Source organism: Balaenoptera acutorostrata, chromosome 11 (genome assembly GCF_949987535.1).
Source record: "Balaenoptera acutorostrata chromosome 11, mBalAcu1.1, whole genome shotgun sequence".
In the NCBI taxonomy this organism is placed as follows: domain Eukaryota; kingdom Metazoa; phylum Chordata; class Mammalia; order Artiodactyla; family Balaenopteridae; genus Balaenoptera; species Balaenoptera acutorostrata.
Window position 1 is genome coordinate 62,956,364 of NC_080074.1, and position 70,991 is coordinate 63,027,354.

The 70,991-nt window shown below is 48.1% G+C and overlaps 3 protein-coding genes across 3 annotated transcripts; 2 read left to right on the plus strand and 1 right to left on the minus strand.

The window, feature by feature from the left end:
- Positions 1 to 335: 335 nt before the first annotated feature.
- Positions 336 to 11,156, minus strand: LOC103010191 (ADP-ribosylation factor-like protein 2-binding protein). Its single transcript, XM_057557537.1, has 2 exons — positions 11,142 to 11,156; positions 336 to 809 (listed from the first exon to the last, which is right to left on the minus strand). The coding sequence occupies exons 1-2, from the start codon at positions 11,154 to 11,156 to the stop codon at positions 336 to 338; spliced, it is 489 nt and encodes a 162-aa protein (XP_057413520.1).
- Positions 11,157 to 16,136: 4,980 nt separating this feature from the next.
- On the plus strand, positions 16,137 to 28,624 carry LOC103009901 (keratin, type II cytoskeletal 4-like). The gene is given in 15 exon segments (XM_057557538.1): positions 16,137 to 16,655; positions 19,428 to 19,547; positions 20,074 to 20,149; positions 20,244 to 20,431; positions 20,433 to 20,459; positions 22,239 to 22,459; positions 23,827 to 23,887; positions 24,785 to 24,879; positions 25,096 to 25,265; positions 26,063 to 26,090; positions 26,414 to 26,510; positions 27,101 to 27,321; positions 28,046 to 28,080; positions 28,367 to 28,449; positions 28,451 to 28,624. Coding segments are annotated over 15 exon segments (2,115 nt in total).
- Positions 28,625 to 59,805: 31,181 nt separating this feature from the next.
- Positions 59,806 to 67,157, plus strand: LOC103009617 (keratin, type II cytoskeletal 72). The gene is given in 8 exon segments (XM_057557539.1): positions 59,806 to 59,858; positions 59,860 to 59,995; positions 59,998 to 60,249; positions 61,725 to 61,939; positions 64,939 to 64,999; positions 65,358 to 65,453; positions 66,216 to 66,389; positions 67,005 to 67,157. Coding segments are annotated over 8 exon segments (1,140 nt in total).
- Positions 67,158 to 70,991: the final 3,834 nt, after the last annotated feature.

Sequence of the window (70,991 nt, forward strand, 5' to 3'; positions counted from 1 at the left end):
TTTATTGACACAGGAACATATATGCTGAGGTAGGGGCCTTCCAGGTGGAATGCTTGACACAATCTTGCTCCAGAGCAGTCAGACTCTCAGGAGCACCTTAGAAAGGTGTTCACTTTGGCAGGGATTATTGAATAGAAGAAGGTGTTTCAGAAAAAGCAGAAGTCCTAGAGGGTCAGGTAATTATCTTTTTGACCCATCAATACCTAACATTAACAGAAAGCTGCAGAACAGAGCCAGTCTTTCCAAGGTGTATTCTCTTATCATCACGAGCAGAAGCCTCTTCCAGACGATTGGGCTCAAGATATCAGAAGGTTCCCATTGTCTGGAGTGGGGAGCTAGTGCTGCAGATTGTTCTGGGAAGCTGGTACAGATGATTTGCACAAGGAAGTCACCATTAAACCACTGCTTAAGTCCAGTCTTCGGCCTTCTTTTTCTGCTCTGTACTCTAGAAACATCTCTTTAAATACCAGAAAGTCTGTAAATGTGAGCAGCATGTTGAATATGTCATGAGCCACTTCACCTTTATGGTGCTTTAACGTTGTCGTGAAAATTGCCATGTTGAATCCGGGTATCCCCTCCAGCAGCTGTTTTTCAATATACTTTTCTACCAAAGAAAAATATTCATTAAAACTTGCCGTGTAGGTGAGTTTATTCTCTTCTGTGTCTTCAAAACCCTGGTAGCATTTGTCCATGAAAGTTCTCTGCAGTACTTGGAACTCGGCATCCATGATAACGTCCTCCATACAGCCAACCAAAGCATCAGATTCAGCTTCAGCGGCGGAAGAGGTGGACAGCGCGAAAGAAGCTCTCTTCTTCCAAGACTTCCGTCACTTCCGCCTCATCCATCCCACCAGCCTGGGGCCAGCTGACTCTGCGCCTGTGCAGGGCGCCCGGGGTCTCCATGCACCACCCACCACTCTGCACCTGGCTCCCATTACTGATCTCTAGGAGCCATGCTTGGCCTCCCATCACCATGGCTGACATCATCATTTTTTTTTTTTTTTAATATGGTCACACTACCTTTTTTTTTTTTAAATTAATTAATTAATTAATTAATTTTTGGCTGTGTTGGGTCTTCGTTTCTGTGCAAGGGCTTTCTCTAGTTGTGGCAAGCGGGGGCCACTCTTCATTGTGGTGCGTGGACCTCTCACTATCGTGGCCTCTCTTGTTGCGGAGCACAGGCTCCAGACGCGCAGGCTCAGTAGTTGTGGCTCATGGGCCTAGTTGCTCCGCGGCATGTGGGATCTTCCCAGACCAGGGCTCGAACCCATGTCCCCTGCATTAGCAGGCAGATTCTCAACCACTGCGCCACCAGGGAAGCCCCGACATCATCATTCTTAATGACTGCACAATATTCCATTATATGGCTGTAGCATAGCATTTTGATGCATATGTTTTTTCTATTATTGTTCAGTATAATAAACATTGCTGCAATGAGCACATATCTCTGAAAGCTTGTCCTGTTCATTCTTTAAGATAACTTCCTAGAGGTGGAATTGCTAGGCCACTTTAAAATTTTGATTTATATTGTCAAACTGCTGTCCAGAAAGATTGTACCAATTGATACTTTTACAAGTAATGTATGACTTCCTGTTCCTCCAGTCTTATGAACACTTTGTGGTATTCTTTTGAAATGTTGACATTTTTTTCTGTTTTATTTTCATTTCTTTGATTACTAATGAGGTTGAGCATTGTAATTATGCTTATCAACTCTTTAATTTTCCTTTTCTGTGAACTGTTTCTTCATTTGTTTAGTCCATTTGCTCTTTGGGTGGGCATTTTGTTTTTCTTATTAATCTGCTTGTCTAAGGCAAGGACTCCAACAGCACTTGAGCCACTCAGGAGTCCAGAATCCCAGAAACATTCATCACTGGGCCAGAATTAGTGCCCTGTGGGGATGCTGGGAATAGCTGGGGTTGGGTGAGGAAGACAGAACCTAGTTCAGGAAGAGGGAGGCCAGAGGAGGCTAACAGGATTGCAGGAAAGTGGTGCCAAGTTGGGGGAGGGGCCACCTCCAAAATCATGCCTGCAGTGGTAGATGAGATGATAGAGTGGGGTGAGGCTAAGAGAAAAATAAGCAGGATCAGCCCTGTATGGATTACGGGTCCCTCCATCCCAGTCCTGCTTCCTTCACTCCCTCACACATTAATCCTAAGGGTGCTCCCCATGCATTTCCTGCCCACAAATTTCCATCTCAGAGTTTGCTTTCCAGGAATCTGACATGAGACAGGGGAGAGGGACCAGCCAGCTGTCTGCTTGACTGGGATTTGGATGGAGAGGATGCTTCTCTTGTAGTGAGAACTGGTGCCCTGGGAAGAGTGGAGAAGACCCTGAGATCCTTGAAGACCCTAGAGGTGAAGGACCAGGGACAGTGGGTAGCCCATGGCATATACCAAAGGATTCGTTAGAAAATTCTGCAGTGATTCAGAGGGGGAGTGGGTTTCCTTGGCTTGCTGCTATATGACTGATAGCAGGGAATGACGTGCTAATTGGGTCAGTCTCTCCATCCCTCCTCCTGCCTTATCTGTCCATCCTGGACATTCTTTCTCCTACTGGCTGAGTTTCTGAGGACCCCACTCTGATGCCTAAGGTCACTGAAATAATGACTCTGGTTAGCTGATCCCTAGCTGACAGAGATAAGTGCTTAAGTGTTTTCTCTGCCTCCAGGCTGCTAGGGCTGACCTCCCCAAATCCACTCTTAGTAGCATCAGGGGAGAACAATTAGCAAATGGGTGCATTAGAGCTCCTTACCCACTCCCACTGTTAAGACTAGTCATTTGGCTGTTTTAAGCCAGGCGTTCTGCCTTATTCTAGATGTGATTACTCACAGTCAAGGCCAACACAGTCCATATTTGAATACCCATGAATTTATTTGATGTACTTTTTGCCTGAGAAACTGGTAATTAAGATGTAGGGTCTTACAAAGGAGGCAAAAATATACAATGGAGAAAAGACAGCCTCTTCAATAAGTGATGATGGGAAAACTGGATAGCTACATATAAAAGAATGAAATTAGAACACTCCCTGACACCATACACAAAAATAAACTCAAAATGGATTAAAGACCTAAATGCAAGACCAGACACTATAAAACTCTTAGAGGAAAACATAGGTAGAACACTCTTTGACATAAACCACAGCAACATCTTTTCTGACCCACCTCCTAGAGTAATGAAAATTAAAACCAAAATAAACAAATGGGACCTAATTAAACTTAAAAGCTTTTACACAGCAAAGGAGACCATAAACAAGACGAAAAGACAATCCACAGAATGGGATAAAATATTTGCAAATGAAGCAACTGACGAAGGATTAACCTCCAAAATATACAAGCAGCTCATACAACTCAGGATGAGAGGGGTATAAAAATAAAGTTAGAAAGCTAGTCTTTGTTTGAGGTTAGGATCATACCAAGCAACACTGGAAAAGGGGGAACTCACAGAGGAAGAGAGCAATTAAACATATTGGCTATTAGTTCTCATTAATGTGGTAATAAAAATAATATCTATCTCTCAGGTATGTTTCAAGGAATACATGAAATAATATATATGAAAAGCACTTTACAGAATGAAAGATATTCATACAGATATTGTACTACAGGTATGAAAATTTTGATTAGCAACTAGATTATAAATTCTTTAAAGAGAGGGATTATGTCATACATTGCTTGCATAATACTGGACAGAAAATGTGTACTTCATAGCACTTGTTGACTGATGGACTGATTAAATAATTTAATGCATGCTAGAGTTGGCACAGCTCCCAGAACAAAGTAAGTACTCAATAAGTGGGAGGTATTACTATCATTATTTCTAGGGTTACCATTGTTTATTGATTTCTGAGGAATCAGACTTTTTATTTAAAAAATTTTTTTGGCTGAGTTGGGTCTTCGTTGCTGTGCGCAGGCTTTTCTCTAGTTGCGGCGAGGAGGGGCTACTCTTCGTTGTGGTGTCAGGCTTCTCATTGTGGTGACTTCTCTTGTTTTGGAGCATGGGCTTTAGGTGCGTGGGCTTCAGTATTTGCAGCACGTGGACTCAGTAGTTGCAGCATGTGGGCCCTAGAGCCTGTGGGCTTCAATAGTTGCGGTATGTGGGCTCAGTGGTTGTGGTGCACGGGCTCTAGGGTGCACAGGCTTCAGTCGTTGTGGCTCACAGGCTCTAGAGTGCAGGCTCAGTAGTTGTGGCACACGGGCTTAGTTGCTCCACGGCATATGGGATCTTCCCAGACCAGGGATCAAACCCGTGTCCCCTGCATTGGCAGGCGGATTCTTAACCACTGCGCCACCAGGGGAGTCCCCAGGAATCAGACTCTTGAGGCTAGAAATGAGTTCAGCGTCCCTGAAGAGGAGCCCCAATTAGATACTAGAGTCCAAAACATGGTTCTATAATTGGCAGCCCACCCTCCTGTGGGGGATAACTCTTCTCTCTCACAGAGGATGCTAAGTTCTGTCCTACCTTGTAAATTCCACTCATTGGTCCAAGTTTTTCCCTCTGTGGCCATAGGGAGCAAGTCCCCTTGTGCATGAGAATCTCCAAGTGTTTGAGTTTGGTTGTTCCTTTATCAGATTCCTTCTCCAAGTTGAACACTTCCATTTCCTCCTTTGCTTTGGCATGCCCCCGTCAGCCTGCATGTCCCACAGACATACTCTGGATATCTGGAATGCAACCCCACCCTCTAGGTGAGGCTTGACTAGCTTGGGAAAAAGGTGGGCATGGGGCTACTCTTTGTACATCCTCCAACCTTGCCAGTGAGTCTGGCAGCCCTCTCCTGCTGCTGAGTGATCCTGAGCTGGTGCTATTTTATACAAGCCATTGTGAATCTCCCCATGCCGCATTGTACAGCTGGTTTTGCTTGAATACATGTAAGTTTTTGATTTACATTAATCTCTGTTAAATCTTTCATATTAGATTTGGCTCAGGCTCCAAACTGTCAAATTATTTTTCATCCTGATCCTGCCACCCAACTTCTTGTTACTCTGACTAGGTTCAGGCCAGTTATAAATTTGAGTAACATGCAACGATGTCCTCACTTGGGTGTACTGGAAAGAAAAACTGCTATGTAAAGCAAAAGCTGCTTTTTTGTCATAGAGAAGAAAGGTGTTATATTTAGTCTTAGAGGAAGTAGCTCTTTTTTTTTTTGGCTGCACCGCACGTCATGTGGGATCTTAGTTCCCTGACCAAGGATTGAACCTGCGCCCCTTTTGCACTGGAAGCTTGGAGTCTTAACCACTGGACCACCAAGTCCCAAGGACTCTTTAAATAATACAACCATAATAACATTATGACCCCCTAACAGGATAAACACTAATTCTTTAATATGATCAAATATCCAGTCCAAGTTCACATTTCCCATAATGTTTCATTAATGTTTTCATTAAAATTGTTTGTTTGAATCAGGGTCTAAATAATGTTCACGCATTGTAATTGGCTCATAGGTACAGATTTCCATCCCTTCTTTTTATTCCTTTTAATTTATTTATTGAAGAAACCTGGTCATTTGTCTTGTAGAGTTAGTGTCCTACTAAGTTAGTGTCCCCCCTGCTCCCCTCAACTGTGATCCATTCAGAATGTTCCTTTTCTTCGTCTATGCATTAAAATGGACAGTTTTGGATGCACTATTCTATAAATTGTAACACAGTTATACATGTGTGGATTCATGAAGCCACCAGCACAACCGGAGTACAGACAGTTCCATTACCCCATACAACTCCTCCTTGTTATTCTTTTATAGTCACACGCTCCATCCACCTCTAACCACGGGCAATCACTGAGTTTTCCTCTGTCACTACAGTTTTGTCTTTTTGAGAATCTCATATAAAAAAATCACACAGTAGTAACCTTTTGAGATTGACTTCTTTCGCTCAGCATAATGTCTTTGAGATTCATTCAAGCTGTTGTGTGTATCAACAGTTTGCTCCTTTTTATTGCTGAGGGTATTCCATTGTGTGGATGTACTATGGTACATAGCAACCCCCCAGCAGTGTGCACAATACTCGTGTACTGACATGTCTGTCTTCCCTACCGGACTATGACTTCCTTGAGAGCAGACACCAGCTCTTCTTTGTCTTTGTGATTCTAGTGCCTGGCAATTCTGGGCCCAGAGCAGATACTAGATAAATACAGACTGAGTGAGGGCTGAGGACAGAGCATCCCTTCAGGGGACACCGTCCAACTCAGAGTAAGGGATTCAGCTGGACATGGGTGTGTCTAATGGTACTATGCCTCCTCCAGGTATTTCTCTATCTGCCTCACGCGCAATTCATCTTGTGGGGACTCTGTTTCCCTACATCTATAGTATCTTCTGGCCTACCAGGCAAGCTGCCCCTACTGAAAGTGAGATAAAGTTAGGCTGTCACATTCTGTCCTTAGTAAAGCCTTGCTGACCCCTGAGGTTTCATGGTGTGTGTGTGTGTGTGTGTGTGTGTGTGTGTGAAGATCTCCTGAAATTTGTCTTGAGCGTGTATCCTGAAGCTCATGGCTTTGCCTGGGCTCCAGGGTCTCAATGTCCTGGGTGTACCTCCCATTCCCTTCCTCAGATGGGGCATTCTCTATGAAGGAGTTTGCAGCTCACCTCCTGCATCTTCTTCACCACCTTCTCTCACTATCCAATACCAAACTACTTGGGAAGGACAGGAGATGGAATTCCTTATTGCATCACAATGCAACATAACCTTGTCCTTAGGAAATGTGACACCATTACTGAGGAGTAATCTGCATTGCAAAGTCAATGCTAAATCCCTGTGGCTGGTGCAGAAGTAGAGGGTGGAGTCTACCTGGTTATTATGAATCCCCTACAACAAACAAATAATGACACGTCTCAGGATTCTTACTAATGAGAGCCATAGCAAATGTAAGTGTAGCTTTACTGCAAAGATTTTCAGTTGAAGGGGTGAGGAGGGGGGCAGAGATTCAGCCCACCCTCTACCAATCAAATCCTGCCCTCCTGGGGCTGCATCTTTTTGGAGGGGCACCTTTATCTAACCTGCACAAAGGCACATATAGAATAGCTGTGGCTTCGATCTCCTTCATTTAATGTCATATTTCCCAAGGTAACTGTTTGACCAAGTACCATTGGCCTTACAGAATAAGGACGAATACACCTCCTCCCTCCTACACATCCCCTGCCCAGACATCCTTCAAGGTCACACCTTTTGGTGTCCTCTGCCCTGTGAGGATTTTCCCAACCTCTGTGGCCCACCTTGAGCCTGGCCCCTTTTCTTGCCCTCCGACCAGAGTTTGTCACACTGGATCTTGCACTGTTCTGGGCCATAAGTCTTGCTTCACCTGATGGGTTAAAAGACTTTAGAGCAAGAGCTGGGTCTCCCAACTTTTGCTCAAGCCCAAGCTGCATGCTGGGCCTTTGAAGGCATTCACCTTGGGTTTGGAAACAGTAGTTGAGCCACAGCTACATTGTTTCCTTTCCTTTAGCCCCTCCAAACCCTCCTCCCCCCACCAACAGCCCTGCAGCAATTTTACTTCTTCTAACCTTTGAACATTCTATCTTCCAACTTAAATTAACACAAGAATCATCTGGGGAGCTTTCAAAATTTCTGAGGCCAGGCTTAGTCCAACTAAATCAGGAAATCAAGGGGGTGGGATCTGGCACCAATATCTTTAAAGTTCACTAGGTGATTCTAATATGCTGCCAGGTTTGAGAAGGTGGCAACCTGGGGAATAGAAAACATCTTTCTTTCTAAGTTCTCCTGGGCTTAAATTTTTTTTTTTCCCAATGAACTTCAAAGAACCGCCCTCTAATCCATTCTATATTCTGACTCTAATTGTTCTTCCTGAAACACAGGTCTGATGGTGTCTCTCTTCTGCTCAAGTTCTTCAGTGGCCTCCTAATGCCTATCAGGGTGAAGTCCAAACTCCCAGCATGCAAATCAGGTCCCTCATGGTCTGACCTTTACTGAACTCTCCAGCCTCGCCTCCCACATCTCCTTTCTCAAACCCTGTACTCTGGGGACTTCCCTGGTGGCGCAGTGCTTAAGAATCCCCCTGCCAATGCAGGGGACATGGGTTCGATTCCTGGTCTGGGAAGATCCCACATGCTGTGGAGCAACTAAGCCCGTGCGCCACAACTACTGGGCCTGCGCTCTAGAGCCTGCGAGCCACAACTACTGAGCCCACGTGCCACAACTACTGAAACCCGCGTGCCTAGAGCCCGTGCTCCGCAACAAGAGAAGCCATGGCAAGGAGAAGCCCGCACACTGCAACAAAGAGTAGCCCCCGCTCGCCACAACTAGAGAAAGCCGCGTACGCAACAACAAAGACCCAATGCAGCCAAAAATAAATTAAAAAAAAAACAAAACAAAGAACACCCCTGTACTTTGGTCACACTAAATTGCTTGTGATTTCCTGCATATGTCATGGTTTTGCTTGCCCCCCAGACTCCCCTTATCTGCAGATATACACAGAAAGTCACACTTTCTTAGGGCCTCTGATTCTGAATGGCTTCTTATATCTGGACGTTAAAAGTTGGCCCCCAGCTGGAGGGTTTGGTTGCTGTCAACCCATATTCTCTTACTTTATATCAAGATCCATAGCGAGTCAGGCTGCAAAGCCTCCCTTAGCACCCCTCCCTCTCAAGGTCTGCTTTCTCTGTAAGAAGTCCTGTCTAACATGCAGTCTAAGACATGTTTACTGAAATGCAAACCCGGCCTCGCTTGCCTTGTTCCCAGGAGATGATGGGACATAGGTCTCCTCTAGGTCTTCATTATCTAAGTGGTTTTCCTGCAACATGATGTGGGGTCCAGGTTGGTACCTCCCACTTACCCTTTGTCACCTGCTTGATTGTCACCCCAATGCGTGCCAGATTGCCAGCAGAAGGGTCTAGGCTGGGGTGAGGGTGGAGTGCTCAGGACCTGGAACCTAGGAGCTGAGGATGCGTGTGTGTGTGTGTGTGTGTGTGTGTGTGTGTGTGTGTGTGTGTGGCCCCAAAGCCAAATAGGATGATTCCTGGTAGAGAGACTGGTCCATACCATTTAAGCCTCTTCTCTCACCAATTATGTGAATAACCAAGAGTCAGCTGCTTTTCTAATGTACTTGAGTCGGGCACGACAGATGACCCTGGCAGGAAAGAGAAACATTTCACAAAAGACTGTTCTTGGAGGCTGTGATTATACTAATTCCAGAGCATCCATGTACAGGGCCCTGTGCTGAGCTTGGAGCAGGACAGGGTGATGCAGAGGTGAAGACGTTTGCCTTAGCAGGGCATTTTAACTTCTCTTCTTCTTTTCTTTCCCTTCAAATATCTGTGTGCCCATTCAACCCAGTGTGAGGTTCTAAAACCTTGGCAAGAGCCGTAGGATGTGGTGTCCCTTCATTTGATTGTCTGGGTGGGGCTGGGGCTTTGCTGAACTGGGCAGGCATGAGGTGGTGGGGTTAAGCCCCATATCCAGAGGTGGAGAGTCCTGTCCGGGCAGTCTGGGAACTGGCCAGAGATAAGGGGGGCTCATTACTCAGGAGAGGAGAGGAAAAGCTTCACCTGGCTTTAGAGGCTCTTAATGACCCCAACATCTTGAGTGCCCCCCCCCATGGATGTGATTCCCAGTATTGCTGGAGGGGCTTTCTCTAAGGAGGACCACTCTTTGTACACAATTTCTAGAGACAAAGTTCTCCTACCAACCTCTTTCTTTTTTTTTTTTTTAACATCTTTATTGGAGTATAATTGCTTTACAATGGTGTGTTAGTTTCTGCTGTATAACAAAGTGAATCAGCTATACATATACATATATCTCCATATCTCCTCCCTCTTGCGTCTCCCTCCCACCCTCCCTATCCCACCCCTCTAGGTGGTCGCAAAACCCCGAGCTGATCTCCCTGTGCTATGCAGCTGCTTCCCACTAGCTATCTATTTTACATTTGGTAGTGTATATATGTCCATGCCACTCTCTCACTTTGTCCCAGCTTACCCTTCCCCCTCCCCATGTCCTCAAGTCCATTCTCTATGTCTGCATCTTTATTCCTGCCCTGCCCCTAGGTTCTTCAGAACAATTTTTTTTTTTAGATTCCATATATATGTGTTAGCATACGGTATTTGCTTTTCTCTTTCTGTCTTACTTCACTCTGTATGACAGACTCTAGGTCCATCCACCTCACTACAAATAACTCAGTTTCGTTTCTTTTTATGACTGAGTAATATTCCATTGTATATATGTGCCACATCTTCTTTATCCATTCATCTGTCGATGGGCATTTAGGTTGCTTCCATGTCCTGGCTATTGTAAATAGAGCTGCAATGAACACCGTGGTACATGACTCTTTGAATTACGGTTTTCTCAGGGTATATGCCGAGTAGTGGGATTGCTGGGTCATATGGTAGTTCTATTTTTAGTTTTTTAAGGAACCAAACCTCTTTCTTAAGAGCTGAGATCTGAGTGACAAGAGCCAATGACCCAGATCACTGGAGACGGGAGGAGCATAGAAAGTCATTAAGCAGATGGTTGAAGTTTAGGGTTGGGTCCCATTAGGAAGCAGCCCATCCATAGGAGAGCCTAAGTGTTTTTCTGCCTTGGGTCTGGTGAAGGCAAAATAAGACTAATGTCAGATAAATCCAAGCAGCTGGTGACTCCAGGATTTGAGCTAAAGTGTGCTCAAGATTTGAACCATTGACCCGTTTTGGCTAGAAAAGTCAAGCTCAGCAAATCATCCAATTAATGAACCAATTCACTGGAACCTATGAAAAGCACCACCCCTCTCCCTGTGTCAGAAGTTGCCCTTTCCTCCGCGGCTTTCTGAACCAAGACATCTTCCTGCATCCAGAGAAGATGATGAGCCAGCAGCCCAGCAGGCTGTCCCAGGCCACCAAGGGCTCCAGTTGTCTCTCTGCCGTTGCAGTGTCTGGCAAGAGCTGCACCACCCCAGTCAGCCTCTACAGCCTGTGCCACGAGAGGGGGTGCCTTTGGCAGCAGAAGCCTGTATAGCCTTGGTGGGGAGTACAAGAAGATCTCACTCAGTGTGGCCAGAGGTACTGCCCAGGCTGCAGGCTTGGCACAGAGATGTACAGGTGCCATTGGAGGGAGCCTGTGTGGGACTGGTGGGAGGGGCACAAGAGGTGGCTTTGGAGGAGCCTCCTTCAGAGTTGGAGGGAGATCCCTGGGGCAATGAGAAACGCAAATCTGCCCAGCACATTCCATTTACCTTGCCCTCTACCATCGGGATCTCGCTCTGCCAGCCACTGACTCGGCACCCTCTGAAGTTTCCAGGGACGGCCTCAAGGTCCACTCAGTGGCCGATTTTTGAAGCTCTGAAGCTCTGACTCTTTTCACCCCTTTTCTCCTTATTTTCCCGCGGGCTCTCTTGCCCTGCCTGCTCAATCTCTTCTTTGGCCTTCTCTTCCTCTGTCTGCTCATTAAATGCTGGAGTTCTGCAACATTTTAAAAACTTTTTATTGGACGTACAGAAAAGAGCACAGACCTCAAGTGTTCACCCTGATGAATTTTCACAAACTGAACCCACTCATGTAACCAGCACACAACATCCATCCCCATGACCCCAGAAGCTCCGACACCGGGCTCTCTTCCAACCACTTCCCACCCCACCCCACCCCAGGAAACTGTTATTCTGATTTCTAACAGCATGGGTTAGTTTTTAATGTGTTTATACTTTATACAAGTAGAAGCATACAGTTTGTGGCTAGACTCTTCTGCTTAACACAATATAGTGAGAATCATCCCAAACCAGTTGTGTAGTTGGAGTTGATTCATTCTTATTAGTACAGCATCCCCAATTTATTTACCTACTCTACTGTGATGGACGTGGGATTCAATTCCAGTTTTCAGCTATTATGAACAAAGCTGCAATGAATATTCTAGTCCATGTCTTTTGGTGAATACATGTGTGCCCACAATGGCTTTGTGTATATCTAGTAGTGGGATCACTGGGTTCATAGGGTATGGGTGTGTTGAGTTATGGTAGATATTCCAAACAGTTTCCCTAGGTAGCCATCCTAGCAGTGTAGGAGAGTTCCGGTTGCTCCGCATTCTTGCCAACACTTGGTATTTTCTTTTTTTTTTGTACTGTATTTTAGCTTTTTTAGAGGGGGTACTATTGTATATCTTTATGGTTTCAATTTGCATGTCCCATAGTGGCTAATGATGCTGGGCTCCTTTTATAGGTTTATTGCCATTTGGATATTGCCTTTTGTGCCTGTCTTCTGCCCATTTTTCTATTGAGTGAGTTGTCTTTCGTGTTGATTTAAATGGGTTCTTTGTATATTCTGGATATGAGCCTTTTGTTGATATGTGAATATTGTTTCCCACTTTGTAGGTGGCCTTTTCATTCTTTAATGGAGCTTTTTGATAAAATAGAGTTACTTTATTTCATAAGTTCATCATATTTTTCTTTTGCATGGTGCTTTTTGTGTCCTATACTCTGCTCTATACTCTAGGGTCATGACGACGTTCTCTGGTGTTTTCTAAAAGGTTTACTGTTTTACCATTCACATTCAGATCTGCAGTTGACTTTTGTGTATGGTTTTTTTCCCCACATGGTCATCAAACTGGGGATTCTATAACACTTTAAAAGAGAAATGTCCATCTGGTTAACCTTGGTGGTGAACACACAGGCATTTGCTATATTGTTTTCTGTCTATTAAAATATTTTATAGTTAAAAATAAAATGGGGACTTCCCTGGTAGTCCAGTGGTTAAGAATCCACCTTCCAATGCAGGGGACACAGGTTCGATCCCTGGTCGGGGAACTAAGATCCCACATGCCATGGGGCAACTAAGCCTGTGGGCCACAACTAGAGAGCCCACATGCTGCCACGAAGAGCCCACGTGCTGCAACGAAGACACAGCACAGCCAAAAAAAAAAAAAAAAAATTTAAGTACTGATGTTCCTCTGGGTTCCTTCTTTGATCTACTGTTCTTTTCATGTTATATATTCTTCCTGGGTGAGTTTGCCAACTTTCTTTTATTCATACATCTATTTAAATTTCATCAAATACCAATTCGGTCCATGTACCATGAGGTTGCTGGCAATGGAGATGCATAGAACATGGCTGTTCCCTTAAGGAGCTATGGTCTGGTATATATAGGGACAAATCAATATAGTGAAGTTCCTTGGAATAGCTATTCCAAAGAACAGCCCAGAACTCATGTTATCTTCAGCATGAGTATTCTGTCCTTCCTGTCCCCTCTTCCTATCGTCCCCCTTTTAAAATCAACTTCTTTGGGGTATAATTTGCATACGGTAACAATGCATCCATTTCAATGAGTTTTGACAAATGTATATACCCGTGTAACTACAAACACAATCAAAATCTATGACATCTTCCAAAATGCTCTCCAGCCCCTTTGCAGTCATTTGCTCGTCAGCCCTCAGGCCCAGGCTGGGCTTGGTTTCTGTCACTATAGGTTAGTTTTAGAATTCATACAAATGGTATGTAGTATTGGAATTTCATACAAATGGAATCATACAGAACATATTCTTTTCGCGTCTGGCTTCTTTATCTCATCAGGATGTTTTTAAGATCCATCAGATATATGTATCGTGAATATTTTGATCTGGGCTCTGGTTTGCGTTTTCTTGCTCTCAGCGATGTGTTTCGAAGCTCCCTGCCCCCTTTTAATGGCTCTGGTGGTACCTCGCTATCTACAGCATTTGAAGCTGCATCTAAAGGCTGAGTGGTTGGCCTAGCCTCTTGGACTAGATGAAACTCTGCATCTGGTTTGAAGACAGAACAGGTGATTCTCCCTTATCATTACCCAGCCTTTCATAAAAACATGGAATTTTCCTCCTTTAATAAAGTTCCTTATGTTATAAAAATTAGTCCAGCAGAATCAAAGCAAGCTGGAGCTTTAAAAAAAAAAAAAACAAGTGCCTGGGCCACATTCCCTGAGATTCTGACTCCAGAGGTCAGGAGTGGGGCTTGACGATTTGGATTTAAAAAAAACTATCCAGTGGTCTGATGTGCAGTCAGCACTTGAGGGCCATTGCCCACAGAGTGAAGTCCCAGCTCTTCAGCATAGCTTGGAGAGATCATTACTGTCAGCTTCAACCTACACCTTCAGCTCCTGCTTATCACCTGTCCTCCTCCTCCATGTCTCCTATTCTGCAAGCATGTGGGATCTCTCATCAACAATCTTCCCTCACCCACATTTGAAATATTTTCCTCTCTACCAGGGGTGCCTTTCTCCTATTTTCTACCCACTGGGCCCACTCCTGCTCATCCCTCAATACCCCACTCAAAATTACCTTCTCTCTGATGCCTTCCATAGCCTTTCTTCTTCTTCTGCTCATAGTACTTTGTTTGATCTGCTGTCAAAAACATTTACCCCAAAGTACTGTAAGGAGTTGTTCACATGACTGACCCCCCCCCCTTCAATACAACTGTGAGCTTTTCCAGATCATGGACCCTGTCTCGTGCATCATCGTGTTCCTATTGGGTAGCCTGGTGCCTGCCATAAGTAGGGACTTAACAAATGATTGCTGAGAGAATGAATGGATGTTTGGAGAGATGACTGAATGGATAGCAGTCCGTGTTGGATCCCTTGGAAAGGATGAAGTTCTAGGGAAACAAGGGCTGGACACTCCTGCTGGGTCCTCTGAACACTGTGCCTGATCATCACTTCCTGCTCTAGTCTTCATGCCTTTTAGCAGAAATCAGAGTCAATGGGTAAGCTGGGAAAGCATCTACCTTCTGAATGCATCAGTCTTCAAATCTAGTTCATGCTTAATGCCATTGTCATTTCCATTTGAGGTCACAGGTTGTATGAAAGTATTTTGTCTATGAGTCACAGGAGGGTGTGTGTCTGTGGGTGGCATGTTTCCCCATTTGTCTGTCGGGTCAGATAAGTGAAAGGGTTTTAAAAAGCTGAAGACACTCCACAAATGTCAGATACTATTAAGTGTTGGCACGTATGCTTGTGAGACTGTGGCTTGGGTTTTGGGGGAACCAAGAACTTCCCGAGTTGTACGAGGCTGGTTGGGTGCTGGGGGATAGGAGACTGTCCCAGGTATGAGGTCTGCCCTCCAAGGGCTTCCACACTGGTTGAAGGGAGGGAAGATGTTCTCATTTGACTTATGGGTGTGGTAGGGGCAAGCGGCATCCCAGGTGCTATAGGACAGGAGAGGCCAAGGGGCCAGGCAGGTCATGTGACACATTGTGGTGGGGTTGGGTTGTTGCTGGCTCCTAAATGATGCATCATTTTGGGGTGTAAAGGGAAGGGGAGGGGGGGCTTTAAGTCCGAGGATACTGTGTGATCCCTAGGACAGAGGGAGAGCTGGTCAGAAGAGGTCAGGGCCGTGCCTGGTACCGAGAGGTGCTCAGGAAGTGGTGGCTGGGGGATGGATGGGGGGGAGGGCGGAGGAGCCTCACACTAGGGCCTCATTTAGAGGTTGGGGGAGGCAAAGGTCACCAGCTGTGAACTGCTTAGTGTCACGGGGGTCCATGGCACTGGACTGTGGGCCTCCAGCTTGCAAAATCCGGCCCATGGGCCTGACCAGGAAGGAGGGAGATGGTACAACACAAACTATCGCCTCTGCTGGGGACAAATGCAAAGCGCCCTCCTGGGGGCTATGCTCGGACAAGTGTGTGGTGGTGATTGTGACTTCTCCCGAGTCCGCACTCTGTTTTTACCTGTCATTTCTCGAATGTGATCAAATCCGAGTCAACTGTTCAGAGTCAGGGCTTGCTCTGTGCACTGAAGTCCGGGCAGGAACAGACACAGAATGCCCTGTGGGACCACAAGCATGGGCTCCAGACTGGGACAGAACTGAGTCGCAAGCCTGGCTTTGCCACTTATGGTCTTGGACAAGTTACTTAATTCCCAAGCCCCAGTTTTCCTCATCTGTAAAATGGAGCTATGAACCTTCCCTATAGGGTTGCTAGGAGGGTTGAGTGGGGAAAGGTCTGTAAAATGTTCATTACGGAGCCTGCTGCCTGGCCAGCGCCCCGTGACTTGCTTTTCTGCTGCTATTACAGCCCCTCAGCTCACACGGCGCTTCTGCTCTTCAGTGGGTAAAGCTCTTTACTGTAATTAACTCACCTCCCATTCGCTCTACTCAATAGGCAGAGGCGATGTGTATCAGCTCTGTTTCATAACTGGCTAAATGGAGGCCCAGAGGAGTCTGGAGCCTGGGGTCAGGGCCTCCTGCTTCTGGCCAGTGTGCTTCCTGGGGATCCGCTCTGATGGCCTCCTGGGTGGGAGGGTCTGGGCACTTTGAGGAGGCCGCCCTGTCCCTCAGGGCCCTCTGCTTCCTGGCTGAGCCAAGTTCAAAGCTACAGCTGCCAGGTCCAAGACCTCCTTCTCAAGTTCCAGATGCCACGGGGCTGGCCCCTCGTCAGGGAGGCCCGACTCAGAGCTCACCTGGCGTGGAGGAGCGTCTCCTCACAGAACAGCGTTCCCTCCGACTGCAGACCCCAGGGCAGACTCTGCGCAGGACCCCAGAGCTGAGCCCTCCACCCTGCCCTCCCTGCGATGCCTCCCGGCCCAGGGTCCCCCATCCTGATGCAGCCCCACAAGCTTCTCCCTCTTCAGCCCTTTCCCACCTGCTGTCCCCGCCCAGCATCACGTACCAGCTGCTGTGCCACGTGTCGCCAAGCCTGTCCTTAGCCCTGAGCACCCGCATCGGAGCGCCCTGGTCCCCAGAGAAGCCGAGGTTGCCTGCGGGCAGGAGCGATGGCTCCTCTGTCTCCCTAGTTCCCCCAGTGAGGGCCCAGCTTTCCCAGAGCAGAGGCGGCCTTGTTCATGGTGCCGGCCTGGGAGACACAGCCATGGCATGGAGAGGAGCAGGTGTAAGGCCTCGTGTCTCTCCTGAGACCCCCGTGCCCTCATCTCCCAGAAAGGCCCATCTGGGCTACTTCCAGTGGTGACGACTCCCTGGACAGCAGCACTCTGTTTCTCTCCCTAAGAGGCAGCAGAGGAGAGAAGCTGGGCTTTTATAGTCTTGGGTGTGGGGATTAGCAGGGGTATTGGCCAGGAAGGAGGGATTTGGGATGGGCCCTCCTTAGTCCCAAATGTTTAAAATGCAAAGTGACTACTCAGCATATTCAGATGGGGCCAGGGCATTGGCAGCTGCCACGGGGTGGAAGCCAGCTCCTTGTTCTGAAGTGTTTCCCTTTAATAGCATGCACTGAAAAAGAACGGCAAGTGGGGGCAGGAAGACAGGGCAGGGCATTTCCTCCCTTGTTCCCAGGGTCTCTTTTGGTGAAGGCATCAGCCACGCTTGGAAGCAAAAGCACTATTTGGATTTTGGAGTCAGGATCAGCTTCACGTGTCGGCAACGAGGGCGGCTTTATGTGCTGTGTTGTTAAAGCCCCCCTTTCCCAACCGCAGCCACAAAGCCACCCTCTGTCCACTTTCCCCAGGTGGACTATCCTCAGCTTCATGGATGTCAGTGGGCCGAGGCGGCGACAGCAATGACACTGGGGCACTGCCTGCGGCTGCCCTGTCCTCCCGCCCCCACCCCTCCTTCGAACACCGGGCTTCAGTAGGTCCGGCGGGAACCCCGGCTCAGGTGTGCCGCCCTCCTCGTGCAGAGGAGGGAGCTGAGCAGCAAAGAGAAGACTCCAGTAGTGGCTGAGTCAGGATAGGACCTGGGCTGACTCTCAGTCTCCTCCCCTATTTGGACCCAGTTGCTATATCTTGGTTTCTCAGATTAGCGAGATGCTTTGGGCAAGAGTCAGGGCCATGGGAGAATGAGACAGGCAACGAGGTTTTGAAGGCAAGGAGGGCAATGCCCAGCTGTGACATAAAGGGGCTTCATGGGGAAGAGAGTGCTGAGCAGGGAACCATGATGAGGGTGTGTCGGCATGTGTGTGCGTGTGCACGCGTGTGTGTGGTTTTGTATGTATACATGTATGTGTGGTCTCTGTGAATGCACTGTACATGTGTTGTGTTTTGCTCCTGTGTGTTTGTGCGTGTCTAGAAAGTCTGATAGTTCGAGGACCCTGAATTCTGGGGCAGGGAGACCTGGATCAGGCAGAACCTCCACTTGTCCACACTTTGCTAGCCCGCTTGACTTGAAGGTCTTTGTGACTTGTGTGCTTGAAGGGAACAGGAGCACAGTCTCTGGAACGGCTCCAAGGTTTGATGGGTCACTGGTTTAAACTGGCTCTATCCCTAGTTACCTTGTAGGGGAGCAATTTCCCTGAACTCCTGGTTGAAAGCGTAGGTGCCCAGCACCCAGAAGGTGAGGGGGTGAACAAAGGGGACGGGTGAGATAAGTGAGGGAGGATTCTTGGAAGAGCAGGTATCTGAGGACACGGGAGGTCAAATTGGAAGAGGAAAAGGAAGGCTCATTTACAAGGGGGATGGGCTCTGTAAAGACTCATTTTCCAGAGAGTGCCTGTGGGTTTGCTGTCAGGATCAGAGTCATCAAGACTGGTCTTTGCTGATGAAGGGAAGTAGGAGGCAAGTGTTGTAAAAGTGATTAAACATTCGTAACACACATGGCAAGTGACATGACAGTTTGTTTTTCTCATAATTATCCTCTCAACAACCTTAAGAGTAGCCATCATTCTTTTTCTTCTTCTTCTTCTTTTTTTTAAGAACCTTGATGGTGGTAAGAAAAGGGAAATTAGAAGATTAAATGAGGCTTCTGTAAACTTGATGGATTTTAGTCAAATTTTTTTTTTTTAGTGTGTCCTGGAAAAAGGAATCAGAGATGAGAGGCAAGAATACAACAGGATAGTGGGAAATACTGATGATATGTTCACTGAATCAAAAGCTCTCTGAAACTTTTGTTTCTAATATGGAATAAAGAGCAATGCAAAGAATATTAGGAAAAAAAATCTACTCCTAGATCATGATGTGGTTGGAAGTAATTAACCCTATTGTATACATCGTGATGATAAACAAAAATATATTTTATAAAAGTTATGATGGAAAGAACCTTCACTCGCCTATGGTCTGAGTCAAGTTAAATGGCCACTGCTCAGCTGCAGATGGAGGTTATTTATAGCCATCCTTCTAAAATGTTCCTGGGAAGGGACCCAAGCTTCCTAGATGGTGTAGGTGGTGTCTGTCCTACATCAAAGAGGAGAGATTAGAAATCCTGGATTCATTTCCCTAATGTGAGCTTGGAAGAGAAAGGCTGGTGGTCTCCCTGGACTGGACCAGGTGGTCTGCACCCTCTTCCTGCCTGGAATGGCCTTCCTCCAGCTTTCCCTTCCCCACGTGCTCCACTCCCTTTCTGCTCCTTGTCTCGAAGTCCTTGGCTATGGTCTGTACTTCCTCTCACTCCACTGCACATCCCTCTCCTTCTCAGACTGAGCCGTCCCCCTGCCCCCCAGCTCTCCATCTGAGATCCTTGTGGTCAAGAACGCATCCTCTTGTGTGATTCAGATGTGTACCTTCTCCTGCCTGGATGGCCAGGGCCCCAGAGGGATGCTATACTTTCTCTCACTCTTGCATCTTCCACCTCCTCATCTGTCTTTCTTCTTCCCAGCCCTCCCCCTTCTTCTCCCTTCTCCCTACAGGTCCTCAGTGGGGCTCTGCACCCATCCCATAACCTCCTGAGGCTTGATGCGTTGGCAGAGCGGCCATTGGGATGCAGGAGAGGTAGAGAAACGCGGACCTGTCACTCCCGGGATGGGAGTGTAAGTCTCTCGGGGATTAGGGGCTGTGTCCAGCCCTGCAGGATGACCCCTCTCCCAGCTGAAGCTTACTTCAGATGAGTAACCCTGGGAAGGCAAAGCAATTTGGAAATCTGGGGTGATTACCAAGGTGTGTTTCGAGTTTTGGACTCGACCTCTTGCTGCCAGGCAAACCAAAGCGGATACTACCTCAGTTAGTTGGCTGGCACCCTCAGCCAGCCAAGCTCCCCAGCCCTATATAAGAGCCACCCCTGGCCCAGAGCTTCAGAAGGTCTCTGAGTTTCCTCCTGCCTTCTGGGTCCACCCTCCCTTCGGAATACTTCGCTGTCCACCATGAGTCGCCAGGCCAGCTACAGCCAGCAGTCCTGCAGGTCTTCCAGTGGGGGCCGCCACCAGGGCTTCAGCGGGCACTCAGCTGGGTGGCAGGCCAGAGCCGGGTCACCTCCACCAAGTCCTCCTCGGCCTCCCGCTCGGGCGTGGGTGGTGGTGGGCCTGCCGCCTGTGCCATGATGGGAGGGCGCTTCGGCAGCAGGAGTCTCTAGCACCTCGGGGGAACAAGAAGATCTCCATCAGCACGGCTGGAGGCTGCACCCGGGCTGGAGGGTTTGGGGGCACCAGTGGGAATGTTTAGGGGGCAGTGGTTTTGGAGGTGGATAGGGATAGGTGGGGGCTTTGGAGGAGGAGCTGGAGGCTTGGGTGGCTTTGGTGGCCCTGGTGGCTTTGGTGGCCCTGGTGGCTTTGGTGGTCCTGGTGGTCCAGGTGGCTTCCCTGGGGGAATCCAGGAAGTGACTGTCAACCAGAGCCTCCTGCAGCCCCTCAATGTGAAGTCTGACCCCCAGATTGGGCAAGTAAAGGCCCAGGAGTGAGAGCAGATCAAGACCCTCAACAAACAAGTCCGCCTCTTTCACCGACAAGGTGAGCCCAACCCGGGACAGCTGGACAGTGAGAAAATCTTACCTAACTGGGTTGGTCTCTTTTTCCTCTTCTCCTTTTGCATCTGAGGAAAGACTTGCGGGTTCATCCTTTGCCTCCAGCCCTCTGGGGTAGATGATGAAAAGATCTCAGTCCCTTACTGGATGGAGATACTGTCCCCTCCGTATGCCCCATCACTGCAGCTCACCAGAGGCACTGCGGGATTGTTGCCATCACGAGTGTCCCCTGACTGCTGCCCTCTGTACCCAAAACAGAATTCCCCTTCTCTGTTGCAGGGGATTTGTGAGCTGCTCCTTTTTGAAAGCGAGGCCAGCTCTGCCAAAGCTGGATATTTACCTGAGGGATGAGTTAATCTGCCATCAACCTAAGGAGAGGATATTTACCTGAGGGATGAGTTAATCTGCCATCAACCTAAGGAGAGGGGTGCAGAGAGTTTTGGGGGGTGGGATGGGGTAAGGGTGAGGGGTACCTCCTCCTGGGTGGGTCTTGCAGGAAGACTTCAGTGGGAAGAGGTGTGAAAGTTGAGGCCACTGACATGTGTATACATGTGTCCGTGTGTGGGTGAGGCTGAAGCGATGTTTTAGAGGGATTTCTGTGCTCTGTATACTCCATGCAGGGGACACTGTGACAATCGTTGTGGTGACTAGAGGGTACTCAGGCTTGGTCAGCTGCTAACTGAGGGTTTCAGCAGTACTGCTGAGTATGATGTGAGGAGATCTCTTTGTGACTGTGGGATAGTACCAGGTCTTAAAGAAAGGGTTTGTAGGGACTCTTTGGGTGGCGGGGTGGTGGGGGTCACCTCACCATACATAGGAGTCCTGGGCAAAACTGAAGGCGAAGTTGATCTTAATGTTGGAATATCAGACTTGGTAGAGGTGAAGCTCTTCAAAGTCTAGTGACCTGCTAGTTCCCAGCAGACACCTGGGTGTCCAGATGAATTATTCACAGAAAGGTAGAAATTGATGTGAAAATGCCGCTCTCCACAGAAGGTGGGTTTCACTACCCAAGGCCTTCTCAGCAGCAGCTCTCATCATCCTTAAAGGAGGTCCCAGGTTTTGGCAAGCATAAGGCCTGGCACATGCTTGGTGCCGTGCAAATGTTTGTTGAATGGCCAGTTGATTGATGTTTACTCCACCTGTTTATACAGTTGGCCTTGAGCTTGTGTACAGAAATGAAAGTCTGAGACATCTTTAGCCAGTGGTTCAATTTAAATGCAACTGAGACCTACATTTAAGCAGGCTTGGCAGTGGTGGCTGACCCGACCTAGAGGCATCTGGACCCTTGTTCCCGGGACTAGGGCTGCTCAAGAGCCATTTCTCTATGGTTTTCTCTATTTCCCACCTTAGTGCAGGGCACCCAGATGTACTGTAAACCTCTTCCTGGAGACTGCATCTGCTGTAGGCTGTCAGATCTCCTGCTATTTGTCGAGTACTAAATGATTGAGGAATGTGAATGAATGAATGAAAGAATGATACAGTGGGAAGATCATCCAGCCTAGGTATCAGGAAACCTCAGTTCTGTTTTCTTACTAACTTGCTGCACGACCTTGGTTATTCTGGGCTTCGGTTTCCTTATCTGCACAGTAGGGCTCTTCCTCCCTTGCATGACACCGATGCTGCTATCCACACGGGGTTAGCACTGAACTATTGCAGCATACAAAATGCAGCCCCGCAGGAGAGATGGGGAGGCCCCTGGGAAGTCATCCAAGATTGGAGCTGGCTGCAGACAGCTCCCTGATGCTCTTTTCTTACTGGGCGGCAGGTGCGTTTCCTGGAGCAGCAGAACAAGGCCCTGGAGACCAAGTGGAGCCTCCTGCAGGAGCAGGACTCTGGCCCTAACACCGACAACTGCAAACCGGAGCCTTTTTTTGAGAACTACATCAGCAGCCTAAGGGCCTTTCTGGATGGGCTGCACGTTGAGAAGGACAAGCTGCACGAGGAGCTGAGGAGCGTGGAGGAGACGGTGGAGGACTTCAAGAAGAGGTGCGGGGGCTTCCCTGGTGGCGCAGTGGTTGAGAGTCTGCCTGCCAATGCAGGGGACACGGGTTCGAGCCCTGGTCTGGGAAGGTCCCACATGCCGCGGAGCAACTAGGCCCGTGAGCCACAATTGCTGAGCCTGCGCGTCTGGAGCCTGTGCTCCGCAACAAGAGAGGCCGCGATAGTGAGAGGCCCGCGCACCGTGATGAAGAGTGGCCCCCGCTCGCCACAACTAGAGAAAGCCCTCGCACAGAAACGAAGATCCAACACAGCCATAAATAAATAAATTAATTAATTAAAAAAAAAAAAAGAAGAGGTGAGTTCCGCCCAGTCCTGCGGGGGGTTGGGGGGAGGGTGGGCTGGAAGGTGGGAGGGGGCAGCTCTGTCCCAGCTGGCTGCAAGCTGGTGGGAACTTACCCCCACCTTCTCTGACTTTCAATATCCCAGTCTTTAAAATAGTGGCTCATGGTTTGTTTGGGGGCAGAAACCGTCTCGGGAATTTAATGAAAAGGTATATATACATGTAAGTTTGGGGGGTGGGTGTTCCAAGACACACTGAAGTTCATTCACAAACCATGTAGACTCAGAGAACATCCTCTATCTTCCCTGGACTAGATCATCTCCAAGTTCTCCTCCAAATATGAGTTTTATTTCTCTTGTCAGTAGACTTCTAAATGAGAAGCAACTTACTTTATAGTTAAGAGTACAGTCTTTGGGGTCCAAGTGCCTTGGTCAAGGTCTATCGTGCCACTTATCAGCTTTGTGATCTTGAACTAATTCCTTAGCTTCTCCGAGCCTCAGTCTCCTCATCTGTAAAATGGATACAGTGATAGTATTTACTCTATGGATTGTAGTGAGAATTGAATGAGTTAATACAAACATCATTCACAGAACAAGACCTGGCACATTCTTAGTGACCATTCTTGGCTTTCATTAATTCAAGAAGTATCTGGGAGTTCCCTGGTGGCCTAGTGGCTAGGATTCAGCTCTTTCACTGCCATGGCCCAGGTTCAATCCCTGGTTGGGGAACTGAGATCCCACAAGCTGTGTGGAGCAGCCAAAAAAAAAAAAAAAAAAAAAAATCCCCTGATTAAAAAAAAAAAAGTATCTATTGAGAGCCCATGGTGTTACTGTACTTGCTGTACATAGAGCTGACCCCAGGCCCTTTCCCCGCAAGGGCACATAGGGCTCAGTGAAGCCTGTAGAAAAACCAGGTCTCACCTGAACCTGGAAGGTGGTGCATCACAAGGACACAGGCCTCGAACTAAACGGCCAGGCAAGAAGCCCTGAGTCCTCGTTACTCATGGGAAGAGCTCTGGGACCATGGTGACCTCCTGGGGAAAGTGGGCCAGAAAGTGACTCTTTTCTCACAGATACGAAGAGGAGATCAACAAGTGCACAGTGGCAGAGAACGACTTCATTGTCTTGAAGAAGGTGAAGGGTCCTTCCCCCACCTCCCACCCCAGAGCCCAGCTGAACAGAGTGTTGAGAGGCTGAGGGGAGGTGAAGTCCAGTCCTCCTACTTTGAGGGTCTCCTTCAGGCCACGTGGGTGAGGGAGGGTCAGGGAGGGAGCCCCCCACTAGCAGGCCAGGAGGGTTCAGGCCTTGTACTTCAGGGACCGGCAGCTCCCCTCCCAGGAGGACGGTCTGAAGGGTTCAACAGCCTTTGCCATTTGGCTCCCTGATGGGCATGTGAGTTATGAATCCCATTAGGCCTTGAGTTGTGAATAGAAAGTGGATGAAGAGAAGGAATAGGTTTTTTTTTTTTTTTTTTTCTGGAGTGTATTCCCAGGAGCAATCTTTTAAAAAAAGTTTTTATTGGAGTCTAATTGATTTACAATATTGTGTTAGTTTCAGGTGTACAGCAAAGTGAACCAGTTATACATATACATATATCCACTCTTTTTAAGATTCTTTCCCCATATAGGCCATTACAGAGTACTGAGTAGAGTTCCCTGTGCTATACAGTAGTTCCTTGTTAGTCATCTATTTTATATATAGTAGTGTGTACCCAGGAGCAATTTAAAGAGAGGCTTTGAGTGCTGCAAATTTAGATTTTCCCCCAGACCCTTCTTACAAATTCTCCTCACCTGGTCTATAATGGCCCTGGCCTCAGCCCACCCTCATAGCCTCTTTTGCTATTTTCCAAGAGGTGTTCTCCAGCCCAGCCTGCAAGATAGCCTATTTGGTAACGTTAGGCCAGGTCTGCCTGTGCCCGGACGGGTGTCTCATTTCCCCCGAGTGGGAGCTCCCGTAGGGCCGGCCCCTGTGCCCCCTTCCTCCTGCTCTGAGCCCACAGGTTAGAGGGGACCATATTGAATTCTCTCCCAGGACACTGATGCTGCCTACATGACCAAAGTGGAACTGGAGGCCAAGGTGGACAGTGTGACAGATGAGATCAACTTCCCGAAGGCCCTCTACGATGCCCTAAGTCTGCTCTGCATCCCCAAGCCTTGTGACCCACCTGCCTCCCGTCTCCTAGAGAAAAATGTTCACCAGAAGGAGTTTGAGTCCTATCTGTCCTTCTGACAAAACTGATACCTTCCCACTTGTCCCTCAGTCAGTCCAGAGCCCTCCCTCCCAAGCTGGTGGCTCTCGTCCTCTGGGGAGCTCAGGAGGGGGCGTGTCTGTCTGGCTCTGCAGGAGCTGTCCCAGATGCAGTCAGACACACGTGACACCTCCGTAGTTCTCTCCATGGCCAACAACTGCTGCCTGGACCTGGACAGCATCATGGCCGAGGTCAAGGCCCAGTACGAGGCCATCGCCCAGAGGAGCAAGGCCGAGGCCGAGGCCCTGTACCAGACCAAGATGGGTGACACCATCACGTAGCCTTGGAAAATCTTGTCTCCCCCATCGACCTAGCTGGACAGGCGACCCAGGAGGGCAGAGCCTGCCCCAGAGTCATTCTTCTCTGCATCTCCAGTATGGGAGCTCCTCCCCTTCCCACTGGGCTGGTCTTGCCAACAGACATCTGCCTTCCTAATCAGAGAGCTCTGACTTTGCTCTAACCTGGTGCTTCTCAACTGGATGGGAAGGTATGCTTTTCCCCCAGGAGACATTTGGCAATGTGTGCAGACAGTTTTTGTCATCACACCTAGGGGTGGGGGTGGGGTGCTACTGGAGTCTAGTGGGTAGAGGCCAAGGATGCTGCTAAACGTCCTATAATGCATGAGACACCCCCTCCCCCCAAACAAAAAAGTATTCTGTCCGAAATGTCAGTAGTGCCAAGGTTGAGAAATCCTTAACCTAAATCCCTCTGGTTGCATTTCCTTTATTGTTGGAGACACTTCCATTTCTCTTGCACCAAACTGGGCCCTGTCTTGTGTGATTCTGATCTGATCACACTGAGGGGTTGAAGCCAGTGTCTGGAAGGAAGTGGGGGGAGGGAGAGGGAGATTGAGCAAAGTTAGAGGACAGACACAAGGAATTCTGTACACCTTCCCTCCATCCCCAAATCTGAATGGGCACCAGCAAGCCCTTAAACATCATCAGACTGTTCCGGCTTTTCTGCCCAAGGAAGTATAGCCTGCTGGGTAAGAGGCGGCTCCAGCATCTGAAATGTTTGCATTCATGCTCCATCCCTCTCACTCCACAGCTGGGTGAGTTTAGTCATGGTGCTCAAGCAATCTGTGCCTCAGTTTTCCCATGTGTAAGATGGGGATAATAATGCCTTTCTCGTCAGGGAGTTGTGAGGTTCGATGAGGTAAAGCACGGGGTTTGGGGCAAAGTGGATGCTCAAAAAAACAGCAGTGATTGCACTGGAAGACGTCTCCCTGATGCAGGGGACAGAGCACCTGCTTCCTCCAGCTGGGTGACCTCGCACAGGCCACACGTCTGTTTTAGTTTTCCTGTTTGTGACACGAAGGGGTTGGATTAGGGGACCTGCAAGGCCCTGCTGGCTTTCTGAACGTGTGACTCTTTTCGAACACAGTTGGGTGAGCTGTAGACCACGGCTGGCAGGCATGGGGTTGACCTGAAGAGCGCCAAGAGTGAGATCTCAGAGCTCCACAGAATGATCCAGAGGCTGCGGGCTGAGAGCGAGAGTGTCAAGAAGCAGGTGGGAAGGAGGAGGAGGAGCACCCACCTGAGACTGCGGGCTGATGCTTGCACGGTAAAATCGGGGCTCAGCACTCATGCCCCAGCCTCACGCACACTAAGGTTGAAGGGGCGTGGTTCTGGGCTATGGTATGTGGACCCAGGTCCTGCCTGCTTGGAGACTGGAGGCTGATGTGGGCCAGAAATAACTGAGTTCAGACACGATTAGGGAGGTCGGGGAAAGAAGCTGATTGTGTGAAGACCAAATTGGGAGAATAACCAAAGCTGCTCACATCTAGATGGGTTGGGGCAGAGAGACAGTTTCTCGGATAATTCAGTAATACTTCCTGGAGGAGGAGGGTTTTCAGAAGATAGTCTCAGAGAGGAGAGAGATATAGGAGGAGTCTGACTCTCCTGAGCTGGGCTAGATCCTTGAGGCCAGATGCTGCTAATCCCGCTTGATGCACTAGGATCTCGATTGAGGCCCAGGCTTTACCCTCTTGGGCTGAAGTTTCCCAACATGGGTGATCCATGTGGAAGCACCAAGCACACAGGCAGGCCCTCAATGAATCCACTTGAACCTAAACTGGACTCCCAGTCCCTCACACCCAGAATGCCAGCTTGCAGATGACCATCATTGATGCAGAGCAGTGTGGGGAAGTGGGCCTCAAGGACACAAATGCCAAGCTTCAGGACCTCAAGGCTGCACTGCAGCAGGCCAAGGAGGACCTGGCACGGCTGCTGAAGGAGTACCAGGAGTTGATGAATGTCAAGCTGGTCCTGGACATTGAGATTGCCACCTACCGGACCCTCCTGGAGGGTGAGGAGTGCAGGTTAGTTTGGAGTCCCTCTGGTTCCCAGGAGGCCCGGAGGCCTGGTGGCTTTCTCACCTGAGCCTGCTGCCAGGTACTGTGTGTGGGCTTGCGTGCATTGCTGGAGGTGGCAGTAGCTCTCCGCAGGCCCAGCCCCCTCCTTTTAAGGGCTTCGAGATGCTGCCAATCCTCCAGGAGAACTGCGTTTTCTGTGCAATAGTGACGCCACCAGAAACTGACTTTGGATAGATTTCCCCATCCTTTATGTCTCATGTTTTAGCTGTAAAACACATGTCTGCAAAGAGGAGGACTCATAGACATAAATACTGTTTCTAGGTTATTTCTTTATTATTGCCTTAACTGTAGGTTTCTGAAGAGTGCGTTCCTGTAGGCTGGTACTTGGTTATAGGGCTCTGGCCCTTTTCAGTTCAAATACTCTTTATTATATAGGCTCCTGAGGAGTGGGGAGAGGATGGGTAGGCATAAGAACAACCCTCTGCTCTGTTCCTCTCTGGGGAATGTTAGTGGGAAGGGTAACGATTTAAGTCCAACCTTACCCAACAGAAAGAGAAATGCGTGTCATGGCCTTTTGAACACCTATTTCTCATTTTCTCATTTTCAGCATCAATCAGGAAGGAGTTGCGCGGGCCAAGGCTTTCATTGCTGTTGACCTAAGCAAGGTGCATTTAGGGAAAGGAGGCTCTGGCACAGATCACTAACACTGAGGTCTGGTCTTCCCCAACAGGATGTCTGGGGAGTGCCAGAGCTCTGTGAGCATTGGTGAGTATGGGGTTCCTTCTCTGGAAAGGGGCTGGATGCCGTGGGATAATGTTTCTCAAACCGTGGCGACCGTGGGCCAGAGCTGGTGGGAGATCATCCTATCTGCAGGCTGGGAAGAGCTGTAGGGTGGTGGCCAGGGAGGCCAACCTCCCCTGCCCCTCTTGAGGCCTGCCCTCTGCCCCCTCCGCAAAATCTCAGTGGGCGGTACCCAGGGAAGACAGGTGGGCAGAGGGGAGCAGCTCCCCGACCGGGCTGGACCGACGTCCCAGAAGCTAGCTGACTCCAGAGATGGTCCCCAACACCAGCAGCAGCAGCGGTGGCGGCAGCGGAGCCCTGCGAGGAGGAGTTGGGGGTCGCGGAGGGCTGAGTATCTGGGGGTCTGGGCAGCGGGGGCAGGCGCCTGGGCTCAGGCGGGGGTTCCGCTGTGCGCCGGGGCTTCTCCATTTCCGGGGGCTCCCGCGCTGTCAGTGGGGGTGGCAGCAGCAGCTCGGACCGGGTCACACAGAGCTCCTCCCAGAGCCAGCGGTCCCACCACAAATTCTGAAGGGGGCGCCCGAGGTGTCCCGGACCCACCAGACTCCTTCACACCCCAGCTCTGCACGCCCTTTCACACCCCCGTGGGCCCCTTTCCCAACGTAGCTTCTGACCTGCGCCCCGGAGCCCCACCCGCCCAGACGGCTGGCATCGCAGCTCAAAATTTGCTGGGAAGGATGATCTGGCTGAAAAACCATCTACTCCCATTGATAAGGCCGAGCCGTGGGGCAGTGCCCAGGAGCTGGGCCTTGTCACCGCCCTCGCCCCTCAGGAGGCCCCACGCCAGCCACATGGTCCACTGCCTTATGGAGAGCCCCAGCCAGCCCTGTGCACAGCCGGCTCCCAGGCCTTGTAGCCAAGCCTCGGCCGCCGCCCCCCTCTCCCCGCCAATCTCCTGCTGATGCTTTGATTTCTCTAGAGCAGTGCTTGATCCTTTCTTGGCACTAAGATAAGAATTCTCTGTTCTGTGTCTTCAGTAAACTGCATTGTTTCACACATAGTGGTAGACTTTTCCTTCCGGATTCCAAGGTCATTGGGTCTGATCTCCACAGCCAGTGGCTCACGGCAGTCCCTTTTGCGCACAGAGCTCTGGCCTGAGCCTGAAGGGAGACCCTAGGGAGGGAGTTCTGAGAGTTCTCAAGGGGGAGGGGCTGGCCCTTTAATCCACTGAACACTATGCATGACACAGATCAACTCCCTTCATTGATCAGATTTTCAATTCATGAAAGTTTCATTACACTTGAAAAATATTGTAGGTTAGATTTCCTTGCTTTCGAATAATTCCAAACATGTCTGAAATTGTCCAGTAATTACAGCTAATCATAATCCAATGAGTCGCTGATAGTCAAATATTTTCAAAAGCAATTATAAAAATCTGAATATTTTATAACACAAAATTGTATATGCCGAGGGTGTATTTAAACATGTTTGCTATGACGCGGAGTGGAGCCTTCAAATATAAAGATTTAGGAGAGCTGACAAAGAACTTGAATGGCCCTGTGACAGTTCACCACCGACCCCTACCCCAGACACAGCACAGCATCAAGGCAGATCCAGGAGGACTTGGGTAGAACTTGGGTTCAGCGCAGGGCCCAGGAGGCCCCTCTCAAACCAGGGACATGCCCGTGGACAAACATGAGTACATACGTGAGTACCTTCTCTTTAAAGCGTGGTCCTCATTAGCGTAAAAGACTGACAAAAGAATGTCAGATAAACATGCCTTCTGGCGATCCCCGAAACTCTTAGCTAAGTAAGCACATGGCTGCCAAATGCTCATTGCCTAGAAAAACACAACATACAACTGCAGCTTCGACAGAGAATGTTCTAGCTCTAGAGTGAAAAGCTTACCTGGAATAGCCTGATGCAGAGAGAGGGAAGCCTGGCGACTGCCCACTGCAGCCTGTGCTCGAAGGGGCTGTAGCCTCACCTCTCAAAAGCAAACCCATAGGTAGGTTTATTCCTAGATATTTTATTCTTTTTGTTGCAATAGTAAATGGGAGTGTTTTCTTAATTTCACTTTCAGATTTTTCATCATTAGTGTATAGGAATGCAAGAGATTTCTGTGCATTAATTTTGTATCCCGCTACTTTATCAAATTCATTGATTAGCTCTAGTAGTTTTCTGGTAGCATCTGTACCGAAATGTTCATTGCAGCTCTATTTACAATAGCCAGGACATGGAAGCAACTGAAGTGTCCATCAACAGATGAATGGATAAAGAAGATGTGGCACATATATACAATGGAATATTACTCAGCCATAAAAAGGAGTGAAAATGAGTTATTTGAGGTGAGGTGGATGGACCTAGAGACTGTCATACAGAGTGAATTAAGTCAGAAAGAGAAAAACAAATACCATATGCTAACACATATATATGGAATCTAAAAAAAAAATGGTCATGAAGAACCTAGGGGCAAGACAGGAATAAAGATGCAGACCTACTAGAGAATGGACTTGAGGATACGGGGAGGGGGAAGGGTAAGCTGGGACAAAGTGAGAGAGTGGCATGGACATATATACACTACCAAAAGTAAAATAGATAGCTAGTGGGAAGCAGCCGCATAGCACAGGGAGATCAGCTCAGTGCTTTGTGACCACCTAGAGGGGTGGGATAGGGAGGGTGGGAGAGGGAGATGCAAGAGGGAAGAGATATGGGGACGTATGTATACGTATAACTGACTCACTTTGTTATAAAGCAGAAACTAACATTCCATTGTAAAGCAATTATACTCCAATAAAGATGTTAAAAAAAAAAAAAGCAAGCCCACTATTAGTTACACATCCCCCTGGCGGTGAATGCAGTGTGGAGAGACGTGCCTTTAGACTAACGACAGAAGAGATGCTTTTGGCTTGTTTCAAACAGATTGAAAACTTGCCATGTTCCTTTAAGTACATCATTAAAGAAAAGCTTTCCTGCATCTTTTGTATGCTTAACAATGTATCACAGATCCATGCTTTTCTGCTTGCAGTGATTTTCCCATTTGTTAAGGGAAGCTGGATGGAAAATACAACTCGGTTAACAGAAATGTGTGTATATTGTGCAGCACTATAATAATTGCTAAAACTGATGCTCTCTTATTTGCCTGGCACTCTGCTAACAGCTCTTAAAGAATTAACTCATTTAATTTTCACAGAGGTAGCCAGTGTTCTTCCTTCCACTTTACAAATGAGGAAACGGAGGCAAGAAAGATTAATGAACTTATTTAGAGTCATATAATACAAACTCCAGCAGCCAAACTCCAAAGCCTCCCTAAACCACCTCATGAAGCAGGAAGTAATGTAGTGCAGTGGGAAGATTCAGTCTTTGGAATCAGGCTGCCCGGTGTGATCCCAGCTTACCACTTACAAGCTGTGTAACTGCGGGCAAGCTGCCTGACACCCACACCCCCCAGCAGTAAAATGACGTTCGTTGTGTGTGTTGAGTGATGCCATCTGTTTAACTCCTGACACGTTGTAAGAGCCCCAAAAAGGGCCACTGCTATTTGTGGCCAACATTTCTGGAAGCCACTCATTCTTTAAAGGAGGGAATAATAATCAATTGTTAATTCCTTATGTTTGTACGGCACTCTGATCTCTCCCACCCTGGGCCAGATGAGACATGACCTGGGAATTCCCCACAGGTATCATATTTCCCCCATGGATTTGGGATTCTGGTCCTTACCCCACCACTAACTAGCCCTGTGACCTTGAGTCTGTCTTGTCTCCCAGTTTGATCCAACACAAAGAGGCATCCTCTGCCCAGACAATCCCAGTTCCCTGCTGGGGCCTCTCTGTTTCTCTTGGAATTCAATCCAAGTCTAACCCGCAGCCTTATTTTCCTTCGGGCCCACGCCTGTGCAACTGCTCCCTTTGCCTCAGAGACTGGAGAGAGTTGCCAGCTTTGACTTCCAGCATGTCGGGTGGAGTAATACGCCTGGAACAATATTATCTCTGGACCTCGGCCATGAGAACGTGCAGGGCTGCTCTGAGACCTTGTGAGGGCTTCTGGCCCAAGAGCACCTCTTAGATTTGAGGAGAAAGAGAAACTGGTCCTTAGTTTCAGGGGGGGCCTTGGATTCTAGTCAAAAGGGTGTCAGAGGTGGGGTCCTGGCTGGATTGGGGCCTGAGGAGGAGATTGAAGCCTTAGTTGTTGCCCCAAACACTCACTCTAACCCAGAATCAGGAGAAGGATTCACCAGAGGTGTTCCTGCATTCCTAGCACCATCTTCCCATCCCTGCAGGAGGGTCTGTTGGAGACTGGAGATGCCGCTCCCCATGGACCCATCTCTGCCAGGCTGCAGGAGCACAGATGCTGCTGGGAATTCCTCCTAGGCCTCTGGTTCTTTCTTGGATTGGGAGGGAGGATATTCAAACTCTAGTTCTAGCTGCTCTACCGTCTTTCCCCTGTAACCTTGACCAAGTCCTTTCCTTTTTTTGGACCTGTTTCCTTCTCGTAAAATGAAGGCACTGGGCTGATGGTCTCTAGCACCTGTCCAGGTCTGGTACTCTGCAGGGAGAATAGTGGTCCAAGGGTGTGGGAAGCCCAGGCTAGGAGCTTCGAATTCATCCCAGGGGCCGCTCTCCCTGATCCCTGTTGCATCATTGCCTCCCTCCGGTGCCCAGGGGTCCCAAAGCTCCCATTTCAAGGAAGTTAAAGGCCTCCATACCTACACTGGGGCTGTAGCTCTCCCCTCCTCACCAGGTAGAGGCTGGTAGTGAAATCTCCCTCTGTCCCTTTCTCTGCCCAAGGGGTCCTGCCTCTGTCTGCATGGCCTGCCACACTTCTGTGCTGCCCTCTGATATCCACCTCCAGACCTGGGAGATGCAGGGTCAGATGGGGAGCAGGTTTGCAGGGGCTGCGGCAGCCAGTCACACCAGCAACTTCTCTTGAACTCTGCCTCTCACTGCTGCCAGAGACTGTGATCTGGTGGCTGACTGCTGCCCTGGGCCTCACCCTCTTGGCAGCCCTGGGTTTCAGTACCTGGGAGACAGGCAGCGCCAGCTGGAGCCCTCAACTGACTTCCTACTTTCCTTTCAAGGAGAGCACTGGTGGCAGGTGGGAAGAGGTGTGGAGAAAAGGCGGGGGGCACCTGTCTCTCCAAAGACCCCACCTCTTCTGCAAGTCATGTGGGTTCCGGAGTGGGAATGCCTGCGTTCAAATCTCCATTTCACCACTGTCACGTGTGAGTTCTTGGACAAGCTGCTTTCCTCTCCAGGTCTCCTCTTCCCCATCTGTAAAGTGAGGGTAAGAATAAGAATACCTTCCTTATAATGCTGGCTTGTAGATTTGATGCGATTACCCATGTTATAGACCTAGCACAGTGCATGGTCCATTGAAAGCCCTCGGTAAGAGGTTAACTATTAGTGTTATGATCATTTTCATTCTTTTGTCCTCGGACTGAATGGAATCTCAAGATGCCTTCTGATTCATCCTTCTGCTTCCTCTAGGCCAGTGGCTCCCAAATTTGTCTTCCCAGTAAAACCACCTGGGACTTTTAAAAAATTCCAGAGCCCAGACTACTCCCCTGCCCCCAGATGAGTGAAACCCCAGTCTCTAGGGATGGGCACAGGCACCAGTGGGTTTTGAAGCTCCCCAGGTGATTCCAACGTGTAGCAAGTTTAGAAACCACTGCTCTGTGCCCTCTAACCCATTGAAGGGTTCTCCTTTAGGGACAGCAATTTGTCCTAGAAATCTCATCCACCATCTAATATTGATCCGAGGTTAAGCATCTCCTTCGGGACAAATAAAATTTCTCTTGCTTCATTTTAAGCCAATTTTCTCTTGTGTTGAGGGAGTAGAGAATAGCTATCAGCCTACCCCAAAGGCTCAGTTAGTAGTATTTGCTGGGCGCCTCCTTGCCCCAGCCCTTCAAGGGAGTGACAGCAGCTCACCAGGGGCCATCCAGCTGTCAGGAGGTAGACTGGGGTGTTGGCACTGGTTGCTGGCAGCTAATCACAGCCAGAGGCCAAAGAGGTTTTCTGAATTCTGCTGTCTGGGGCTTCCTCTTTTATTTCATCACAATTGAATAAGTCTCCATATTCAGCATGGGAGTAAATATAAACCTGGCTGAGCTTCCTGTTTATTGAGTTGGCAGTTGAGACACACGTGAAGCGTTTAATTATGGGCATTCTTCATAACAACAGTTGAAAGTGAGTGATGCCAAAAACATTGCAGCAGATGACAGGCCGGTTCACGTGCTCTAGAGCCTTCAGGGAAGTCTACGTGGAGGTGGCAGGGATGGGAACCCCACTTGTATGACTCTTTGGAGTTTCCACATTTGATCTCAGCTATTCACGAGAGTCACCCGTGAAGCTAATATGATTATCCTTATTTTACAGGCCAGGAAACTGAGGCTCAAAGAACTATGTGTCCAAGTCATGGGGCCAGGAAGGGGCAGAGGCAGGATTTGAAGCCAGGTTTTGAGATGCCCAACCCAAGGATCTTTCCCACACCACTGGCGCTTCCTGACTGGGTCCCATCGTCCCTCCTCCATATACCCTCTGTTTTCTCTGCCTCGACCTGACTCAGACTCCTTGCCTTCAGGCCACTCTCTCACACTGGCCTGTCCCAATCCCTGGCTCCACTTCCCTTTTCTTCCTCTGGTTCAACTGGTTTTCTCCTTGTGTCTCCTGGGCCTGGGGGCTGTGGCTTGGCTTCCCTCTCTTACCAAGAGCTCCCTGAGGGGGTTAGGGTCAAGACTAGGGCTCTGTAGACCTGAGGTGCCCAGACTAGGGTGACAACCGTCCTGACTTGCCTGGGATCATCCTGGTTTAAGCACTGAAAGTCCAGGCAAAGTGGGGCCATTGTTTAACCTACCAGGATCTGAGAGTAGCTATATCTATGTTTGTTTAGTGTATTATAGCGTTCTGTGCCTTTTCACATGCCTTATAGCATTGACTCCTTGAGAAACAGATACTCTGATTCCTTTAAGTATCTGAGGCTCTAGAGGAGGTGACTTGTCTAAGATCACAGGCCAGTGGAAGCAGGGCTGGGAGCTGAAACCAGCTCTACAACTGTAAATTTCAAGTTCACTCTCTCTTCTACCCCATAGTGTCTCCTGGAGACGGTCCACTAAACAATTGCCGAGCAGTTAGGAAGGCGTGGAAGCATGGAGGCTGCCCGCAGAGCCCCTCCCAGCCCTGGGATGCTTCTCACCAATGCTCCCCAGCACTTCTCTTGCTTTAGCTGTTGGCAGCAGGGATTTCAGCCCCAATTTTTGCAAAAGTATTTACTTATTGCACACAAACAAAGGAGAAGGACGTTAGGAAAAAACTCGCCTACAATCCTTAATAAATCAATTCACTCTCTATGTTACTTTTTAAGCCTGCCTTCTCTGCGTTCTTAATTTTTATAGGTTCATAGCACAGACACCATTGTGTATCTGGCTTCCTTCAATCAGCATTGCATCACAAGCGTTTTCCAATGCTGCTACACGGTCTCCATAATGATAATTTTAAATAATTGTATCGAAGTGAGCAAGCCATCATTTAGCCGTTTTTCTGAGTCTGGACGTTTAGGGTTTTTTCCCCCAATAGTATTTGTTGTTGTTATTATTATAAGTTTTGGATGAAAGTCACCATCTATTTGGTTCCAGAGGGCAAACACACATTTTTTCTTGGCTGACACTGTTGCTTGTTGAATGAGCTTTGCCCACGCTTGCTGTCTGGGATAGTACTTCTCAGAACGTGGTCCACGGGTGCTTTGTTACTGGTTTGAAAGGAGATATATACAAAATATGAGAATAGTTGTTTAGAAACAATTAAAAAATATTTTTTCCTTTTAGCAATGGAACAGTTTTGGGTCTGTTTAATCTAAAAATTAAAAAAAAATGAGGCTTGTATTTTGTACACCTTAAAAGAAATCTCCCTTTAAGGGTAATTCGTTTTTATTCTTCTTTACAAAAACATTGGTCTACGACAGATTGGAATTGAAAAAGAAAAAGAAAAAAGAGAGATTTCGGGATAGTTTGTCTCTTCGTCTAGAAGGCAATGTTAGGTCCTGGGAGATGCTTGATGAATCTACAGCCACAGACCTTTGGTCCTGCAGGACCTCATCTGTTCTGCATTTGAGGAGTCTGAGGTATACGGAGTAGCACCTGATGCACGCGGAGAATGTGGGCAGTCTTGGGCAGAGCCCCTTGCTTTCACTTGCACTCAATGACCACAATACTGTGTTTTGATGTGATTAAAATTTGGGGTGTGTAAGGTGATAATAACAGTGGGAAGCAGAAGCAGGGTGTGGGGAGCTCAGAACAAAACTGTTGCCCCACCAGGATAGTGCTCTGGCAGCGGATGTCTCCACCCTGGTCCCCGCTGTGGTCCCAAGGCAACTAGCCACCCCTTAGATTTGCCCCAGACCTCCTGGGCACACCCCAAAACAAACAACTCAATGGTGGAGTTTCCTTAGAGGATATCAAGATTTGGGGGAAACCGTATAGGAGTTTCCAGCAACGCGACCTGGAGAGACTATTGCACTCTGATCTCTAAATGGGAAGAGATGAATGATAAATGATCAGGCTGGGGAAGTTAGTCTACAGTGCAATTTCTGCAACTTACAGGTGTGAGGTTTTGAACAGATGTTGCTGGCAGGCAAACTAAACGTAAGTACTCCCCTCCCAGGTTTCAGAGTGTGCCCAGCCCAGCGAATGCATGTATACATAGAGACTGAGCCGGATCTCTTGCCAAAGGAGTCATAGCTTCTTCCATCCCTGCTCTCTGCCTCCTTTCATCCCAATGGGCCCTTTCTCTTGTCTGCTTCTCTGGATGCTCCAGGAACCACGAGCCGCCAGTTGTTCCCAGTCAGCGTTCAGCTCCAGGAGCAGGCGGGTTTACAGCGCTGGCTCCCCCGCAGGCTCTGGCGGTGGGAGCCGGGCTGCGGGGTCCTTAGAAAGGCCAGGACTCCGGAACCGCACCAGAGTCTTGGTGGGTGGGTGGGGACTGGGATTGTGGGAACCTCCTGCAGGAAGAAGGATTAGGAAGGTGCAGAGTAATCCTGGGGATCCAGCTAAATTCCATCTCCCAGCTGCTGATCTGGGATGAAGGGGAGTGGAAGTGAGAAATACAGGAGGAGGATGGCTGGTGAGGACGAGATCAACCCCCAAGGGTGTGGGAGCTGTTAAAATACCATGCAGACAGCCTGGCACTTCTTCAACAACACTGAGATCAGCACCAGGACAGGCTACTCGCTCTCCCTGCTTCCCTACCGGCTCTGCTCCGTTCCCCACAAGGGGCTTCACCTACCAGGTCACACCCACCCCAGTGTCTGCCCCTGGGTGGCCTCCAGCCCCCAGGACACTCTCTAGTTCCCAGCTTCCCCACCACTGCTAAGACGCCCTCCCGCAGGGAGGTTGGTGACTCTGGTACAGTGCGGGTGACAACTTCCCACCTGGCATCCTTGATTTACTCCTTACTTCCCATGGCCCCAGGAGCAGGGCTCCCAAGTCAGGAGTGAGCGCCTCTCTTGTTATCTCTTCTTGTCAAGGCACACCTGGGCTCAGTGCTGAGTACCGCTGAGCCTCTGTATCCAAAGAGAGAAACAGGAGAGCCTCTAAAGCTTGTTCTTACCGAGGCCTTGGCAATTTCTTGCTGTCTCCTGCAGTGATGCTCCAAGGGGGCTGTGAGCTGAAGTCACACTTCGTATAAAGGGGAAGGATGCTAAGTCATCTCCATCCTTTCTAGCTGGTGACATACAGACTTCCTGAGACATGAGGGGAGGGAGGGGACCACCCTTTTTCTCACACTCAGCGTGATAATCTATCATATTCCACCTCCCCTGCTCTGCCCAAACCCACAGCAGCCCTCCCCTCTGTGCTCCCTGCCCAGCATCTCCACCCTCTTGGGTGTGAGCAGAAACCCTGAGCATCCTGACGTGGCAAAGACCTATTCCCTCGGCCTCCATGCGTGGCTGGGAAGCAGTGGCCTGAAAGAGGTGAGTCAGTCGGCACATTTGAGGCAACACTGTGTGCCGAAGCCAGTTCTAGGTGTTGGGGCCTGGGGCAGGTGTCAAAATACAAGGAGGCAAGATCAATTCTGGATAGTGATACATGAGATATTTGGGTCATGGGCTCTGATGAGAATCTGGACGAGCTGTCTTCTGTCTCCTCGGTGAAACTGCACAGTCCCCGGCAAGCAGCCAGCTTTGCAAGAACTGCCCAGAGCCCAGCCGTGACTCTTTATGGACAGCTCCATGGAATCCCATTTAAGAACCCAGCTTGGAAATTTGTGGGCTGAAGACCCACAAACACGGCTTGACCACTTGAGATGGTGGTGTAAGAAATCAGACGGATAGGGGGAAGCAAGGGCACAGGTGTGACAGAGTGAGGGGGCACAGGGTTAGGGAGAGCAACAGTCCCTGGGGTGGATCGGCAAAAGCTTTCTAGTGAAGGGGATTCCGACATGAGAAAGAGGAGGGTGGCCGATCCAGACCCTCTGGTGTCTGGAGAGACCCTGGGGATCCCCTGTGATGAACAAAACAACACTTCTCCTGGGCACAAGCCCTGTGTCATTACAGCAGACCCTCCCATACCTCCGTTTCCCATCTGTAATAATTCTCATCTCATGGGACTGTTAGCAGATTGAAGATGAGACCAGGAATGTAAAAAACATCCCATGAAGGACAAAGGGCTGCGCAGATGGGAGATATTTAAGGTCCTGCCAAGGAGGCCAAACAAGGTGACAAACTACTCCTGCCCCCTTCAAGGGTTCGGTAACTCCAGATGCCACGTCTACTGCCCAAGTGGGAGGGGGTCCTGAGGGAGACCCACTTGGCCAAACCTGACATCCCTCTCTGCTGCCCACGGACGAGAGGACTTGTGCTTGTTTAGTGTCTGCACAGAACAGGGCAATGGAAAATATCAGCAACAATCTGCCTCCACGGACTTGCCTAGACAACCCTTCCACGACATTCCATCACAAACTTCTGACACTACCATCTCTTTTTCTTACCAGAGAAGCATTATTTCTGCTTCAGAGTGACTGGCGTGGAGCTAAACCTACAGAGAGAAGTATAGACACTGTCCTGGCCCTCTGGGGACATCCATTGTATGGACAATGGGCCAATGCCATGGCTGTAGTAATGGCCTTGACCTGAGGGTGTGGCTTTGTGGGGGACAGGCCCTGACCTGAGGGTGTGGCTTTGTGGGGCACTCCCTGGAAGATGGGGCCCTCATCTTATTGCGCTTTAGTGTTTAGGTGACAGTTGAGAGCCTGACGTGGAGGACAGGTGGGGAAGGTGGGGACGATACAGACTCTCCCCCCATGCCCCACCGGGGATGCAAACCCAAACCATTCAGGGTGTTTAGACAAACATCAGAAACAGCAAAGATATTCCTACCCAAGGGAAGAGAGAGAGTCTGGAGATTTTACATCTCAGGGACTCCAAATCTCAGACAGACAGACTTTTCTCAAAATTAAAAAAAAAAATTTCTAATTAATTTTCTTTTTCTCAAAAATTTTAAGAAGAAGTTTTATGGCTAATGTGGAGTCCCAGAAGAAGAGGTGAAGTTCTCTGCCTGCTTCCGGGCACGCTGGTGAGCTCTGACACGAAAGAGTGAGAAAGAATAAAAGAGGAAGCAACGGACTTGAATTTTAGCTGCTAGAGTCAGTGTTTGGAGGTGATGAAATGCTATTTTTTCCTTTTTTTAAAACCTATCAATAGTTTTTTTCAATTGAAGTATAGTTGCTGTGAAATATCATATAAGTTACAGGTGTACAATACAGTGATTCACAATTTTAAAGGTTATACTCCATTTATGGTTATGATAAAATATTGGCTGTATTCTCCACATTGTACAATATGTCCCTGTAGCTTATTTTATACCTAATGTTTGTACCTTGGTGAAATACTATTTCAGAAAGATAACTATTTATCAATCAACTTTGTTTCTAGGCATCTTTGAAAAACAGACATATAAACACTGGAGGAACTCACAGTTGGGGAGTCAAGACATAACGAAATTGTGCCTTTCAGATCCTAGTTGCCCAATCCGGCAGGGGTTTCTCTGCTCCTGCCTGATGCTAAAACTCTCCTTTGTTAGCTGAAGCCATACCTGTTTGCCCTTCTCCCTCCTCTCTGGCTGCCCTTTGTCTGCTTTGCTGCTGCCATTTCCTCCCTGTCCCTCAGTGAGAAAATAAATTAAAGCAGGGTGTGGGTTTTGTTTTCCAAGTTCCCCCAGAGTTGGCTTCAGCAGTCAGGGATTTATGAGTTAATGTCACTTTGAAGCACAAACCGACTTCTGAATGGGAGGGACCCTTGTGGTTCTGTAGTCCAGCGCCTCCATTTTACAGATGAGAAAACCAAGGCTCGGAAAGGCTGAGGGCTGCCCCTATGTTCTGGAGTCAGTTGGTTGCAGCTTCTCTGACCCCTCATCTGATGTTCTTCCCATTCGTGTTGGTTTCCAGACCCCTCAATCCACAGGTGAGGAGAGGGGAGTCTGGCAAGAGAGGTGACACACTAAAGTCACACAGTTAGTTTCTGACAGAGGGACTCGACCTTTACAACTAAACGCACTCTTCCCTGTTAATCACACAGCTTCCCTTATAGAAGTAGTGCTGAATAGAGACAAATATACTGCTTTGAATGCCTGACGGGCTATAAAGTGTGCCTATGGCTCATAAAAATATAATTCGTGTCATGAATTTAATACATCTCACGTGAGTGACTGTACTAGCTCTAGTAAACATTCGCTGCTTCATTAGCAATGACTTCACTTGTATTTTTAGAATTTAAAATGCTTTTAAAGAAGAGTTTGTCTCTAGGCAAATTAATACAATGTGAGATCTTTGACTGGATCCTGATTTAAAAAGAAAAAAAAGCTATAAAGGACTAAATTGGGATAAGTGGAGAATTTTGATTATGGACCATATATCAGAAAATAAGGCATCATTGTTAAATTTTCTGAATGTGATCATTGTGTCATGCTTATATAGAAAAATGTCCTATTCTTCGAGTTACATGAGGAAATATTTGGAGGTAAAATTTCATAGTTTGAGAGTAAGTTGAAACTCTCAAATGTTTCAAGAGTAAAAAAATATTAATTGTTATATAAATAGAGAGCTAAAGCACATGTTGCAAGGGAACATGGATGTTAATTTACTATTCTAGTGGCTACTATGTAGCCTTGACAATTTTTCCAAATAAAGTGTTGGAAAAAGAAAAAAGAGTTTGGAAGACCAATGGTTTTTGATGTGAAAAAAAAAAAAAAAGTCCAGAGAATTTTGAACAATTATCCTCTTTCTTTTTTCTCGATAAAAATCTCTGTAGCAAGGATACCATCTAGAATTAATCCCTGGACTTCCCTGGCGGTCCAGTGGTTAAGACTCTGCCCTTCAAATGCAGGGGGGTGCGGGTTCGATCCCTGGTCGGGGAATTAAGATCCCACATGCTTCGGGGCTAAAAAAGAAAGAAAGAAAGAAAGAAAGATGGCCTAGAAACATAGAATCAAGCCCTTTGGCCGTTCCTTCCAAAACGAGGCATCCCAGGGCCTACAGTTCTGAAGGCATCTTGAAGAACTTTGTTGCTAGACTGAAGAACAGGAATCTCCTGAATTTGGTCTTTTACATTTCCATTTTCCCCCCCATGCTTTTCTCTTTCTCTCTCTCACTTGTTTTTCAGGGGGAGAGTGTTTCCCTACCTGCTTCCTCCCAGTATTATTCAGAGCCAACCCAATACAGGAAGCCTTGAAAGAGATAAAAGCGGGGAAGGGGGCAGCTTTAAGTGATGGGGAAGGATGAGATGGGGGCTGAGGGAGGGAGGAAATGTGTGGGCTGAAAGCATCTGATGGAACTCCCAGTGGACGCTTGGTAGAAGGTGCTGCTGAAGAAGTGGCAGGTGCCCAGGTAGAGGCGCTGCAGGTGAACTGCAGCTGTGAATGGCAGCGGTGCCAACTAGGATTAGTAGGAAGGCTCCCCAAGAGTGAGGGGGTCGGGTAAGAAGCGGGTAGATTTAATCTGGGGAAACCTGGGGAAATCTCTGAACTGCATGGGAACAATGAGTGGTATAATGATGGTGACTCCATTTTTCTGAAATCTCAACCAGGATAGGATGGGTTATTTGATGGTTGTCTTGTCCTTACATGTCAGGGTGGCTATATGGGTAACAGGCAAGAGTAAGAATATTGGTGCCAGAATAGGGGGAGGACTTAGTCTGGAAAATAGCTTGGCTGGAGCAAGGGCTGGGAACAACATGAATTTTTCATGAAGACTCTTTTTTGGCTCTTTCTGTGTGAATGAAGGCAGGTTACAGGTGAGAACACACAGGCACACATGTCAGAGTGATATTATTAACTAGACGGCGTTTTAGCCCACAAGGCACACGTCCAGTGAGTTGTAGGTAGCATGACAAGAGCTGAGTTCAGTTAACTGTGGGTTGATCCCATGGAAAACAAAGCTGGGATGTACAACTTCCCATTGTTTGGTCAGATCTGCTGGGAACTAGAAAATTCCCAGTTAGAAAATTAGAACTGTGTGGGACATCTGAGACCACAGCAGTGGGAAAGGAAGTGACATTCTTTCCGGCAGAAGCCCAGGGATGCAGCTCACTGCAACACAAGGAGGTACACAGGTAGGTAAGGGGGTGTGGGGAGGGGGAGATTAATTCCCACTGGAAGAATCTGGGCTTAGGTTCCACATCAATTTCCCATTGGCTAAACAGTTCACCCCCTCTTTGCTTAACACTGAGGTTTGCTTTCCTGCTCCACTGGCCAAGGGATGTGCTTTTGAAAACCTAAGGGGAGAAGGCATTTAGGGGCTTGGGCTTGCCGGCAGCTTGTTGAAAGGAGAATTGAGGGGCAGGAGGAAGGATTTTATCCTACAGGATCCCTGTTCTGTTCTCAGAGACAGCAAAGCTTAAAACCCTTTATACCAACAGGTCAGTGTCCTTGTGGCACATTAGGCATTTAGGATAAATGTTCCCATTTTATAGATGAAGAAATTGAGGGCTGTATGGAAGTCAGCCACAAAATCACAGCCAGAACCAAGAGTCTTGACTTGGATTTCACCCCCTTAACACAAAACATGTTATCTAGAAAAGCTCATTCAGATTATGTAAAAGGTAAAATTAAAAAAATGGAAATAAAATGTTATATAATATCCAATTTGCATTAATTCTACCCTCCACATTTCAAGAGAAGAGGAGGATGCTTCCTCTTCAAACTTGACTTTCAAAACCTGGCAAATGGGTCTAGAAAGGAAAGGTGCCCAGCAGTGAGGGTGGGAGGGAGACTCACTGTGAAAGCAGAATTACAGAGCAGTAAAGCATGCAGGTTGTGTGCCCCGCAGAAGCCTGGGGCACAGTAGAGGCTCAACAAATGTTTGTTCCTTTCCTCCACAGAGGGATTACGAACCCCTCACTGAAGCTGGCATGGCCTCGGCACAGTCATGGTGGAGTAATGGACAATTAGGGAGTTGTTCAGATACTCGCAGATAACATTTGACCCTGGACTGAGGCTCACTCTGAAGCTTTTAGCTTATGATTTAATTGAATGATTATGATTATATAATCCATATTGGAAAAAAAAATCAAGGAGACACATGCATTTGCTTCCTTCAGTGTTCTCTTATTGCAAATCAAATATCCTGAATAGCTCCTTGTTTTTCACCCTCTTCCTCACCTCAGCCACTTAGTTGAGACACAGGATTGGAGACTTGGTAGAGGGGTGTGAGAAGGTAAATAACATGTATTGAGTTTCTGCTGTTAGATAGGAACTGTGCTTAGCATGTGTTTATCTTGTTCTGTTTTGACGACAGCCATATTCTTCTTCTCACTCACTTTTATAGATGAGGACGCCAAAGCTCAAAGAGGATTATGAATTATCCAAGGTCATTTAACTAAACTACAATAAAACTGGGACTTAATCTCACAGCTTTTTTGTTTGTTTGTCATTCTTTTATGCTAACTCTGTCCTAGGATCTGAGAAATCCTGGTTCTGTAACTTGTGGCATGCCTGTGGAGTGCGTAGTCATAGCCATCAGAAGGGAGAATAAGATGCCAAGGGTGGAAGGGAATAAAGATGCAGACCTACTAGAGAATGGACTTGAGGACACGGGGAGGGGGAAGGGTAAGCTGGGACAAAGTGAGAGAGTGGCATGGACATATATACACTACCAAACGTAAAATAGCTAGTGGGAAGCAGCTGCATAGCACAGGGTGATCAGCTCGGTGCTTTGTGACCACCTAGAGGGGTGGGATGGGGAGGGTGGGAGGGAGGGAGATGCGGGAGGGAAGAGATATGGGAACATATGTATATGTATAACTGATTCACTTTGTTATAAAGCAGAAACTGACACACCATTGTAAAGCAATTATACTCTAATAAAGATGTATTAAAAAAAAATTCGATGCAAGAGGCTCTTATCACACCCAGAGGGTACAACCTGGGATGGAGAGAATTGAAATGATTCCTGGGGTAGAATAGGAGCTGGCAAAAAAAAAAAAAAAAAAAAAAAAGATGCCACGGGTGAAAGGAAAAGAAAATATCTTTGCTTCACCCAAAACAATAATGAGATCTAACATTTGTATTGTGTCATGGTTTTCAAAACACTTTGTATGAATACGGAGCCTCAGTGTTTAATTCAAAGTCACAGAGCCAGTAAATGGCAACACTGGGACTCAAACCCAGAACATTTGACGTTAAGTTCAGTTCTAGTACTGCATACTGCGGCTCCCACGTATTTGGCCACATGGACCAAGGAAGGACCTTGGCTGAGTTTGGGTCTGGATGCTCTGTGTACTTGGTGACTTGATGAGTCTCCTGATGTTCATCCACCTCCGGGCATCACTGAGGAGCCCTGCTTCCCAGTTGCTTATCATGATCCCTGGGCGAAACATGATTACTGACTGGCCGAGTCAATGCCAGTGGATCTTGGAGTTGTGTAAAGCCTTTGATTGCAACCTTTTGTTGGGTACCCAGAGTCAGACAGACACAGGGCCAGCGGAACTTTCCTTAAGCCCCTCATCCTCTGGGTTTTCATGTAGAAAAGTCACAGAGTTGATGGTTATAAAGACTTCTGGTTACAGGGAAGAAAATTCTCCTCTCCTCAGTGACTGGCTATTGTGGAGTCCTGGTGTGGCATGGGAAGGAAAGAGTTAAGATATTTTGCAAACTGACAACACTTTTGAAGCATCCTAGGTCAACTTCTTTGCTTGAGAGGATGTGTGTTTCCCCACATTACGCTGTGCTCTGCAAGATCACTTGCTGAAACTCTTGCTGGCACAGAAGGAAAAGCAAGGGGAACTCCAAGGCTGGTATTGAGGGCACTCCGGGGCCTCTAAACCTGTCATCTCTTTCATCAGCTGAACTGGGTGGCAAGCCCTCCACAAGCCCGAGTGGCAGCTGGCCTCCCTTGGGTTGATCCAGAGCAGGGAGCAGCATTCTGTAGAAGGTCCTTTTTTCAGATTAAGAAACCCACATCCTGATCTCCTCTTCTGATGATTTTACAAAAATCAAATTGCATGACAGATGCCCAGATAAACAGGAGAAGTTTGCAATCAAAGCAAGTTCTGGGATGGAGCTGACTAGTAGATTTTTAATGACTATTAGCTTGATAATCTCTCACCAGGAGTAGCTTCCAGGCGGACCAAACCCATGCACACCAACACCTAGTTGGCGGGTATAAAAGGGGACCCCGACCGTATCCCAACAGCAGAATCGAGTCTCCCACCTGAACTCTTCTCAGGAACCTTCGCCTTTCCTCTCTGGGCAAAGGCATCATGAGTTGTCAGATCTTGAGCAAATTTCGAGGGAGAGAGGAGGAGATGGAGGAGGATTCCGGGGTTTCAGCAGCGGCTCGGCCGTGGTCTCCGGTGGGAGCGGGCGATCAGCCACCAGCTTCTCCTGCTTGAGCCGCCATGGCGGTGGTGGAGGGGGCTTTGGTGGAGGTGGCTTTGGCAGTCGGAGTCTTGTTGGCCTTTCAGGGACCAGGAGCATCTCCATTAGTGTGGCTGGAGGAGGTGGAAGCTTTGGCCCTTGTGGAGGATTTGGTGGCAGAGGAGGTGGCTTTGGAAGTGGCAGTTTCGGTGGCGGCAGCTTTGGTGGAGGCTGCTTTGGAGGTAGTGGTGGCTTTGGAGGTTTTGGGGGTCCTGGTGGCTTTGGGCCTGGAGGATACCCTGGTGGAGGCATCCACAAAGTCTCTATCAACCAGAGCCTCCTGCAGCCTCTCAGTGTGAAAGCTGACCCGGAGACACAGATCGTGAAGTCTCAGGAGCGGGAGCAGATCAATGCTCTCAACAACAAATTTGCCTCCTTCATTGACAAGGTGAGTCATGAGAAGCTGGCTTCGTCTGAGGCTCAGGATGTTCTACTTCCCGTGTTAACTGAAAAGCAAATGACAGATACATTATTTTTTAGGAGCCATAGGTGTGGTCATACTGGCCTGGGTAATTGGTAGTATCCACGTGGGAAAGATGCAGGCTTGGTGGCGACATCTTCCGTAACAGTCTGCAGTTAGGAATTATTTGTGCCTTTGGCTTTATTGTCCTAAACAAACAATACTAATGGAAAATTCTGAAAATCATAGAAAAACTGATATAGACAAGTAATGGACTAACTAGTTCAGGCCGTGTGACAGTAGGTTTTGGAAGGGATTGGTAAAACGTCTTCTGAGATCATACTTCCTTCCCTAAAAGTTATTGCTTTATTAAATTCTTGGAAGCTGAACCTGAAATATCTATTTGGGGACGAATGAAATTCCTGCCTTCAAGAGAAGCATTCTTAGTTTTGTAACCCATAAAGTTTTTAATTGGTGTCACTTTGGAGTGTGATAGGGTTTTCTCCCATTTCAAGGCAGAGGAACCTGTCTAAGAAATTTACAAGGCTCTTAAAAACCAGACTGAGGAGTCCTGCCCTCCAGTGCTCTCATACGCATCACCCTTAGGAGCAGTGCCAGTGAATGCCTGCTTTTGGTTTTCCCCAGAATTTATGGGACCTTTGCTGGGAATTCAACTAGGATCAGGGAGGGAGATGGCCTGGAGTCTTGGGAGCAGCTGCAAACAAAATAGTGGGCGGTGAAGTCGGGGAAAGAGTTCTCTGCGTAGAGAGTGCCACATACAGCATTAGGAGCCTACAAAACTTTCCAGGTGTGGAGGCAGAGAGCTCAGAAGCTCTGGCCAGCATGATCTGGCATCCAGCTGGTGAGGATGAAGCCATGTAGTTTTCTGTCTCCCAAAGCAGAACCACAGCTGATTCCGGTCTGCTGGTGGGAAGGGCAACCCAGAGCTCACGTGCTTTCCTTCTGGTCACCGCAGGTGCGGTTCCTGCAGCAGCAGAACCGGGTGCTGCAGACCGAATGGAAGCCTGCTGCAACAAATCGATGTCGGCACCCGTATCACCAACCTGGACCCCCTCTTCCAGGCGTACATTGGCAAACTACAGAATTATTTGGACACATTTTCTGCAGAAAGAACATCACAAGATACAGAGCTGAACAACGTGCAGAATATTATTGAGGATTTTAAGAAGTAGGTGGCAGAGTAAACACTAAGTGGAGATAAACATTAATTTGAGCCATCCATTCATTGCTCCAGAAAACACAAATCTCCCAAATGCATTTGTGGTGATAGAGGGGAGAGACATCTGTATCTTGGTTGATTATTTGTGAGGAAGACCTTTAGGGCTTTAGAGATCATGTTTTTGACATGTTTGAGGGTTAATTTATAGAAAAGCATCCTCATTTGGGATATCATCGTTTCAGTTTAGACAAAAGTGTTTAATATTCCCAGAGAATGGAGTATTTTGGGTGAATCCAGTAGGAAAAGGAAAAGAAAAAAGGAAACACACTAGTACTATTCTAACAGCTGTGTCCCTGGGTACCAACAGCTATGAGGATGAAGTCAACAAGTGCACAGCTGCTGAGAATGATTTTGTGACACTTAAAAAGATGAGTAGGAGGGTATCATGACCGGGGTGGGCGTGAGGGTGCATCAGAAGCCCATTGCGGCCAAACAGACAGGCTGGAGCATACCTCTGAGTGAAAGTAGCAGTAGCCAGGAAAAGGGGTGAAGGGTGTCCGTGGCTGGTTCTCTTGGAAATAAAGGTGTCTTTAGGTCAAGCTTCTGGAGATGTTCTGCAAATTTGCTGGAGCATTTCCCATCAATAACCTACTCAAAGCCTCTATTGGATCATGAAAGATACAAATATAGAAAGCATTTGATTCTTCTTCTAAAGGGCTGAGGAAGGCATGGGACTTCCTTAGACTGCCTGCTTAAAGATGCTGTCGGTAGGGCTGACAAAGGTTTGAGCCTGAAGGCCAAAGTGTGGGTTCTCAGCCTGGTTCCTGTAGAGGCTTTGGTGTAAAATCCAGGAGAGGAGGGATGGATAGATAGGATGCGAGAGTTGACGATTGCTAAAAGCCACAGAGGCCATTATGCTCTTTGGTGGAAACACACAATGTCTCAAGCAGGAAGGGGAGAATGGTTGACAAAGCTTGGTCCCATCAGAGCTCTGATGGTCTTGGGCGAGTGTGAGCAGTGACGTGGGCGTGGGGCCCCCAGCAGAGGTGCACTATGGACTCCACGCCGAATGAGGTCCTGTGGTGGCGTGGATCATCTGAGGTGCCTGGGATTTTGGAGAGCAGCTAACAGGGTCTGGGTGGAGGAGCGGCAGAGAGAGGGCAGGGCAGGGCCCATACACAGAGCGCTGCAAGGTGCGGGCGCGGTGGAGTGAGCTTCACCAGAGGCCCTGATCTTCCCTGCAGGATGTGGACCGTGCCTACATGAACAAGCTGGAGCTGCAGGCCAAGCTGAGACAGGACCTGGGGTTCACGAAAATCCTCTTTGACGCAGTAAGGAGACTGCTCCTGGATGGACCCTTGCTTCCTACCCTTCCCCTCAAAGGAAGTCCTTCCCCATTGGGGAAAAGATGTTGTGGGTGGGGTTTATGGATGGCTGACTTTAACTTGCTGTTGTCCAGGCCACTGAGAGCTTCTATGGTGTAGGTCTTGGAGGAGAGGAACTTTCTCCTCTGATGTCATAGGAAGTAAAGCTCCACCAGGACAACTTCTCTGCACTCCAGCTCCCCTTAGGAAGAGACCCACCCTGTTTCCATCCCTACGTGTCCAATACATTTCAAAATATAATATGCTTCCCCCTTCCCTGCCCAAGTGCACACACATGACTCCTGCAAAAGGAAGTACAATTTAAGGCATTTGCCGTCGACTGGCTTCTTTCTGGGGGCACTTATCAAAACTGCATATATGGTGAAGGCTATTAATTAGGAGGCTCAGAAATGCAGACCCCTTCCCATAATTCTCAGCACAACCTGGCAGAAGCCTAGGAATAGTGGCGATATCGCTTTAAATCCCACCCAGGCCATGCTTAGTCTGAGAGTCTGTATTTCCCTGACACCCAGGGAGGGGAATCCCTCCTCACTGCCTTTGGCTGTGGGCAGGGACGCCGTGGCCAGACCTGCCCTGTGTTGCAGGATCTGTCCCAGCTGCAACAAAATGTCACTGACACCAATGTTATCCTGTCCATGGACAACAGCTGCAAAATCCTAATTCTAATCCTAATCCTAATTCTAAATCCTTGGCAAGAGCCCTAGGATGAAGAATCCCTTCATTTGATTGTCTGGGTGGGGCTGGGGCTTTGCTGAACTGGGCAGGCATGAGGTGGTGGGGGTAAAGCCCCATACCCAGGGGTGGAGAGTCCAGTCCGGGCAGTCTGGGAACTGTCCAGAGATAAGGGGGGCTCATTACTCAGGAGAGGAGAGGAGAAGCTTCACCTGGCTTTAGAGGCTCTTAATGACCCCAACATCTTGAGCACCACCTCCCACTCCGCCCATGGATGTGATTCCCAGTATTGCTGGAGGGGCTTTCTCTAAGGAGGACCACTCTTTGTACACAATTTCTAGAGACAAAGTTCTCCTACCAACCTCTTTCTTTTTTTTTTAACATCATTATTGGAGTATAATTCTTTACAATGGTGTGTTAGTTTCTGCTGTATAACAAAGTGAATCAGCTATACATATACATATATCCCCATATCTCCTCCCTCTTGCATCTCCCTCCCACCCTCCCTATCCCACCCCTCTAGGTGGTCACAAAGCACCGAGCTGATCTCCCTGTGTTATGCAGCTGCTTCCCCCTAGCTAGCTCTTTTACATTTGATAGTGTATATATGTCCATGTCACTCTCTCACTTTGTTCCAGCTTACCCTTTCCCCTCCCCATGTTCTCAAGTCCATTCTCTACGTCTGCGCCTTTATTCCTGTCCTGCCCCTAGGTTCTTCAGAACCATTTTTTTTTTTTAGATTCCATATATATGTGTTAGCATACAGTATTTGCTTTTCTCTTTCTGACTTACTTCACTCTGTATGACAGACTCTAGGTTCATCCACCTCAGTACAAATAACTCAATTTCGTTTCTTTTTATGGCTGAGTAATATTCCATTGTATATATGGGCCACATCTTCTTTATCCATTCAGCCGATGACCACATACAGTTTTTGAAATATTTTCTCTCCAAACCAATTAGCTGGAGCCAGCGACACCCTCTGTCCCCTGGGGAAGAGTGTGCATTGTCTAGGTTTGTGCTTCCAGCCACGCCCCCATTCCCTGCCCCTTCTTGCATTGCCCTTTTGGTGGTCCTTTTCCCAAAGGGTATTCTGTTGAGGACCCCATCTCAAAGCCTGTGCCTTTCCCCTGGCAGTACCCCCAGGGAAACATGTTCCTGTGTATGTAACCCTCTTGCTGGCTCTGCATCTGAAGTGCTGCGTGTCTTGGACTTGGTGTCTGCACAATAAACCTCATTTGCAATTCATAGCATGTGATGTGTGTTTAATGTCAAGCCTTGGCAGAAGTGAGTAGCCAGGAGCTATTACTCATTGCTATCTGACTTAAGACACCAGAGAATGGAGAGCTTTGGAAATGATAAAAGGGGGGCTTCCTGGAGGAGGAACAGGCCACCCTGAGGCAGTGTGGCCTGGAGTAGCCAAAGGTGTTTTCTTCTGGAAGTCTTTAAGAGCAGAGACCAGGAGGTGCTAGCTCTGGAGTCAAGGGATGCATGCGGTGTTCTCAGAAAGTACTTGCCAGACCTGGGGACTGTGCTACTGCCAGGAGATCAATAGGGGGATATGTGGAAAATTCTGTTTCCCAGAAAAGCCCCTTTTCTTAGGCATTTTCCCACAGACTCCCCTCCCTTTCTGACAGGAGCTCTGATTTGAGGCTGCTTCTCCTCCAGGTGAACCAGCTGAGCCCCCTGAGCTCCCAGACCAGGCTGTCTGCAGCTCTGAGCTGTCTTAGAATCCTCTTTCCTCCCCTTTACCACACTCTTTCTTCCCTGTCCACTCAAAGGAGGGTCATTAGACAGCTTGCCTCCTCCAGGAGTCCCTCTTGAATGGAATGCTCATGCTTCTTCTACTTGCTGTGATGTGGGGAAGGCCTTGCACAGGAGTTGGGAAATTTCAGTGCTGATCTCATCTTGGGGGTAATTGTTGGACACTGGACTAGTCATTTCTCCTCTCAAGGCTCGATTTCTGCACCCAGTAAGGAGATGGAATGAGATCATCTCTACATATCCCTCCAGCTCTGATAAAAAGAGCCCTGTCTGTGCTGCTAGGTTGGTTAGGCTCGTTTGTGAAGCCTCCCGACCTAATGGAGGATCTGGGACACAGTCAGGAAAGAGGATCAGAGGCACCGTGTGTGGATGGGTGTGAGCACCTGAAGCTCTGTGTTGCTTTCGTCTTATTTCATTTTAGTTCAGTGATTGTCTGTTGCACAGTGACTGTGGGCTAGGTACTGCACTTGGCTATTTTGGGGTGCCGACGCTTACGAGAGACTGCATCTTGCAGGGAGCTTACAGTCCAGTTAGGGAGTGGATGAGAAATTTACAAATAGCTACTAAGACAAGGCAACATGTAATTAAGAGCTACTCTGGGAGTAGAGGTGATGTATTAAAATCACCTGGGAAGCTCATTCAAAATGCACATTCCTGGTTCCAATATCCCCCTCTGCCCCGAGTTTTCACTAAAGAAGATTGGAGTGGAGCCTGGAAAAATGCACAAGCTTCTGGGTGATTCTGGTGTTGGTGATGCAGGGACTCTGCTTTAAAAATCACCCAGGGAGGCAAAGGGAGCAGACTCTGTTGTGGGTTCAGTTTTTGGCACCTTAGAATTTGGTGGGCACACAATAAAAAAACTGATGATCAGATGGAAGAATGCATGACCTTGGACAAGTTATTTAGCAATTCTGAGCCTTGATTTACTCACTTGTAAAGAAGTAACTATAATACTTCCTTCACAGGGTTTCTGGAAATGTTATATATGATAATAAATGATGAATGTTTATTATATAGGACCCCTGCCATCATAAGCATGCAGTACTGTTGGCCACTTATTTTTATTACTACTGCTGCTGCTGCTGCTGCTACTACTACTACTACTACTACTACTACTACTACTACTACTACTACCACCATTTACCAGAGTTATAAACAGTACTGTGGGACTGGGGAAGTCTTCATGGATGAGATGATTTTACATCCCCACACTGAAGGGTATGTGGGATTAATTAAGAAATAAAAGCAATTTTATATAAACTTTTACAGAAGATAGGAGAGGAAGGGATATTTTGCATCTTGTTTTATGAGGTCAGCATTACCCTGATACCAAAACCAGACAAAGATATTATGAGAAAAGAAAATAAAGACAAAATCCTTCATGAATATAGATTCAAAAATTCTAAACAAAATGTAAGCATACTGAATCCAAAAATTATAAAAAGGATAATACATCATGACTAGGTGAGATTTATCCAGAAATGAAAGGCTGGTTTAACATTCACTGAATCAATTATTGTATTCACCATATTGGCATATTGCAGATGAAAAAAAATATAGTCATCTCAATAGATAAAAAAAAATTTTTTGGACAAAATTCAACATCCATTCATGATTAAAAAACTCTCAGCAAACTAGGGCTAAAGGGAACTACCTAGCCTGATTAAGAACACCTACAAAAACCTACAGCTAACATACTTAATGGTGAAAACCTTAATGCTTTTCCCTTAAGACTGGAAACAGGCAAGGATATCTGTTGTTACTACTCCTATTTGGCATCATACTAGAATTCCTAAACAGTGCAATAATGCAAGGAAAAGAAATAAAAACATACAGATTGAAAGGAGAAAATAAAACTGACTTTATTCATATGTGATGTGATTGTCTACACATCACATATGAACAATTGGAAACTGAAATTAATAAGGCTGTATCATTTATAGTAGCACCAAGAAAGCATAACATACTTTAGATATACAGGTAGAAAATGTATGCATCATTTGTATGCTCAAAACTAAAAAATAGTGATGAAAAAAATCAAAGAAGACCTAAACAGATGGAGAGATACACCATGTTCATGGATTGGAACACTTGTATAATTGGCCCTCCATATCCTCAGCTTCCACATTTGTGGTTTGTTGAATCTGCAAATGTGGAACCTGAAGACACAGAGGGCTGACTGTAAGGAACTTGAGCATCCTCAGATTTTGGTATCCCCTGCTGACCTGGAAGCAATCCTCTGTGGATACAGAGGAACGACTGTATTGTTAGGATGTTAATTCTTCCCAAATTAATCTATATGTTTGATGAAATCCCTATCAAAATCACAGTAAGATTTTTTTGGTAGAAATTGATGAGATTATTCAAAATGTACACAAAAATGCAAGGTACTTGAAGTAACCAAAAAAAATTTTGAAAAAAAAAATGTGGGAGGACTCAGACTACTTGATTTCAAGACTTTTTGTAGTAACCCATACAGTGTGGTGGTGGCTAAAGTATAGACATGTAGATTGATGACACAGAATAGAGAGTCAGAAATAGACTATAAACATTCTTAAAAAAAACCAAACCATGAAAGAATTCTTTGTGACCTTGGGTTAGGCAAAGATTTCTTAGCTACAACACCAAGATCATGAGTTGTAAGAGCAAATGAAGTTTAAAAAATTAAACTTCATCAAGATTAAAAACTTTTCTGTGAAAGACACTGTAAAAAATTTTTTAAAAAAAAGAAGCCACGGTCTGGGAGAAAATATTTGCAAAACACATATCTGATAAACAACTTGTAACTAGAATATATAAAGAATTCTCAAAACTCAGTAATAAGAAAAAAAACCAAATCAATGAAAATGGGCAAAAGATTTGAACACACTTCTTCAGAGAAGAGACAGAGATGGTAAATAAGCACATGAAAAGATGCTCAACAGCAAAAGTCTCTAGGGAAATGCAAACTGAAGGCACAGCAGCGAGATACCACTTCAACCTATTAGAAGCAAGCAAGCAAACAAACAAACAATATCAAGTGCTGGAGAGGATGTGGAGCAACTGGAACTCACACATTGCTGTTGGAAATGCATATTGTACAGATACTTTTGAAAACAATTTGGCATGTTGTTATGAAGTTCAGTATACACTTATCAGAGGACCTAGAACATCCACTCCTAGGCAAAGTGACTGTATGGCTTTTCATTTCCACCAACAATGTATGAGAGTTTTGGTTGCTTCACCTTCTCTCCAACAATGGGAATTGTCAGTCTTTGTCATTCTAATGGCTGTTTTTGCTATCTCATTGTCATTTTAGTAACATTTCTCTGATGGCTAGTGATGTTCAACATCTTTTCTTGTGAGTATTGGCCATTTGTACATCTTTTTGGGAAGGGTCTGTTCAGATCTTGTGCAGATTTTTATTGGGCAGCTTGACCTATTCTTGAGTTGCAGGAGTTCTTTATGTATTTTGGATAACAGTCCTTTGTCAAATATATGCCTTGTGAATATTTTCGCCCAGTGTGTGGCTTATCTTTATTTTTTTTTTAATGACATCTTACAAAGAGCAAAAGTTTTTAATGTTGATGAATTCTAATTGATCAATATTTTAAAATATTTTGGGCTTTTGGTGTCCTAAGAAATCTTTGTCTACCTAATGGTCACAAATATTTTCTGTTGAATGAAAGCCTAAGAAGGAAGAGAAAAAAATAGAGAGGGTTGCACAGTCATGTTCTGCCTCTTCCTGGGAACCCACAGTCTCTCTTCTTGTCATTTTGTGATAGTTAATCTCTTCAGTCTGACCTGGCCTCTCACCTTTGTCTCACTCTTACCCTTTTAGTTTTCTGTGACCCACCTCAGACCCTCTCTTTCCCAACCCTCATGTCTAGCGGAGCCGGGCTGGTCTAGTGAGGTCCCCCAGTGTCTCTGTAAAGACCACCCTCTGTCTCTGCTCCCTTCTTCCTCCAAAGCCTGCTCAAAATTCACCACCTTCCAACAGGGCTTCCAATCCAAGTCTCCTCAGTATTTAAGGATTCAATATCTGATTCAATTCAACATTTATTGAGTCTGGAATTAGTCAGCCTTGGTTCAAATCCTGCCTTAACTAGTTGGATCCTACTTAACAAGTTGGATCATTTGGGCAAAGTACTTAATCTTTTGCATCTTAGTTTCCATTTCTAAAAAATGAAGATAATAAGAATATCTACCTCATAGTGCTGTTGTGAGGATTAAATGAGATTGCTACTAGGAAAAGATGGGGGCTACTTGGTTAAGTAACAAGGGAAGGTGTCATTATCACCCCATTTGACAGGTGACCAAATTGAGATTGAAAAACCCACGGCCATAAAACTAAGAAGTATTGGAGCTGGAATGAAAAATCAAGGCTCTGATCTTGCATCCCACATCATTTCCACTCTCAGTGATCAGATTATGGGTGTTCATATAGTGGGTGGGACCTGCAACTGAGGCTTGCCTGAGCAGGGGGGGTACAGGATTATTGGGTGGGGGAGATATCTCGGCTTCTTGGACTGAGTCCAGAGAAGGAGACCAACTAAGAGAGGTGACTGAGCCCTGCCAGTGCACGTGTGTGCAGGTATGTGGAGTGACTCCTGCAAGGCCTGCAGCTTCAGGGGAAGGAGGAGGAGTAAGGGTTCAAGATGGGACCACTAGTCAGTGTGATAACCTGCATTGCCCTGGCCTGGGTGAAAAGTAGTGAGAGGATCCCAAGTCCAGAATATGCCCTCAGGCGGCTGCCCTCATAGTTACAGAGTGATGGAAAGAAGGGATCAGGGTCCTTGATCTGCCTAAGTGTTTTCTAAATGAAGGGCTGCTTGACTTCCCTGCAGAGGAGTTTGGTGCCTTACAGGGCTTGGTTGCTTCTATTATAAAAGTAATACCTGCTCATTATTTCAAACGTGGAAAAATAGAAAGACGAAAAATTTAAAAATCAACAATTACATAAATATCATTATATATATAATATTTGGAACATATTTTTCTAAAGTAACTTTAGTAAGTTAAAAAATATATATATATATATACATACAGCTATGCTCATACTATATCTCTAATCTTACTCCAGGCCTTCTTTTTTTTTTTAACATTTTTATTTTTTCTTTATTTTTTTGGCTGTGTTGGGTCTTCATTGCCGTGCGCGGGCTTCTCATTGTGGTGGCTTCTCTTGTTGCGGAGCATGGGGTCTAGGCGCACAGGCTTCAGTAGTTGTGGCTCGTGGGCTCTAGAGCACAGGCTCAGTAGTTGTGGCGCACGGGCTTAGTTGCTCCAAGGCATGTGGGATCTTCCTGGACTAGGGCTTGAACCCGTGTCCCTTGCACTGGCAGGTGGATTCTGAACCACTGCGCCACCAGGGAAGTCCTAGGCACTCTTCTTGACATCGGTACAAAAAGGTGGCCAAGACCTAGGTCTACTGGGAAGGTGGGCAAGCGACCATGTGATCAGAGTATAGTGAAGTAAGTGCAGTCTCGGGGCAGTGTGTGTCAGGAGCAAGGTGCCAGACTAGGAGCATGGGGAGACCTCTTTGATGTCGAGCCCTGGAAGCTGAAAGCTAAAGATGAGTTAGCCAGCGGGAGGGGAGTGTTATACATAGAGGTGCTGTATCCCCTGTGACTGGAGCCAAGCACGCGGTCGGAGGTCATTAAATACAGGCTGGTAAATGAAAAGGAGGTTGACAAGAGCTTGGCTTTTTGGGCTTTTTCAAGGAAGTGAGGTCTGGTGGAACTTGGAGGGAGAAGTGGTGGGAGAGGTGGGTGAGGCCAGATCCTGAGATGAGAGGATTTCTGGGTAGACTGACTGACTTGTTCTGTTTTCCTGGGATATTCCTGGTTTTAATGCCGAAAATTCCAGGTCCTGAGAGCCCACTCAGTCCCAAAAAGATCTGGACTCCATTGCGCAGTTTAAGCAGTGGAGTGTTATAGAAAGTGCTTGTCTAGCAGACAGAGTGCGCCCAAGCCTGTTGCTTGTCCCCCCATATCTTTTCTCCTCTTCTTCTACAGAAACAGATATTGTGGATGAGCAAATGGCCACCCACCTAAAGACGACATTTCCAAGCCTCCTTTGCAAATAACTGTGGCCATGAAACAGCTCTGGACAATGGAATGTGAGCAGAAATCATATGCTCCTGATTGTGCCCTTAAAAGGCAGAGCCCGGGGCTTCCCTGGTGGCGCAGTGGTTAAGAATCCGCCTGCCAAGGCAGGGGACACGGGTTCGATCCCTCGTCCGGGAAGATCCCACATGCCGCGGAGCAACTAAGCCCATGCGCCACAACTACTGAGCCTGCGCTTTAGAGCCCGCGAGCCACAACTACTGAAGCCCGTGTGCCTAGAGCCCGTGCTCCTCAGCAAGGGAAGCCACTGCAATGAGAAGCCCGTGCACCGCAACGAAGAGTAGCCCCCGCTCACCACAACTAGAGAAAGCCCGCGCGCAGCAACGAAGACCCAACACAGCCAAAAATAAAAAAAAAAAAAAAAAAAAAAGGACTAGAGTATGGAAAACTCCAAATCTTAAAAAAAAAAAAAAAAAAAAGCTTCCCTTTGAAAGACAGTTCTATGTAAGTTTCTCCTGTTTCAATTTAAATCCTGCTCGAACTTTTCTATTCTCAGTGGCCAGAACTAATAAACTCTTTTTTGGGCTTATAGGGGAAGAAAAAAAAAAAAACTGGCTAAAATCGTGGGGCAGAGGGAGAAATCTCATGAAATAATGTAAAGCACAATCTTGAGTTTCTCGAAGGGCCTGCTGGTCACTCAGCTACACTGACACTGGCCCTCCCCTCTCCAGAGAGAATGGACTATAGCGTCTCCTCTTAGGCAGCACAGAGAGCCCACCCTCTTCCCCCCACCAGGACACCCCAGACTCCTCTATGTATTCATCTGTGGCTGGCATCATCTCCATCACTCACAGATGTCCCCACAGCCTTGTTCCCTGTGGGGTAAACACCTTGGCTGTTCTTATGCTCTGTGATTGGTTCAGTGGAGGCTGTGTCAGTCATTTACCCCCAGGCACCATGTGGCCAGCCCATTAGGGCCCCAAGGGAAGTCCAGGCTCCACGGAAGGACAGAAGGCACAGCATGAGCCTCATCTTGAGCTCCAGTCTGTTTCACCTCTGTCCTGAATGTCCCTGGTACCAAGGCCTAGGCTGAGCCCCAGGGGGAGCAGAGAAGGAAGGGTTAATCCAGAGCGACCTGTCAATCTGATGGAAGAATGGGACAGAGTCCCAGGACTCAAACAGACTGAGATATAAGAGTGATGAAATAGAACCCCATCTGGATGCCAGAGGAGCAGGAAGGGGCTGTTTCTAAGGGAAGAGAAGAATTGAAGGCAACTTAAGTTGGAGAAAAGGAAACTGGGTTAGATTGAAGAAAGATGCCCCTGAGCTTATGTGGAATCAGGTTCTAAAATCGAGTTCTTAATTTCAGAAAGGAAGAGTCTTCCTTGGCCTTTCTTGACCTGTTGCTGATAGTCCGTCACATTTTGATCCAGAATTGGACTCCAGGGCAGCAAACGTCCTGACCACAGGTTCCTTGATTGGACGAATGATCCTCTTCTGCTATTAAAAAAACAAAACAGGACAAAACATAAAACCCAAACAAACCAAAACCCCCCCAAAACAAAACAACAGCAACAAAAACAACCCCCAAACCTCAGGAAAGACCATCTTCCTAAATCTTTCCTGTGCCATCTCCCCAGGCCACCTTCTTCCCACTATCCTAGCTAGTAGCTCCCCAACTCTTGTTCTAGAAATGCTTTTCTTGAGAAAGCTTTTAGCTGTGGCCCAAAATCACCTGCCAGCACTTGTGACCAGAGCTCTCACTGGCTTTATCTGTTACTGTGTCTGGTCTCCCAGACTGAGAAGTCCCTGCAAATGGACCAGAAGTTTCTGCCCTTGGAACTTCCAGTGCAGGCCAGAGCCAGCTTCATCCAGAGGCCTGGGCAAGCAGCAGAGGACAGGCTAAGGATGATTCTCTGGAATATTCTTGACCCTGTTCGTGTCCTTCTGAAGCAGAACCCGCCTGGACATCTGCTGCCCTCTTACCACGGCCCCTCCCCTACCCAGAGAGGCCAGACCTACTGAAAGCTTCCACTGGAGATCTTGGCAGTGATAGCCCCAGTGACTGCAGGGCAGCGAGGGGAGATAAAGTAGCCAAATTACTATAATGCAGGAGGCAAGCCAAGCAAATGCAGGGTTCTGGGCCATCTTATAGGGGATTAATGGGGAGTTCAGGGAGGAAGAGACAAAAATCTCAGAGAGGAGATGGTAATTTCCTAAATGGAGAACCAAGAGGCCCCATGTGGCCTAAAAGATGTTCAGACCTACAAATTAAGCGGACTCTGGAGGCCCGCGCTCCGGCTATTTAGGGGTTAGGGGCCGGGCAGGGAAGGAAAGCCCAGCGGCTCTGCGCCGTCTGCCGTCTCCCGCACCGCCCAGCAGCCTGTGACCTCGACCTGCCAGCCATGAGCCGCCAGCTGCACCTCTACCCCGGCAGGGAGCGCCTGGCCTTCAGCGGCCGTCATTTCGGGCCGGGTCAGCAGCTGCTCCGCCTCGTTTCTGGCCGGCGTCAAGGGCGCGGCCGCCTTCGGCAGCAGGGGCCTCTTCAACCCCGGGGGCGGCCGGCGCCTGGCCCTGGGCACCGCGGTCGGGCGGGCTCCGTGCTGGGTCCCTGCTCGGTCACCGGCGGCGGCCGCCTGGGCGGCTTCGTGGGCACTGTCTTCGGCAGCGCCAGGCTGGGGCCCACGTGTCCGTCCGTGTGCCCGCCCGGCGGCATCCCTCAGGTCACCGTCAATAAGAGCCTCCTGGCCCCCCTCAACATGGAGCTGGACCCCGAGATCCAGAAGGTGCGCGTCCAGGAGCGGGAGCAGATCAAGGTGCTGAACAAGTTCACCTCCTTCATCGACAAGGTGGGTCCTGGTCTGCCTGTCCCTGCCTTGGTGACCAATGTACTCTGCCACTGCCACTGGCGTGGAAACTTGGGCGAGTTAGTTATCCTCGCTGAGCTTCCCTTTCCTCTCTGTAAAATGGGCACAAGAGTAGCTTTAACCCCATAGAGTTGTAATGAGGATGAATCAGATGTTTCTATGGTGCTTAGAACTGGGCCTGGCGCACACACCCCGTAAAGGGGAGCTTCATTCTTACTTTGCAGGAAAAGACCCTGGGAAGGGAGGGGGTGTGTCAGGGGCAGGAGATGTGTGGAATGGGCCCTCTGAGGCCTCTCAATATCAGACGGAGAGACAGAGACGCAATTCCAGGACGGGGGGTGTCCCAGGATAGGATGCTTGGTGGATGGGAAAGACTTGGAAGGTAGGAAGTGGGATAAGGGTGTAAGCCAGGAAGGTTTCTAGAGGAGGTGAGAGGAAAGGGCCAGAGCATTGAAGGGTGGGGCTGAGGGGAGAAGATTTGGAAGGAGGGCATGCCAAATTATGTGTGCATGTTGTGCAGGTGTGTGTGCGCCCAGAAATTGGGGCAACACGGAAGATGGCTCTGGAGATTCATAGGCAGTGACCCCAGTGAATGGGAGCAGACAAAGAATGGGCTTCTTTTGTCTCCACCTGGAAAGGTCTAGACCGTGAGAGACAGGGGACATAATACTAATAATAGCTGACGTTCCTCAGTGCCTGGTTTTGTCCCAAGTGGTTCTTATTTATCAACGCACCACTCATGATTCAATGATCATTCTGCCTTGCAGATGAAGAACTAAGATAGAGGGAGGCTAAGAAATGTGCCCAGGTTAATAGAACAGACAACAGTAGCCTGTGTCCCTCACCACTGTGTTCAGTAACAGGAGTGAGGTAGTTGGAGGAGAGAGGGCAGGAGTGGAAGAAACAGCTAAGGAGATTGGTGAGAAGAGGAATGCTGGTGAGTAGCAGATGGCCTGAAGTTATTTAGTACAAAAATGTGAAATCTTCTGTCAAGTATGAAGGAAACTTGTAAAGATGTGGTAATCTGCTTCGAAAACCAAAGAAACAAACTGAGAGCAATTTAGGCTGCACAAAAGAAAGAACATGCGAACCACCAGTGTGACTTTCCAGTGCCATTCCCCAGTCACTGTTTCTCCCTGCTTCTCATTTCCCTTCACTCCAAAAACACCAGCATTTATAGCAAAAGAAGCTGCCTCAATCCATGGTAAGTCATGGTGGCAGATGATAGCATTGTTTACGCCCCCTTCCTGATTTCGTTTAAGGCTGGATCTTATTCCTTGTCTTACAGACAAGATGGGCATGTGCTCCTGGCTGAATCCACTCTCTGATAAATCTTGCTCTTTCCTGACCCCCACTCCAGGATGATGACATCTGATTTCTGGGGCCCTGTCCCCACTCTTGAGAGGCAAGAGCATTGGAGTGGGGGATTTGGGGCTATGACCACCTTTGGGTTCCAGGTGCGGATCCTGGAGCAGCAGAACCAGGTGCTGGGGACCAAGTGGGAGCTGCTGCAGCAGCTGGACCCGAACAACTGTAGGAACAACCTGGAGCCCATCCTCGAGGGCTGCACCAGCAACCTGCGCAAGCAGCTGGAGACGCTGTCCGGGGACCGGGTGAGTCTGGACTTGGGACTGAGGAACATGCAGGCTTTGGTGGAGGACTACAAAAAGAGGTGAGCGGAGAGGCAGAGAAACACCACCGGAGGGTCTTGATTACAGATGAGGTTGTGATTTGGAGCCAGCATTTTTGCCTTCTTGGATGCTTTGCTGATACCATTGCTACTTCCTTTCCCATTAGGGAGGGAGAGAGATCCAGACAGGATGAGACTTAGGAAGAGAAAAGATCTACCCAAAATGGTGCTCCAAGTTGCCTAGGAAATGGTGTGCTCAATTTTTTTTTTTTTTTTTTTAAAGGATTTTTTTCTTATTTATTTATTTATTTATTTTTGGCTGTGTTGGGTCTTCGGTTCGTGCGAGGGCTTTCTCCAGTTGCGGCAAGCGGGGGCCACTCTTCATCGCGGTGCGGGGACCGCTCTTCATCGCGGTGCGCGGGCCTTTCTCTATCGCGGCCCCTCCCGTCGCGGGGCACAGGCTCCAGACGCGCAGGCTCAGCAATTGTGGCTCACGGGCCCAGCTGCTCCGTGGCATGTGGGATCTTCCCAGACCAGGGCTCGAACCCGTGTCCCCTGCATTAGCAGGCAGATTCTCAACCACTGCGCCACCAGGGAAGCCCCGGTGTGCTCAACTTTTAACATTGGAAATGAAGGAATGGGGGGAAGAGAATTGTCTCAAAACCAGATGGACAGCCCAAATGGCTTTGTAGGTCTTCCTGAGTGAGGTTTCCCATGGGAGTTCCCAGGACATGAGACATCCTTCCAATCCCAGAACCAATCTTAAAGCTAAGCAAAAATGAATTTTTAAAAGTTTTTTTTTTTTTCATGATGAGGCATCTCCATGCTGCTGAGTCCCACCATTAAAGAGAACAGTTGAGGGTGTGCTTGGAACCAAAGGTTGTTTCTCCCTCCAAGGTGAGCCAGTGAGGAGAGAGCGATGCATCTAGGCTCAGTGTAACCTGATATTTTGGTGGTTTACTTCCAGGTGCCAGGATTTCTAGGGATAGACGATTTCTTCCATAATGGGGTGGAGACGGTCAGAACTGAGCTCTTTTTCTTGGTCCACATTCAATCTGCCTGTCCATCTCTATTCTGAAGTCTCCCAAAGCGGGACTCTGGCCTGAGCCCAGTATGGAGACCCTGAGGAAGGAGGTGACGTGGTCCCGGACTTCTGAAAGCACACAGATTGTGGGGACAGGCTTAAAAAGCACCTCCAGAGAGCTCCCACTTTTTATATATGTGCACATACTCAAACACAATTTCCAAAACTTTAGCTCATTCAATTTATAGAAAACGTCCACCATCTAGCTTAATTGGAAAAGTTAGCTTTCATTGTCAAACCAGAGAAATAAGAGTTGCTTTATCAGAAAAAGTCTGGCTTCATATCTAAATTCAAATAAAAGTATAAACATGCACTTTGGGGACTGTTTTAAAATCCACTCAGCAATAAACTAAGGATGACATCTTGTACAGTAGGTTATTTAAAACATTGAAGATTAAAGTGATATAGATTTAACATAATTAATACATCTATTTATGTTCTAAAACAGGATAAATCAATGTGTAATTTGTCATGGTTTAACTTTTAATTATGCATGGTAACGTATTTTTAAAATTATGTTATTTATAAAGTCAGCAGTAATATAAAATACATTTTTTTCTTTGTAAATGTTGTATGTGTGTATTGAACGCTGGTGTTTGGTTTCTAGAAGTAAATAATGAAAAGTTATTTCTAATGTATGAATGTCATTAATTTTGATAGCCATTATGATGAAATTTTTCTATGTATTTTATGAAACAGAAAGATATAAACTGCTAAAAGCTAACTGGTCTACAATCAGCATATACTTTTATTGCTGTTAATAGGATGAATATGATGTGATAATGTAAGATAATATGAGATGAAACTGATTGTAATAGAAACAACTATTTCATAGCATAATTTGATAGAAAGAAGTTTTCAATTATCTTTTGAATAACACCCATAGAATCTGAGATAAATCATTTAAACTATTTTCTGTGTTTTACCCAGTGTAACTAGAAAAATCTGGCAGTCTCAGAAAATGTTCCACTGTTTAAATGTTTTAAATAACCCATTTCACCAACCTGTACTTCTTCAGCCATCCAACAAAAGCTTTTTATTTTTCTTGGCATCCAGTGACATGCCTTAGGAAGGAGTAAAAAGCAAAAAAGAACTGCTCATGTTAAAGTATATGAAAAAAAAGCCATTTTCTAGCATAAATTATTTCTCTCCAATGCTCTATTTTGTTTGCGGTCACAAATGTCCTGGAATATGTTCTTTTTTAAAAATTCTTTTATTATTCTTTTTTAACAAATGACTCCAGGGATAGGGGACAAGGGGAGGGGGAGGAGGGCAAGTGAGACCCCAGCCCCACAAACCTTCCCCACCTACCCCTTTCCCCCTTATAAATTTATAACCTATATTCAAGCCCCGGGGGTGAGGGGCATGTAATATGTTCTTCGATAATAGTAAGGGATGGAATAGTGAGGTCTTTAAGTGAAATGATGAATATTCTTACCCTTCCAAGCTACAATATGTGTATTAAGACTATCCCATTCCCATCCAAACACCCTATTTCCAAGACCTTGCTTCACCTGTATAAGAAACAGGCATAATATACAGCACAAAGGTGGGTATAGTGTTTCGTTTGGTTCCTGGGAGGTTTTGCACGGGGCTAAGGCATGTACTAAGGTGCCAGCTGGCAGAGCGGGGACGGTGTCTTTCTGTTGTCACAAGGGAGGTGGGACGGTGGAACCTGCCTGACGCCTCCGCCTCCATCACAGGTGCATTCCCCGGCAGATACATTTTAGGGTACCCTGCCTGTGAACGAAGGAGCTGGACATTGATTCCTTTAAACCTGTTCTTGTCATATCCTCTTTAAGAAGGCTCTGCGTGCCCTGGGGGTACATGAAGCCCAGGTTGTGGACCAATGCCCTGCAGCTTCTGGCACAGAGGTGATAGCTAACTGCTCAGTGAGCATTTGCAGAATGGACCTATCCCAGTGGTGATGCTGTCTCCTTTCTCTTGCCCCACGCAGGTACGAGGTGGAGATTAACAGACGCCCAGCTGCTGAGAATGAGTTTGTGGTGCTCAAGAAGGTAAGGGGGGCAGGGAGGGCTGGAAGAAGCCTAGGGGCTCCCTGAGCACCTGGCACAGTGACGTTTACAGGCTGAGGAAAGGGCCCTTTTGGGTCACTTAGTCCCTAGCACAGAGGCAGCTGGGATTCTAATTTCCCACTCCTCTCTCCAAGTCCCTTGCCTGGGATGTGTGTTGCTCCCAGAACCTGCCAGCTTTAAATCCAGGTGCGGCCTTGGCCCTGCACATTGGTTGGTTTGCTCTCAGGGACTGGGCCTCCCTGTGAAGCACGGGGTGAGGGGAGAGAGCAGGGAACCTGGGGCTCCTTGTGGCAAGAGGGAGGGTAGGGGGAGGCAGCTGGCCCCTCTCTGTGTTTCCCAGGATGCGAACGCTGCCTGCATGAACAAGGTCGAGCTCCAGGCCAAGGTGGACTCCTTGACAGATGATATCAAGTCCTTCAAGTGCCTCTATGAAGGGGTAAGGACCCCGCTGACCTCTTTGGTGTGGTCTGCTCCTCTTACGAGTGGCTCTGGCCCTTGGCCTGGATGGTTTCATGGACCAAAGGTTGGCAGAAAGGCCTTTGGACTCAGTGCAGCTGACATTTGCTGAGGCCCTACTATGTGCTGAGCAGTGAGGTAGGCTTTGAGGAGACCATGATGGAGGAGAAACGATTCCTGTCCTCCAGGAATCCACAGTCTGGCAGGGAAAAAGCATGTACGTGAGCTTTGGGAGAGCAGAGGAGGAAAGGGTGAATTCTGCCTGAGCTGTCGGTGAAGGTTCCTGGAGAAAGATGAGCAAGATTTCCTCGGGCACCGGGAAGGGCACGATGCTTCAGCCTGAAGGAGCAGACGAGGGGCGATCCGGAGGCCCAAGCTGTGCTAATGCATGAGGGGCCCAGAGAAGGGGGGTCGTCCGTGAGTCCTTAGAGGACACTGAGTGCCATGTAAGGACTTCAGACTGATTCCACGGGTGAAGGGTGGCCGTTGGTGGGGAGAATGGAATAGGGTGGGAGCAGTCCTGTGTGTATGATAGAACGGGCAGTCCCACGCTGGCGCTGAAAGCTCCACGCGTTCATCTCACGCCCACAGGCACTGGCACTGCAGGACTCCGCTGAAGGCCGAGCTCAAATGCCGAGGAGGGGCAGGAAGGGGCAGCGGGGGATTTACCAGGGAGGATCAAGAGAAGGGCCCCCCTCATGGGAAGCCTTTAACTAACTCCCCTCCCCTAAGTGTCCTCCAGGAGATCCCTCAGGTCCAGTCCCACATCAGTGACGTGTCCGTCATCCTGTCCATAGACAGCAACCGGGACCTGGACCTGGACAGCATCATCACCCAGGTCCGCGCCCAGGACGAGCTCATCGCCCTGGAGAGCAAGGGCGAGGCCGAGGCGCTGTACCAGACCAAGCTGAGCTGAGTGCCAGGTGTGCCGTGGCCCAGTGACCACAGCTGCCCCCCCGTCATCATGCGCACATGCGTGTATGTGTTTGTGTGTGTGTGTGTGTGCTTGTGTGTGTGTGCATGTGCGTGTACTGGGGCTGGGCAGAGGCTTCCTTAATCTTGGAGTTGGGCTTTTTGGAAATGCCTTCCTGTAGTCCAGAGAGATCAACCACAGTCTTGGCAGGTGTTGGGGGTATGGCTTAGCCCTTCCCCTGCCATGGCCCTTGCTGAGAGCTGAGGCCACACTAGCCACAACCTCAATAAGATTCTGACACCGTTTCTGTGCATAATCCACTACCTCAGCTTTTCTTCTGTTTCCAACTTTGTCAAAATGAGGACAGGGAATTTAAATTCCATCACGTCTCTCATGTTTGAGAATCTGAGGATCCTGTTGAACTGGGGCCGGGCCTTCCTATCCAGAAGGAAAGGGTTGTCTTTCTCCCCCTCCCTTTCCCCGCTTCCCTCCTTCTCTTGTGCCTGCACTGCTTGGATAATGAGAACAGTACGTGGTTCCCCTCCCCATTCCCGAACACCCTTAAGGGCTGAATTCTCAACTGTCCTGTGCTCCTCGTCTCTCGTCCCCCAACCTCAGATCCAGGAGCTGCAGGTCACAGCGGGGCAGCATGGGTATGACCTCAAACTCACCAAGGCTGAGATCTCCCATCTCAACCGATGGATCCAGAGAATCCGATTGGAGATAGGGAACGTAGAGAAGCAGGTGGGTTCTATGAAAGGAGTCAGCTAACAGCACCTATTGGTTTGAGACCAATTTTGGTTTGGTACAATCGGTACGAGACCAATTATGAAAAAAGGGTAAAAGAAGGTCGCTCTTTCGGGAGAGAACAGTCAGAATCCATATGGAAGGATGACGCATCCCTCGCTGGGCATCACGCTGCCTAAGTGCTGTAGGGCTCCCAAGGGGCTCTGGCTGAATGAGGACCTAAGCGAGGCTTCCTGCAGGAGGTGGGATTACACTGGGATGGGAGGCAGAAAGGAGAGGGAAAGGGTCCGGTGAAGGAGCCCGCAGGAGCAGTGGATGTGAGGTGGGCAGGTGTGTGACCTGTGTGCTGGGATGAGAGGTGCCCTCCCTGAGCAGAAGGTCCATGATGGGTGGGTGGCAGAGAGCAGGACACCCCCGGGTAGGAAGGGGCGGCTTATGGGTGGTCTTCAAAGTTGGGCAATGGAGTTTAGACCCGATGCAGTGGGTGAGAGGGTTTGGAAATTTCACATGATGAATCCGTGCTGGAGGAAGGAGAGTCAGCAGTGGATTTTAGAAAAGAGTGGGGAAGGAAGACCCTCCCACACTAGACGTGGCCCAGGGCTCTGCTCTGTGTTTGCCCTTCCCTGTGGTTGTGCTGTGGGCACACTACACTGAGTGCTGCCCATAAGAGCGCTCCACGGGGCCACGCTTGTGCCTCCAAAGCAAGCAAACCCACGCCACGAGTTTCCCAGAGTTTGTGAAGGTTGGTGCAAGGATTTAAGGTCTTAGCTTCCTGGGCAGGTCAAGTCCCTCATCTCCTTGTCCTCCCCTGCCCTGCACGTGCACGTGCGCTCTCTCTCTCTCACACACACACACACAGTGACGACCGCTGTGAAGAAAAATTAAGTGGAATAAGAAGGGTGCCCTTTGAAGCACACGTGTGTTTCCGTCAGTGTTCTCTCAGAAGCAGTTCGCACAGTCGCCTTGAGCAAGGTGCGGGAGGGCAGAGTCCTCCAGGGCGAGGCCACCTTCCAAGGATGAGTGTCATTCGAGGGTGACTTTCAGGGTGCCTGTGACCCCTTCTCCTCCTGTCATTCCCCAGCCTCACACTCCAGTCTTTCTTCCCAGGGGCCAGGACTCTTCACACCCCAGGACCATGGCAAATATGACTTCCAATCTCGATGCCCATGACCCACTTCCTGAAAGCCCACTCACCCTTCGTGGCTCGGCTGAAATGCCACCTCCCATGGACATGCGTTTTCTGGTCCCTCCAGGTAGACTCCATCAAGTCATCAAGCATTAAATGAGAAGGAACATTAGGGCTGGTGGCAGCAACTCCCCTGGTACCCCCACTATAGAGGCCAGCAAATGGAGGCCTGGATGTCTAAGTGCTCTGCCCGTGTTCACAGTGCTGGTGAGCAGTGGGTTGGAGACCGGAGCCCTGCACATCCACAGCAGGGCACAAACCCGTATTACAGTTGTTGCTTTATTTTCCTGGTGGCACGTTAGCTGGGCACATGTCTGTCCCCTCCCACAGCCCCGTGTTCTGTTCCAGGGCCCTCAGTCTGGCTCGCGGTTGGCACTCAATGTAACATTTGCCACAGATATGCATGGCTCAGTCTCACCGACCCTCACTGGGGAGAAAGAGCTCATGGAACACACATGTGTCCTGATGATTTGGCATGCAAGTGATGAAACACATTTGTGTTAATAAATTTGTGTTTTACCTGCATCCATGTGTATGCAGTTTATAGAATTTATCAACCAAACTGAGACACCTTTATTCTGGACACATGCTAAGCTGGATCTGCAGACAGCAGGCATAAGCCAGGACTGTGTCAGGCGCATGCTGTCGTAGGTCTAGTGTCCTGGCTGAGCGTTATATGTCTGGCTTCAAATCCTGGCTCTTCTAATGGCTAGTTGTGAGTGGGTGCAAAATCCTGCCCTTATGAAATAGGGTCGATACAAGCTGGCCTTTACTGAGTGCTTTCTATATGCCAGGTACTTCTCTCAGCACTTTATGTCTGGCAACGATGAATTCTCCCAACAACCTGATAGGTATAGTTGTTATAAGGTGCGATTCTAATAATGCAGATCTCACTCGTGAAGATGTTGAGACTCAGAAGGGTAAAATAACCCACCCAACGTCACACAGTTAGTAAATGGCAGAGTTGGGAGTTGACCCTCAGTCCAATCCCAGAGTCCATGCTTCCAGGCACGATGCCTCCTTACTGTCAAAGTTCTCACCGTAGAGAAGAGTTGAGAATATGAAAAGGGATAATGGGAGTAATACAGTGCCTGGAATATAGTTTGCAGCCAATAGATGTTACTTGTTATTATAATAATTACTATTAATGCATGTTCTTTGGGCCTTTTGTGTTTGCCAGCTGTGCACTGGTTCATGAGCAGTCAATCCACAGCAGAACTGTGCCCGGAGACCCGGCTCAGGTGGGTTAAATGCAGGGCCAGGGCGAACACTGGGTCTCTTCACTGACACACGGTCCCATTCAGTCACCAACTGCTAATTTGCAAGCAGGAAGAGTAACTCCTGGGTGCCAGTATTTTGTGCATACACTGCCCTCTGCCATCAGCCCCGGGTACTGCATCTTCCAGCCCTGTGCCTCTGGAGGAAAGAATCTTCCCTAAAACGGAGAGGGTGTGGGATGATCTTGGACAGGCTCTGTGCCCACCGTGGAGCTGCCAGCTGGAGGAGATGCCATTTCGCTCCCTGGCGTGCCCAGGCTGGCCCAGCCTCCCTGTTGCCCAGGCCCTGGCTTCTGTCTCCCCTTCTTCTCCTGTCCCATCTCTCCTCTCACAGGATTCGGGGGTAGGAACTGTGGTAGTGCTGGCGTTGCCGCAGCCCGAACCTCTTTCAGGACCTTCAGACAGCTCTTCCTTGACAGGCACCTGAAAATCTTGGTGCTGGTCAGGAAGTCCTGGGAGTGAGAGCCCCTGTCCCTCAGCAATACTGTCCTCTAGCCTCACCTGCACGGTAGCTAAGCTCCTGCCCTGGCTGCAAGGGGGACCCTCTGAGATCTCAATACCACACCCCGCCCCTGCCCCAGTGCAGTAGATGATCCGGGCATGGAGGCACTGGCGAGACACAGCCAAGGGGCTACAGAGGAAGGAAGGGATCAGAGCTGAACACAGACAGCCTGGGAAGGCTTCCTGTAGGAGGTGAAGGGGACATGACTTGTTGGAGACCGGGTGTGTCTTAAGACGTTTTAGGTCTCATCTGGCAGCTGCTCTGAGGTTTGAGCTGCCCTTTGCCAGCTGCCTCTATTTCCCTCCCAGGGCCTCCACCACTCCTGCCATCTCAGGACGACCGCCACTTGCAGGACTAACCCTCTGCTTATGGTACCATCCCTCAGCCCTTAGACTCACATTCGGCAAGTGCTGCACAGACCAGAGAGACGCTGAGGGTCTCTCCTCTCCTGCAGACCAATTTCCACCGCCCTGGCCCTCCCTCCCTGCTTGGTGCACTTCCACACCACACGCCCTTGTATATTCGGTCCCTCTTCGAGGCTCATCACCTGAATCCCTCCTTCTTAACTTCCAATCCATCCATCCCCAGGAGGGCTCTAAGGGAGTCCATATCCTTCTGGCTGGAACTCCAGATGCAGCACCAAGTTCTAGATTAAAGCTGCTCCCCACTCAGCGGACCTGAAAGAACCATAGCTCTGTGGCTGCAGGCTGGAGGGTGTCTGTGAGGACACACACTTTGCGGTCAGCCAGTCGAGAGTTTGTTTCTTTTGCCACTTATCATTGCCACTTGGGCAACTCAGTCTCCCGGCTCCTCTGTTTCTTCATGTGTAAAATGGGAAAAATAATAAGAGTATTGACTTTGTAGGATTGGTATGAGGATGAAATGAATTAAAA